We start from the raw sequence: 54,567 nt of genomic DNA, 5'->3' as shown, positions 1-54,567 counted from the left end.
CGTTGGTGGGCCACTAGTTTCAAAACTATAGAATAATGTCCATCTTACTGGGCCTGACGCCCATCACAGGAATCAGACCTGGGTACTGCCCAGAACCGCTCAACTTGAGCTAAAGGACGAGTGCATGAGAAGTGCAAATACCCCAAAGAAAGGAGCTGGAACTTAAGTGAATTGGGCCATCTACTCTTATGCAAAGTTGAGAATTTCGGATCGTCGGTTTGCGACCAAACTTTACCCATGGAGTTAGGATATTTCTCTGCTCATATCCGTATAGCCGCGGCCCCGATCAACCCTCAGTGACCGTTGAACAGATTTCTAATCATATCTGCCGATCGGGGCATCCAAATGGCGGGCCGATCATATCCATACGTAGATCATCATTAAGGCTAACTATTTTACGGTGTATATCGACTTGTACACCCCATAGTGGGCTCTAGAGACTAGAAAGACCCTCTCATAGGTCTAGTATAGTAAAAACCCAACACTTGGGGCCATTGTCACTAAATCTGGCACTATATAAAGGCCTTATTTGGGGCACCCCCTCCCCCATACGAATTTGCCCTAGAGAAGGAAGGAGAGAAGAGAGAAAAGGGAGAAGAGAAAGAGGAGAAAGGAGGAGAAAGAGAGAGGAAGAAGAAAGAAAATGAGTATGTGGTAGGAGGTGGGGCCCAAGGAAGCTCAACCTTGCAACTCTCTACCCATTCTCCAAGGAAACCTCCACCAAACCCACCCAAGCCAAGAAGCGGAGGTAAGAATGGTATATTTCCCTTCTATAGAACAACTTAGTGTAGATTTCTAGGCATTAATGTTGTCTTTCTTGATTTTGATTTAGGAAGTGGTGGTTTTACCCAAATCCCCAAACCCTAAGATCTCAAAGAATGAAAATCTCCCCTTAAGGTGCGGACTATTATCCTTAGGTGGCCTAGCACCAATTATAGTTGGAGTTTAATAATTTTGTTTGCTTGGTATGTTGTATGGAAGAATCTAGAGGAACCTAGAAATGGTATGTTGTTGGATTGTATGGAATGACATGTTTAGTTCTCCTTGATGTTAAATCTTGCCTCTCATGATCTAGTGTATGGATGATTACATGCTCACGTTTGTTTGATTTTCTTTTCTCTCATATGTGTTGCTTCTTAGTGTGTTGATTTATTGTTCTTGTGTAATTGATCCCTTGAGGTGTAGGAAGTGCTTAACTTCCTCACCAACCCACACCACACACATACACTTTATTCATGATATTAATAGTTTACTTGCTAGAGAAATTTGAATTGTATGTTGAGTAACATGAGAACATGGTGTTGAATATGTTTGATGTTACATTGGTAGTTGGCATGCTATGAGTCACTATTCCTACCATTGGGTTGGTCAGGAACATGAGGAGAGCGAAGGTGGTTCCGTTGGTAGGACCACCTTGAGGCTAAACCCATAGGTTTGGGCGAGTACGTGTAGACGGCAGTAGTTAGGCTACATGCGTTGTTTGTACCCGATGTCGTTCCGCCACATACTTACCTGGGCTCGTGCGGTTTACTCCACTGGCTGACCCACCTAGTTTGTTAACCTTGTTTACTTACATATGTATGGAAACTGGAATACCCCACCACCGTTGTAGCCCATCGATACCGGATGGAATATTGATCCACAGTCTCGTGAGCCGGGCATGGTAGAATGGGACACTATGTCCGAGCTGTCGGCCTACACTGGGATGACGCGCCTCCCCATAGTGACCGCGAGCGACCCAACATTCAGCACCCCCCATGTGCTTGAAGTCGGGGATGGGGAAAACCCGACGGGGTCAAGGATCGTGGGGTCTCGGCCTCACACATTGGGGGGTCTTGGCCTCGCAACTAGTTCAGGACATTTGATACGTAGGGTGTATCAGATTTCTAAATCTGCTAGATGAATGGACTTAACTAAGAACCCGGTTAACATCATCATTGCATGGCATTAGCTAGGTTGGCGACTCGGCAGTCGAGGTCGCACTCAGGGAGTGTTGTCATACGCGATCGTTAGATGGAGTCGCTCGAGGGAGTGTTATGGCGAGGGCATACATTATATCATCCTGCATACATGCGCATTAACAAGACTAGATAGGTGTTTATGATTGATTACTTTTCATTAAATTCTTATTATAATTGATGCTTGTTGCAACTTAAGACTAATAGCACTCACTGAGTTGATCACTTACTCTCACTCTGGGACGGTGTTTTAAAATACCAACCAGACCCGTTCATAGATGCAGGTGATACAGATTTCGTGGAGCCTGGTGATACGAGCCTCGAGGAGGAGGACGAGTTCTCTTACTTCCAGCTGACGAACGGGCCCTCATCGGACCTGTAGATGGCACGTTGGATCGCTGCGCAGAGGGCTCAGCTCTATTCTCTGTGGACATATTATTCTTTTGTGATTTTATTGGGTGACACCATGTGCGCCCCTTTATTATTTTTTCTTGGTCATGTATATGTGTGTGTATATATATATATGTTAGTTCTCTTTCATTTCAGTCGACAGGTGCATTTGTGCTTCATGTTCCAAGAACTCCAGGCTGCGCATTTAAACCTGATTAAGTGCATATTAAGAAAAATCGATTATAAGTGACCCCGGGAACTCGGGAGTCGAGCGTATGCACGACCCCCGATTTTCAGGGCGTTACAAGCTACTGTTGTTTTATACAAGTTGGGTTAGGATTTTCTGCCAGAGGTGGGTAAGAGTGGTGGATGTGAATGGGTTAGCTAGGGTATGGTTTTAGAGGTGGGCATGTTGCGTAGAAAGTAAGCTTGCTTAGGCCTGCTTTAGTTGTTTTAAATTGCTTGGGCCTTAAGACTTATTTACAGCTTGTTAAAGCCCATTTCAAAATATCCTAGGTATCAACTTTGGGCATGTTTGCTGACCATTTTGGGCCTGCTAATGGGTTTTATTGAAATATTATTTTTTAGGCCTATTTGTTTTGGATGACCCTATATTAAGCTTGTTTAGTAAACTATTTTGGGCCCTTTTCATGCTGACTGCATGTCTATCCCAATCTTCGGGTGTATTTGTTGTTCATTCAAGGCCTTGTGTTGGGCTTCCCTGAATGGTTGTGAATGGATTAAGTTTTGAGCATGTTTTCTAGCCCATTTTTTAAAGGCCCGTTTGCAGGCCATTTTTTAGATCTGATCTAAGCCTATTTGATTGCCCAATTCTAGTTAATTAATTGGCTTGCCTTTTCTTATGTTTATTTTATGTGACCCATCTATGTGAGCTATGATGGGTCAACTGATTGTGGGGCTTTGCATAGGGGTTATTGGGCCTAGTTGTTTTTTGGATAAATTCGAAACTATGCTAATGACCAATGATGGAAATAGTGGTTGTAAGCATTCTTTGAAACTCATAATAGCCCTTAGTTTGTTGTAAATAATCTTGCACTTATTGATACATCGATTCCAATAAACCATCCCTTAGACATAAACTATATTTGGATGTTTATTCAATATTGTTTGTGAATTGTAATTTACATATATGTTGGGTCTTAACTAGAAGTAAGGCTCACCAAAGGCTATATGGCCTAATTTTGATTTTGGATATGGTTTTAAGCCTTCTTTCATCACTCTTTTCTATAAATTGTATGTAGGCTACTGGTAAAGTACATGGATCACAAGCGCAAGTGTGAACTAGTCTAAACCTTGTTGGGTGGCCTACATTAGTATTCTTATTTTTCAGCCCATATTTTTATAGGACATGACTGTATGATTTTGGGTGGACCACCCATGTTGGGTGTGGGTGTGTGTGTGTGTGTATTACTTGTGGGATTACTTGTCTAGACCATAGCCGTCATGGCTCGAGTTGGACAAGTCATATCAGCTATTGATCACTTAGGCCTAATTTATCCAAATAAGTATAAGAGCATTGAAAAAAATTATGGGCATTCTATTCATCCATCTTTAAGGGTCCAGTTTTGCCAATGATTAGACAGACTATAAAAAGTGACCTATATAGTCATGTTTACCCGCTCTCAGTTTAAGAGATATTGAGAATATCCTAGTTTTTAGGAATTAATGGTTATCCTTGGTTGTGTATTCCACCAAAGTAGCTATGACTAGGGACACCAATTGATGCCTAAATTAAAGGGCATGGCATTGATGTCGTGCATTAAGGATTAATAAGATGACATTTGTCTCCAACAGAAGTGTTCAACCCAAAGCAATTCATCATCTAGCTATAGCTAAATGAAGGGTGGTTGATGGTGTTAACAGCATATGATCAGATAGTTCATCTTATCACAAAGGTGTTAGACCATTTGGGCCTATGTCATTGCCATTCAACTAGCCTCATATTGTGAGAACCTCTCCATATTGTAATCTCTGCCCAATGGCAGGGGGCAACAATGATGCACTGGGATTCACACTAAGATTTGACGATTAGGCCCATCATCTTGAATAATCTAATCAATTGTCATGTTAATTATATTAATGTTTAGCATAATAAAGTATCTCTTCCTTAATGGTTAATGTTTGATGTTTTTTCTCTGTTGTGGGCTTATGCACCTTTTTGTCACAATTATGGATATTGGATATATTTTTCACATCTATTCTTAAGAATATACCCAAAAAAAAAGAATACAAAAGAATTGTTAGCCAAAATCAAGGAAAGAATCAACAATACTTGTGTCATTACTATGTGAAAGAAAATAAATAAATTTATGTTAGAGTGACCAAGATGACAAAGAAATATTTCATATATACAGTCTTATCGGGAAAGTAATCTTAAGAATAGTAATAGAGATTCTGAAAATACAGAAATCTAAACATAATCATCAGTGGCTTAAGGACAAATACATGGGGCAGAAAAGTCACTTAAGAGAAAATTAGCATGGATATAATGTAAAGCTCTTGTCTAACAGTAACTAAAGTTTAAATTGATACAGATTAATGCTTTGTTGTGGATCAATTAAGCGCCTACACTCATTACTTGAACTCTATAATGTTAGAGACCTAATGATGTAAAGTGCTATGTATTTAACAAGAGATTATATAGTGGAAGATCGAGTCTAAAAATTTATTTTGATTTTCATTTGAAAGTAAAAAACTATTTGCATTTGAATCCTACTAAGATCTATTTATTTTATTTTACATTGGTTTTAAAAATAAAATAAATATGTTGATTTTAAATTCAAATTAGTGTTAAGAGCATAAATGTGGATGATGGCAATATAAAGACGAGAATAAAAGTAAGAAAATATTTATAAATAAGATACATTTGATTTTAAATTCAGGCATCTTTCATTTTATTAATATTTGAGAATAAAATGTTTAATTAACTACTTATCAAGAAGTAATTTAAACGTGTTAAGCAGTACTTTTAGCATTCCATTTGATGTCAATTACATTAGAATATTGGTAGCACATTGCATAATTTAACATCAATATATTCGTATTAACCAATACCATTAATGATAAATATATATATATAACACAATTTAACGCTAACATTTTTATTAACCATTTTGTCGCATTGATATTGAATATATTATCTTTTACATTTATCATAATCATATTTATTTTCATTTTGTACGTAGTAGAAATATTTTTCAATTATTATTATAAGTATAAGTTACTTTAGTTGATGATTATTAAAAATATATCTAAACTTATTACGTAATAGCTCTAACTTTATCGTCAACGTTAATTACATTAATATAATGATAGCATGTTTGTATCATTGAATAATGGTGTTTATATCATTTAACTCCAGCATATTTGCATTAATAAACATTAGTTATCACTAATAAATTTATAATATATTATAGATGCATCCTTATTAAACATAAACACATTTGAAGTAACAATATTTTTACATGGATAAAAATATATTATATTTTTAATTTATTTTAACGCGCTCACACACACACACATATATTTCAAATGCTATATAAATATATGAATACTATTCTTATATCGTACAATACTTAACTAAATATTTATGAAAAAAAAAAAAACTTGTCAGACAATAGCTCTAGCCACTCCATTATTACTAATTGTATTATATTGACGGTAGTATCTTTGCATCTTTTACCGCCAACATTTTTAGATTATTTGATTTGCAAAAAATAAAAAATAAAAATAAATAAAAAATCATAAATTTCATGATATAATCATTATACTTTTATATTTTTATAATTCTTAAGCATAAAATTTAAGACAACATTTGTGATATAAATTAAAGATTTCTCACTTATAAATTAAATACAATATTATTAAATGAAATCAACTGAATTATTTCTTATACTTCAGTACTTTAGACAAATGTATAATTTATATTGAGAATAGTGAAAATGTCTAACCATTGATGTGGACTACCCATCCTTTAAAATGCATCTTTAATTTTGATTACTTTGAAATCATTTTGATTGGATGCACCTAACCATTGAATTAAAGGTTTAATAATGAAAGGTTTATATTGCGTATATTAGACAAATCTAGGTATAGGTTTGAATGATCCATTAAGTGGGGCTTACATCTAATTTTATATTCCTCTTAAATCACTTTGATCAAATGAGATAACTATTGAAAAATGAATGTCCAATGATTGAAGTAATAACACCAAAAGAATAAATTCAAATTAGAAAATCATTTCTTAGTACTAGGTCTATAAATTTTTTTAGTAATTTATATATCCAAGTATGCATATGTTTATATATGTAAATTAAGATAAATCTCATTTAAACAATCTTAACAAAAGATACATAATAATTCAATCAATGCCTTTTATTATAGGAAAAGGTAATGCTACAATAAAAAATGAACTCGCACTAACAAACATTTTTTTAAAAATTCATTATTCCAATTGATATAAAATTTTAAGCTAAATGTTTTATTATCCGTTATTTTTATAGTCATTTCCATCTTCGTTGTGATCAATGGTTGATAAACCTTTAAAATCAAGAAAGCCTAAAACATATTAACAAGAACTATCTTATTCTAAACTATATTGATTTTATATTTTATTATAAATTAATTGAAAATATGTCAATTGGCGCTTCATTTCATAACTAGAGCAGCACCAACAAAACTTACAAATATATTCCGTGAACCGTTAATGGAGTAAATGATATTTGGATTGATTTCCACTATGCATATCGTCATATGCATTAGGGTGTAAGAGTCGAGCGGTTCTAATTAATGATCATGTGTACGTACATTAATTGCAAAATGAAAATGACATTTACTACCATATTATCATAAAAATAATGATCATGCGCCTTCTAAAATTCAAGGGTTATAATCTGTTATTAATAAAAAGGGTGAGACAATAAATAAGTTTATATTATAGTAATTACTATAGTCATATATTATTTGACACTTGTAGTTGTAACTTTCGATCTTATTCTCTACAAAAAGTACGAGAAAAAAATTATAGTCATTAATTGGCCTATCACCCTTATAGCCTAACTTAGATGGACCGCAATGGAAAAATGATTGTGACTTTAACCTTTGAACACCCATTTAGTGGTTTACAAGTCAACAATCAGACCATTATAATCAACCTATGGATGTTATCTAGATAGAATTAGTAGGGCTCACCAAATGCACAAACATTTTAGGCCTACCACCTTCTGATTGGGCCACAAAAGTTCATTTAAGGTCCATTTATTTCCATCATATGCCCATATGGGTAAATTTTTTAGGTCCATTGGTGTTGGGTATAACCAAAACATCTGGCCCGTTGAATAAATCAACTGTGTTATGGTTGATCGTGGCTGACCAAAAACTTAGGGCCAATGCCATCTTATGATTGAAACTTAAGGTCACCTCCAACATAGTTAATAGCACAAAAATTGTGGCATGCAAATGCGTCACCTAGATAAGTGTCCTTCATTTGAAATGCTCCAAGGACTAAGATGAGAATCAAAGCTGCAATTTTTTCCATATCTCTTCCTTCACATCATCGACACCATATTGTTCCTATTTATTTTGGAAGAACACTACTCAAACACTTTTAATCTTTCATAAAATTATAAAGATTGTCACTTAAATTTTAAATGAACCTATGATTTAGCTCATTTTAAGGGAATAAGATGGAATGTTAGAATTTTAAAAACACCATTTCTGAAATTTAGTTGAGAGTGATTGTATTAGATTATATTTCTATATGGGTGGTTGTACAGTTAGAAGATCCGAACCGTACATCAGGCAATTGCTACCATAAATAGGTCATCAATCCAAATTACTCTAATGAGATGATCCAACTTTCCTCAATGACTTGACATTCACTACAATGGTCCACATGGAGTAGTATGATTGTAGTGGACCGAGTACAGTCCAGACCAATTTATCAAATGGGATATGTTATCTTGAATATAAATGACCAATTATTCTTTTATTAATTGTCCATTCTTGTAAGACCCGTATCCTAGTCCGTACTGTTTCATCGAGTCCCGCGATCCTTCCTGTCAAATTTCGGCAACCTGTGACGTATAATCGACGTTGCGATCGACCCTAAGCCTTATGATGTAGATTTGAGTCGGCTTAAATCAAGACTTGTACCATTGCGACCGCACCGTCGCCGCGGTTCCGATGCCGCGTCTCTCGCACCGATCCGATACTCTGGCAGGAAGATGTGAGCCGGCGTTTATTTCGAAGAAAACGCCGCGCGTTTGCAATCCCAAGAGAATCTCTTCAATGTGTCAAATCAATCCCATCAATCAATCCCATCCATCACCTCATGTCAAGTACAAGCAACCCATGCTTTCTCTCTCCAAAGTCAACCCTTTCTCACCCTCTCTCTTACACACCCATGCTAGTCAAGTACACATCACCTCACCCATCACCTCACCCATCACTCACATCCATCACTCTCTCTCTTTACATCCCATCTCTCCCTCTCTCTTTCTCATTTCTCAACTCAATTCCAAGCAACCTAAGAGAGCTCTCACGTCCAAGCTTCTCCATGTGAGAGAGTGCATGTGTGTGGTCCACTTTTCCATCCCAAATCTTCCATCCTAGCCTTTCATTTTCCATCAGTTTAAGAGATATTGAGAATATCCTAGTTTTTAGGAATTAATGGTTATCCTTGGTTGTGTATTCCACCAAAGTAGCTATGACTAGGGACACCAATTGATGCCTAAATTAAAGGGCATGGCATTGATGTCGTGCATTAAGGATTAATAAGATGACATTTGTCTCCAACATAAGTGTTCAACCCAAAGCAATTCATCATCTAGCTATAGCTAAATGAAGGGTGGTTGATGGTGTTAACAGCATATGATCAGATAGTTCATCTTATCACAAAGGTGTTAGACCATTTGGGCCTATGTCATTGCCATTCAACTAGCCTCATATTGTGAGAACCTCTCCATATTGTAATCTCTGCCCAATGGCAGGGGGCAACAATGATGCACTGGGATTCACACTAAGATTTGACGATTAGGCCCATCATCTTGAATAATCTAATCAATTGTCATGTTAATTATATTAATGTTTAGCATAATAAAGTATCTCTTCCTTAATGGTTAATGTTTGATGTTTTTTCTCTGTTGTGGGCTTATGCACCTTTTTGTCACAATTATGGATATTGGATATATTTTTCACGTCTATTCTTAAGAATATACCCAAAAAAAAAGAATACAAAAGAATTGTTAGCCAAAATCAAGGAAAGAATCAACAATACTTGTGTCATTACTATGTGAAAGAAAATAAATAAATTTATGTTAGAGTGACCAAGATGACAAAGAAATATTTCATATATACAGTCTTATCGGGAAAGTAATCTTAAGAATAGTAATAGAGATTCTGAAAATACAGAAATCTAAACATAATCATCAGTGGCTTAAGGACAAATACATGGGGCAGAAAAGTCACTTAAGAGAAAATTAGCATGGATATAATGTAAAGCTCTTGTCTAACAGTAACTAAAGTTTAAATTGATACAGATTAATGCTTTGTTGTGGATCAATTAAGCGCCTACACTCATTACTTGAACTCTATAATGTTAGAGACCTAATGATGTAAAGTGCTATGTATTTAACAAGAGATTATATAGTGGAAGATCGAGTCTAAAAATTTATTTTGATTTTCATTTGAAAGTAAAAAACTATTTGCATTTGAATCCTACTAAGATCTATTTATTTTATTTTACATTGGTTTTAAAAATAAAATAAATATGTTGATTTTAAATTCAAATTAGTGTTAAGAGCATAAATGTGGATGATGGCAATATAAAGACGAGAATAAAAGTAAGAAAATATTTATAAATAAGATACATTTGATTTTAAATTCAGGCATCTTTCATTTTATTAATATTTGAGAATAAAATGTTTAATTAACTACTTATCAAGAAGTAATTTAAACGTGTTAAGCAGTACTTTTAGCATTCCATTTGATGTCAATTACATTAGAATATTGGTAGCACATTGCATAATTTAACATCAATATATTCGTATTAACCAATACCATTAATGATAAATATATATATATAACATAATTTAACGCTAACATTTTTATTAACCATTTTGTCGCATTGATATTGAATATATTATCTTTTACATTTATCATAATCATATTTATTTTCATTTTGTACGTAGTAGAAATATTTTTCAATTATTATTATAAGTATAAGTTACTTTAGTTGATGATTATTAAAAATATATCTAAACTTATTACGTAATAGCTCTAACTTTATCGTCAACGTTAATTACATTAATATAATGATAGCATGTTTGTATCATTGAATAATGGTGTTTATATCATTTAACTCCAGCATATTTGCATTAATAAACATTAGTTATCACTAATAAATTTATAATATATTATAGATGCATCCTTATTAAACATAAACACATTTGAAGTAACAATATTTTTACATGGATAAAAATATATTATATTTTTAATTTATTTTAACGCGCGCACACACACACACATATATTTCAAATGCTATATAAATATATGAATACTATTCTTATATCGTACAATACTTAACTAAATATTTATGAAAAAAAAAAAAACTTGTCAGACAATAGCTCTAGCCACTCCATTATTACTAATTGTATTATATTGACGGTAGTATCTTTGCATCTTTTACCACCAACATTTTTAGATTATTTGATTTGCAAAAAATAAAAAATAAAAATAAATAAAAAATCATAAATTTCATGATATAATCATTATACTTTTATATTTTTATAATTCTTAAGCATAAAATTTAAGACAACATTTGTGATATAAATTAAAGATTTCTCACTTATAAATTAAATACAATATTATTAAATGAAATCAACTGAATTATTTCTTATACTTCAGTACTTTAGACAAATGTATAATTTATATTGAGAATAGTGAAAATGTCTAACCATTGATGTGGACTACCCATCCTTTAAAATGCATCTTTAATTTTTATTACTTTTAAATCATTTTGATTGGATGCACCTAACCATTGAATTAAAGGTTTAATAATGAAAGGTTTATATTGCGTATATTAGACAAATCTAGGTATAGGTTTGAATGATCCATTAAGTGGGGCTTACATCTAATTTTATATTCCTCTTAAATCACTTTGATCAAATGAGATAACTATTGAAAAATGAATGTCCAATGATTGAGGTAATAACACCAAAAGAATAAATTCAAATTAGAAAATCATTTCTTAGTACTAGGTCTATAAATTTTTTTAGTAATTTATATATCCAAGTATGCATATGTTTATATATGTAAATTAAGATAAATCTCATTTAAACAATCTTAACAAAAGACACATAATAATTCAATCAATGCCTTTTATTATAGGAAAAGGTAATGCTACAATAAAAAATGAACTCGCACTAACAAACATTTTTTTAAAAATTTATTATTCCAATTGATATAAAATTTTAAGCTAAATGTTTTATTTTCCGTTATTTTTATAGTCATTTCCATCTTCGTTGTGATCAATGGTTGATAAACCTTTAAAATCAAGAAAGCCTAAAACATATTAACAAGAACTATCTTATTCTAAACTATATTGATTTTATATTTTATTATAAATTAATTGAAAATATGTCAATTGGCGCTTCATTTCATAACTAGAGCAGCACCAACAAAACTTACAAATATATTCCGTGAACCGTTAATGGAGTGAATGATATTTGGATTGATTTCCACTATGCATATCGTCATATGCATTAGGGTGTAAGAGTCGAGCGGTTCTAATTAATGATCATGTGTACGTACATTAATTGCAAAATGAAAATGACATTTACTACCATATTATCATAAAAATAATGATCATGCGCCTTCTAAAATTCAAGGGTTATAATCTGTTATTAATAAAAAGGGTGAGACAATAAATAAGTTTATATTATAGTAATTACTATAGTCATATATTATTTGACACTTGTAGTTGTAACTTTCGATCTTATTCTCTACAAAAAGTACGAGAAAAAAATTATAGTCATTAATTGGCCTATCACCCTTATAGCCTAACTTAGATGGACCGCAATGGAAAAATGATTGTGACTTTAACCTTTGAACACCCATTTAGTGGTTTACAAGTCAACAATCAGACCATTATAATCAACCTATGGATGTTATCTAGATAGAATTAGTAGGGCTCACCAAATGCACAAACATTTTAGGCCTACCACCTTCTGATTGGGCCACAAAAGTTCATTTAAGGTCCATTTATTTCCATCATATGCCCATATGGGTAAATTTTTTAGGTCCATTGGTGTTGGGTATAACCAAAACATCTGGCCCGTTGAATAAATCAACTGTGTTATGGTTGATCGTGGCTGACCAAAAACTTAGGGCCAATGCCATCTTATGATTGAAACTTAAGGTCACCTCCAACATAGTTAATAGCACAAAAATTGTGGCATGCAAATGCGTCACCTAGATAAGTGTCCTCCATTTGAAATGCTCCAAGGACTAAGATGAGAATCAAAGCTGCAATTTTTTCCATATCTCTTCCTTCACATCATCGACACCATATTGTTCCTATTTATTTTGGAAGAGCACTACTCAAACACTTTTAATCTTTCATAAAATTATAAAGATTGTCACTTAAATTTTAAATGAACCTATGATTTAGCTCATTTTAAGGGAATAAGGTGGAATGTTAGAATTTTAAAAACACCATTTCTGAAATTTAGTTGAGAGTGATTGTATTAGATTATATTTCTATATGGGTGGTTGTACAGTTAGAAGATCCGAACCGTACATCAAGCAATTGCTACCATAAATAGGTCATCAATCCAAATTACTCTAATGAGATGATCCAACTTTCCTCAATGACTTGACATTCACTACAATGGTCCACATGGAGTAGTATGATTGTAGTGGACCGAGTACAGTCCAGACCAATTTATCAAATGGGATATGTTATCTTGAATATAAATGACCAATTATTCTTTTATTAATTGTCCATTCTTGTAAGACCCGTATCCTAGTCCGTACTGTTTCATCGAGTCCCGCGATCCTTCCTGTCAAATTTCGGCAACCTGTGACGTATAATCGACGTTGCGATCGACCCTAAGCCTTATGATGTAGATTTGAGTCGGCTTAAATCAAGACTTGTACCATTGCGACCGCACCGTCGCCGCGGTTCCGATGCCGCGTCTCTCGCACCGATCCGATACTCTGGCAGGAAGATGTGAGCCGGCGTTTATTTCGAAGAAAACGCCGCGCGTTTGCAATCCCAAGAGAATCTCTTCAATGTGTCAAATCAATCCCATCAATCAATCCCATCCATCACCTCATGTCAAGTACAAGCAACCCATGCTTTCTCTCTCCAAAGTCAACCCTTTCTCACCCTCTCTCTTACACACCCATGCTAGTCAAGTACACATCACCTCACCCATCACCTCACCCATCACTCACATCCATCACTCTCTCTCTTTACATCCCATCTCTCCCTCTCTCTTTCTCATTTCTCAACTCAATTCCAAGCAACCTAAGAGAGCTCTCACGTCCAAGCTTCTCCATGTGAGAGAGTGCATGTGTGTGGTCCACTTTTCCATCCCAAATCTTCCATCCTAGCCTTTCATTTTCCATCTTCCGCCATTTAAGTGAAGCCCAAGGAGATCGGCTTTCCATCGGACCGAGAAGATCGACCAGTGGGTGCTTCTATAGGCTAGATTTTTATGTTCTTATGATGGGCCAAGTGAGGCCTACCGATTAATGGTGTGGATCTCACTTTGGACCCTTGATGTGGCTAATGGCCCACCTTGATGCTTAAGATCATTCCATGATGGGGCCATTCTCCATGGACCCCATCATGATGTTTATTTTCTTACATGAATATGGTCATCTAGACCTTCTAGTTTGGTAGAGAAAGGATCTCCACCGTTGATTTTCAATTTGGTGGGCCCATACGCAATGGGACCCACTTGATGTATGATTGGATGCTTGAACGGAGGGCCCATAGTGCCGGGGTCCCTCCACCGCACGTGTATATCTCTCTCTCTCTCTCTCTCCCTCCCTTTCTTTTATTCTTCTTTTCTTGTGATGTTGGTATGATTGTGTGGCCCGCCCGAATAGACCCCACTATGAGGCTTGTATTTTATGCTAAACCATCTATAGGTGGGACCCACCTTATATGTATTATATCCACAACACTCATAAATTGGTGGCCCACTTAAATAGGGCCCACCTTATGCATGTGAGAGGCCCACCGTCCAGCGTCAGGGACGCTGGACGTCCATGTGAAAACACAAATATAAGCTTGGTTCCCAAGCTTTTTGGTGGCCAACTCATATAGGCCTCATCTTGATGAATGCTTCAAATCCAAGCCGTCCATCTCATTTTTCAGATTATTTTAGGCGTTGAGCCGGAAAATGGGACTGATCTAACTTTCTAGCGGGCCACACCCTTGAAGATAGTAATTCCTACCGTTGAAACTGACTTTAATTTTTTCTACATGCCCAAAAATATCCAATATTGGACTCTACGGATTTGTTATGGTCTGTAGAGACCAATGGCTGGGGTAGATCTACCTGATGCGGGCCCCATGTATGAAAAACCCTGACAGCGCCAGAGACGCAGGCGCTGCGAGCAGCGGGCGTCCGTGCAGGGACCCACGGCCCCTCATGTGGGCCCCACCATGATGTATGTTTTGTATCCACGCCGTCCATGAGGTGGACCACCCCGAGGTGGGTCCCCTCCAAAATTCACCATCCAAGACTCGGTTGGCCCACACCAAAGGAAACAGTGGGATTCAACACACACCATTTTTGGGGCCACATAAGTTTAGGATCAATATGAAAATCGTAATCAATTCACAGTGGGCCTCAATGAATAAATGTATCAAATTGTTAATTGGAATTACTTTTTATAGATCTTGACCATCCTTTTTACAACTTATCCATCAGTTGCGTAGAATGGTCGAATGGTGTGGTTTTATATATATATATATATATTATATATGTTATATTGTATATATTATATATTATATTATATAATATATAATTGTTGGTGGGCCTTAGGGATTTTAATGGTGGAAATCATCCTCACCACTTGTACTTTGGTGTGGCCCACCTTGGGATACATGTAAGGCCCATGTGATGGGGCCCATTCAATGTATTTGAGGCCCATGTTACAAGGCCCATCGTGATATATTCTAAGGCCCGTGGGATATAGCCCATTGCAATGTACATAAGGCCCGTTGGTAAGGCCCATTAATGTGGCTCATTTGATGAATGTAAAACCCATGTGATTAGGCCCATTCGATATATTCTAAGGCACGTGGGTATAGCCCCTTGCAATGTACATAAGGCCCGTTGGTAAGGCCCATTAATGCGGCCCATTTGATGAAGGTAAGGCCCATGTGATACGGCCCATTTAATGTGTCTAAGGCCCATGGGTCGAGGCCCAATGGGATGTCCTTAGGGTCCATTGCAATGTGTGATTCCATATGGTTTGTGTAATGGTATTTTATGGCGAGCCATGCCTTGGGAGCGATGTTGGTTTGACGTCCACATTGTAAATACAATGTTGGTTAAATGTCCGCATTGTAACTCTCCTTAAGGCCCATTGATAGGCCCATACTTGTTGATAGTTCCTGACTTTATAACATGCTTAGTATAGCTCCATGATACATGCCCATATGCATCATATGTATGCTTGATATGAGTAATGCTTGATCAATAAATTTTGAGACATTTAGGACTCCTTATGAGGGAGTGCCCCACATGATTGCGTGGTACGCATGAGATTGTTGGGATGATGTGACTCATGCATCTTGCATATGTGTGACTTGATCACGCACGCCCTAGGACATCGGGGCCGTGGCTCCACAGACACATCGTGGATGGGAGGATCAGATATCGAGTACTGTGGGCACTTAGGTTGTCCTTGGGTGAAAATCCAACCTTTTTGGTACCAGGAGATGCTCCAACGTCTGCAGAGTGGATACACGAGCGCCCGAGTGCCGAATACCGAGAGGCCGCTCCCACTGTGTCGGTTGGAAGGGGGTGTGGCCTTATCCGCCCGAGTGAGGGGGCTATAAGCTAGGAGTTTGACCACTCGTAAATGAGTCCGCTATCGCCGAGCCAGGTGGATAGGGTGGTCTCTTCCACTTGCTGGCTGTGCGGCTAAGGAGGTGACAACCACTGATATCCAGAGAGGAACTGTACGAAATGTACTTGATGAGGACTGACATGCTTGCTTCGCATCTCGCATATGACATTTGGCTATATAGGCCTCGCATCGCATGGCCTTGGTATGGCCGATAGCATTCATGTCTTGCATCATATAGCGTTGATACAGCTGATAGCATTCATGGACTTATCGCATATTTCCGCGTAACTCTGATATTGTACACTTGGCGCTGGCCTTGCACACACACTTACACCACCCTCTAAGCTTTTGTAAGCTTATGCACGACTGTTGCGTGCAGGTAGTGTTGGACAGCAGCAGCGCTGAGGCAGGAGTGCACATCAGTTTATTTTGAAGCTTTTGATCACCCTGTATTTCCCTTTCTGCATTGTACTTAAAGTTTTTGATTTAGTGGATATGTGGTGATGCTGTTTTGTGACTTGGTTATGCTTGTGGTTATGCTCTATTACAAAATTTTTTTTTACTGAAAACCCTCCTTGTAGGATCCCAGGATCGGAACCTGGCATGAGAATGCCGGAATCTGAAAATGGGATACTACGGAGGCTGTCGGCACCGGATTCGGCGATCGAGAATTTTGTGAGCCCGTTTTCCGAGTTTGGGGCGTGACAATTCTTCTTATAAAAGTATGACCCAACTGATAGGTGGGTCTTCCTAATTGTTGTGATAGCATGCTCATAATGTGATCCACCTGACCAACTGTATAGACCACAAACACATATGTGCACACTAGTTTAGGTTAGAAATGTGTTAATTATAGCATTCAATGGGTAGCATTGAATTTAGTCTGACCGTGATCGTGGGCCCCACCTTTTGTATGATTGTATATCCACATCATCCATCCGTTTCACAAGCTCATTTTAGGGCCTGTTTGTTTTTCAAGGAAATGGAAAAAACCAGGGTAAATGGTAATAATTATTTCCCTCCGTAGTTGCCGCACACTTCCCCGTAACTGATTTGACGGTGTACTTTTTGGAGGTAAAAGTGGCAAATATTGTAAAACATTTGTGGGTCCCACCACGATGCATATCATATATCCACACCGTTCATCTATTATTTCAGATATCTTTATAATATAAGCCAAAAAATGAGGCATATCCAATTCTCAAGTGGACCACGACATAGAAAAATGTGAATTAAATACTTACCGTTAAAAACTTCTTAGGACCATTGTTTCTTTTGGTATGAGCCAGTTGAGTGTTGGATCTAACTCATTTTTCTTCTCATATCTCAAAATGTTGTGATAAAATCGATGGACGGAACAGATATATCATATACATCGAGATGGTGTCCTAAAATAGCCACTACTACTTTTGAACCTGTTTCCAAGAAGTGAAATCCCTGTGAATATTCAAATAAGCGAAACGGCAATAATCACCCATTTCCAGGGTATTTATCTTTTCCCGGTGAAATGATGAAAATCAAACAGGCCCTTAGGGTATGAGCCCAAAAAGGAAGCAAATCTAAATCTCAAGTGGACCATACCACAATAATAATGGTGATTGAACACCCACCATTAAAAACTTCTTAGGGCTAACTATAATATTTATTTACCATCCGACCTATTGATAAGGTCATTGAGGCTTAGATGAAGGGACAAAACAACTATCAGCTTCTTAAAAAACTTGTGTGGCCCATAATAAATTTTTAATGAATAGTCACTACTTTTTTTGATGTTGTGGTCAACTAAAGACTTAGATCTACTTCATTTTCACGCTCATGTCATGAAACTTTTGTAGCACTCAAGAAGTTCTCAAATATAAGCTATCAATCCCCATTGTTTCTTATGGTGTGGTATACTGGAGCTTCTGATTTGCCTAATTTTTTATGCCTAAAACGAGTGGAAAAATGGACAGACAACGTAGATAAAACATATATATCATGGTGGGTCCTATAAAACTTTTTCATCGGTTGTTAGCTAGTGTATGGGTCACCAACCTATTCATGTCCCACCAGTATGTGTAGCCATGTTCTTCAACAAGATTTATATGTTAAAATCTAGGCTTATTTGATGCAAGACAATTAACCACTTGCTCTAAAAGCTCAAACTATTAGAGTATGGCGAATTAGTCCATTTATCCCATAGCTCAGGCCCCACATCTTATGGGTTAGGACCTTAGCCGAACCCTCGAACATGAGACCTCCTCCATGGGCCCCGCCCACCCCGAGTGTGCACCTGCATCTCACAGGCGACCCCACTCGAGCTCAGTGTGAAAATACTCTTGCATCAATCACCCCCGGTGAGAAGTCTCGAACATGAAACCTCCTTCGTGGGGTGTCCAAGCCGGACTAATAAATGAATGGTCATTTTGTGGATCATTGACATATTCCAATCATCAACATGTTCGCAGGAACTTCATGCGCTGGGAACCTATGTGGGGCCCACCACGATGTTTTTGATAAATCTGCAATGTTCATTCTCTTTTTGAGATGATTTTAGGACAAGAGGCCAAAAATGATCTGGATCTAAGACTCAGGTGGGCCGAAGTAAGGGAAAAGGTGGGCAGGGAAATTCCTACCGTTGAAACCTTCCTAAGGTCGACAGTGATGCTTACATGCCATTCATACCGTTCATAACGTCATTCCTATTGGGATGAACTAAAAACAAAAATACTAGCCTGATTCAAAACTTTTGTGGCCCACGAATATTTCAACTGTGGACGTTCAATTCTCCCCTTTTCGGCCCACTTGAGTCTTGGATCCGGATCATTTTTTGCCTTTGTTTTAAAATTAGCTCACAAAACGGATGGATGTGGTGGATTTATCAAAAACATCATGGTGGACCCTACATAGGTTTTCAAGGCAGGAAGTTTATGCGAAAGCCTTTCGCAGGAGGTCCGCGTCTGTTGAGTAACCACACTCCCCAATGAAGTGACGTCACCAAGTTCTGTGGGCCACACCATGATGTATGTTTTGTATCTACACTGCCCGTCCATTTGGAGAGATCATATTAGGGCATGATCCAAAGAATGAGTCAGATCCAAAGATCTAGAGAACCCCACGACAGAAAATAGTGGGGAGAGTGACGCCTACCATTAAAAAGTTCTAAGGGTCACAAAAGTTTTCGATCAAGCTAATATTTGTGTTTTCTCTTCTTTCATGTCTGTGCTAACACATGAATAGATTGGATCTCAAATAAAAATTATGGTGGACCTTTTGAAGGTTTCAACGGTGGGCGTCACTCTCACCATTGTTTTCTATGGTGGGGTCCACCCCAGCCTTGGATCTACCTCGTTCTTTGGACCATATCCTAAAATGATTTCTCCAAATGTATGGACGGTGAGGATACAACACATACATCATGGTGGGGCCCACGGAACTTGGTGACGTCATTTTGAGTCTGGCTACTCAACTTCTGTTAGTATCCAACCCGCATCAGCTACTCAACCTCTATCAATATCCAATCCGTGTCCACTAATGACGCACGCAATTTGCTAAGTTCGGTCAAAATCTAGGTGGGGCCCACCATGATGTTTGTGAGAAATCTATCTCGTCCATTCGTTTTTTGAACTCATTTTAGGACTTGAGACCAAAAGTGAGCGGCATACACTACTCAATTGAGTCGTACCGGAGGAAAAGGGGTAGGAAAATTCCAACCATTGAAAACTCCTTGGGGTCGATAGTAATCTTTACGTGCCATCTATACCATTCATAATGTCATTCCTACTGTGATTAGCTGAGAATACAAATATTATCATGATTCAAAACTTCTGTGACCTACAAATATTTCAACTGTGTAAGTTCAATTTTCACGTTTTCGGCCCGCTTGAGTATTGGATTCGGCTCGTTTTTGTATACATATCCTAAAATGATCTCATAAAATGGATAGACATATTGGATTTCTCAAAAACATCACTGTGGGTCCCACTTAGGTTTCCAGTGTAGGAACTCCATGTGAAAAGCTTTCGCATAAAATCCGCAACGCGGTTTTTTCGAACATGGATTTCCTGCGAAAGCTTTTCGTGTGCTGGAAACCTAGGTGGGGCCCACCATGATGTTTTTGAGAAATCTACCTCGTCCATCCATTTTTCCTTATCATTTGAGGGCATTATTCCAAAACTGAGGCAGATCCAAATCTGAAGTGGACCACACCACAGGAAGCAGCGGTGATAATGATTCTCACCATTAAATTTTTTAGGGCCCACTGTGATATTTATTTGACATCTATCCTATAGATTAAATCATACAGACCTGGATGATGAAAAAAATAAATTCAGCTTGATCCAAAAATTTGGTAGCCCCAGCAAGATTTTAATGGTGAGAGTTCAATTAACACTGTGTGGCCCACTTGAGATTTTGATATACCTCAATTTTGGGTTCATACCATAAATTTATTTTTAAAAATGTATGGACAGTATAGATTTATCACTAACATCTTGGTGGGACTCACTAGCATCTCAGCGAAAGAATTTCATGTTTTCCTTCTCTCCCCCATCCTTCGGAGGGTGAAGCTGCGTGCGATAAAAGGAAATTCGTTTTTTTAAGCTCGCGCTATGAGCGCCTTCATTTAGACCATCAGCCTTATCCGACGGTTGATAGGAAAGTTCGCATGTAGTGACGTGCGAACCAGTGCATAGCTGAGCGTCTCTCTCTCTCTCTCTCTCTCTCTCTATATATATATATATATATATATATCTTTATTAAGTACTAACATATTTATATTAATAATATTTTTACATGGGTAATAAACATGTTATATTTTAAATTTATTTTAGCCAATATGTTTAATTTTATACGTTATATAAATATGCGATCATTGTTTTTATACCGTACGATACTTAACTAAGTGTTTATGAAATACTTTTTAAAACTTGTCAAGCCATAGTTCTAGCCATTCCATTAGTGCTAATTGTGTTGACGCGAATGTATCATCTTTACATCATTTAGTGATAACATTTTTGCAGTAATGAGTAGTATTTGATATACAAAAAAATTATAAATTTTATAATATAATCATTATACCTTTCTACTTTTACAAATCTTAGACATAAAATTTAAGATAACATTTATAATATAAATTAATGATTTTCGTTTGTAAATCAAACATAACACTCTAAATAAAATTGACTATATTTATTTGTCATTGTTCAATGTTTTGGGAAAAATGGACATTTCATATTAGTACACTAGAAAGGTCTAATAATTGATATTGACTACCCATCATCTAAAGCTCATTTTAAATTTTCAGTCACTTTCAAATCACTTTGACCGAATGAACCTAACTATCGGATTAGATATTTAAGAAACCAAATGTTTATAATGAGCATATTGAACATGTGTAAGTATAAATTTGAAAGATACATTAAGTGGGGCTATATTTAATTTTATATTCCTCTCAAATCACTTTATTTGAATTATATAACTATCTAATTAATGCTTTGAAAATAAATGGTCGATAATTAAAGCAATAAAATAAAATGAGTCAATTCAAATTGAAAAGCATTTCTTAGTGTTAGGCTTATAATTTTTTTTAGTCATTTACATATCCAAGTATTCATGTGTCTGTTTGTATGTAAATTGAAGCAAATCTTCTTTAGATAGTCAAAAAGAAAAAAAAATCACAATAATTCAATCAACGCCTTTTATTATCAGAGAAGATAATGTTACAATGAGAAATGTCCCAAACCGGCGGACATTTTTACAAGAGCTCATTATGATCGACGGTTGATAGACTTTTAAAATAAACAAAGTTAAAAGCCCACATACAATAACTATCTTATTTTAAACCGGATTGGGTTTACATTTTATTAGAAAAATCAGGCGAAAATACGTTCACTATAGCTTCATCCCATGACTAGAGCAGACCGGCCGCACCCGCAAAACCTGCGCAATAGATTATGTGAATCGTTAATAGAGTGGATGATATATAAGTTGATCACCACCGTCCATGTAGTCACCTGCGGTGAACCTTAAGAGTCAAGTGGTTTTGATCAAGTATCATGTATTCCCATATCAATTAAGAAATAGGACTGACATTGATTGATATAATAAAAATGATAATTACACCTTCTTAAAATTTAAGGGTCATAATTTGTCATTGATAGAAAGGGTGGAACAATAAATAAATTTAGACTAGACTAGTTACAAGTTTAGATTAAAGTAATTACCTGGGTCACATTGTACTTGACACTTGCGGTCACAGCCTTCGATCTTACTCTCTACAAAAAAAACACAAGAAAGAAATTGTAGTTAGCAATGGCCCACCACCCTCATGGTCCACCTTAGATGGACTGCAATGGAAAAATGATCGCCTCATTAACCGTTGGGCCTTTCACTCACTTAGTGGTTTACAAGTCAACGATCAGACCGTTAGGATCAACCTATCGATATGATATGATCGGGACATAATTGATATGATGCACTAAGATGCACGATCATTTTAGACACATGGACCTATGATTGGGCCACAAAAGTCCATATTAAGGCGTATTTATATCCATCATAAGCCCGTCTGGATAGTTTTTTTGGTCCATTGGTGTAGACCATGGCTATAACATCTGGCCCATTGAATGAATTGGCCGTGTTAGTGCTGATCCTGGCTGACTAGGAACCAGGATCCAATGCATCCTTATGATCAAGACTTACGATCTTCTCCAACGCAATTCAATGTGCACTCATCGTGGCACTGAAATGCCTCAGTTGAGTGGGCCTCCTCCATCTGAGAGGCTACAAGGACTAAGAGGAGAACCAAAGCTGCAATCTTCTTCATCTTTCTTCGTTTACATCAGCTCAATCTTTTTCTTGTTTATATAAGAAGAACATTGATCAAACACCCTCAATATTTCACGAAATTACCCAAATTACTACCTGAGTTTTTGGAGAGCTTATGGTTTAGCTTGTATTAAGGGAGGAGTGTTGAATGTTTGAATGTTAAAAACGCTATTTCTGGAATCAGTTGAGAGCGATTAGATTGGATTGGATTTCTATGTGGTTGGTTGTACAGTTGGAAACTCTGAGCTGTACATTATGCGGTTGCTACCATGAATGGGCCATTAATCCAAAATTACTCTAATGAGATTACCCAACTTCCCTCAATGACCTGGCATTCACTTTCGTGGTCCATACAGGGTGGTAAGGCCAAGTTGATGGATTGGCCTTCTTAATTGTTGCCATGGCATGCTCATGGTAAGGCCCATCTAACAAACTGTATGGATCTCGAACACATGTACTACATTAGTATGTATGTGGTATATGTCCACACCTAATCTAGGTTGGCAAATATGTTAACCATTTTGTCCGGGGGAGCGCATTGCATTCGGTGGGGCCCACCTTATCTATGTGTTGTATATCTATGTCATCTATCCATTTGATAGGCTTATTCTAAGGCATGAGTTAGAAAAATGAAGCATGCCCACATCTTAGGTGGACCGTACCAAAGTAAACAAGGGTGATTGAACACCCACCATTAAAAACTCCATAGGGTCAACTGTAATGTTTATTTGCCAACCTACATGTTGATGAGGTCATTAAGGCCCATATGAAGGCACACACGAATATTAGCTTCATCCAAAACTTAAGTGGCCCATAAGAAGTTTTTAATGGTCAGTCATTACTTTTTCCTATGGTGCGGTCCACTCAAGACTTGGATCCACTTTAAATTTGGGGTTATACCTTAAAATTATCTAAAACTTATCTAGCACCCGGAAAAGTTTTCAATCGCAAACCATTAATCTCCACTGCTTCTTATGGTGTAGTCTACTTGAGCGTTTGATCCACCATTTTTTCCTCTCTAAAATGAGCAATCAAAATGGACAGAGAGCATCGATAAAACACATACATCACGGTGGGGCTGTGGAGCTTTTCCACCAGCTATTTGGCCGATGTAGGGTCCCAGCTGATTCGTGCCCCACCAATATGTGTAGCGCTGTCCCTACTGGAGTTTACATGCTAAGATGGTATGATGATAGGAACAATCCACGTTCTTTTACTACCCTAGTTTAACTATGTGCCATTTATTGTCCTCTAGTGATGATAGTGATCTTCTATTTTTTTGAGGTTGATGCCATGATTTTTTTAATTTTTTTTTCAACATTGTAATTATTCAAATCATCCGTTTTAAAGATCTCTCTTACAGTTGCCCATATTTCATAGTACCGAGAAAATCAACAATTCAAATTATTGGACCATCTCAACATGTGTGCTCATGACAGAGGTAAAACGAACCTAATTTACACTTGCACATACTCCCAGATGAGGGTCAACTAGGCTTGAGACCTGGGCATGAGCTTGAAAATCTAGGCCCAGTGTTCGAGCCAGACCAGGCATGCTAATAAATGAATGACCTTGTCTTGTACCATTGGCATGGTCTAATCATCAACTGAGTCACCTTTGTATACTCGTTACAATTGACATTTAAGATACATGTATAGTTTAAAGTAAGTGTGTGACTTGGGTGGGTTGTGTCGAGGGCCAACCCGAGCCTGGCCCAATCTCAAGAGGACCCAGTTCACAATACTACTTTGACCCTCAACTAACCTAGAAGAACCTAATCTATAACACGATCTGACTTTTAATTGACTAAACTCATAATGTAACATTACTCCAATTTCAAATACATGTGACTATTTATTACTCAACTTGAATTTATTAAACCTAAGGCTAACCTGATTTTGAATCATGTTATAGTTTTTCAACCCAATGACCTTAACAAGTTGACCCAAGTCCTGATTAGGTCAATCAAATTTGGATTAACTTGAACCCACACTGCAACCCCCGTCTAAAGACTCTTGTTGGATACTTAATCATGTTCCAATGATTAAAACCATATCTACAACAAAATTTATTATAAAAGGAGGAGATCTTAAAAATATGTTTATGTTCAATTATTCAAGACCTTTGATCATTTAACTCATTTCTTTATAAGACTGATTGGTAGGTTACTACTAAGGTTGGAGCCTTTCTAAAATGATTACTTTATGAGCTAAGCTAAGGTTAATGGTGAGCTTAGTGCCTTTTAGGTCATGCATTTTCTGACTCTAATTGAGAATATCCCTAAATGGGTTGGGTCTGCTAAGTGGATGATTCGAGTCTCTGCTTTAATGCTTGTTAGGGGACTGTAAAAGCAAACAAAGTTGAATCAAGTACTCTAATTGACTAGATAAGTGTAATGGCAGCCAGTTGATGACATCAATAGGCTTTGTATCTAATTGGATTTAAGACATCAAATACAATAACCCATGCTATAGCGAGACATTGAGCATCTCAGGCATAAGGGACATGGTGCGCACCCACGAGCAAGATAGACCAGACCAGACTAATAGGATGTAGATTATGAGAAGACACATGGCTCGCGCCATCGTGTATCAGCATTTTCAATTCTCACCAGGTGGGGCCCATTGTTCTATGTGTTGCGTCTGGACGTGATGGAGCATGGCCCAGAAATCTACTCGATAGGGCAATCTTAACGTTTCAATTTGAACATCCGGATAAATGATTGATCAGATAAAGAAAAGAACGGCTCACGTGCAACTGGAAAAGATCCTAAGACTGGTCCATGAGATCTTGCAATTGGGAGCGTTGTCCATCGATCGTGGGACCGACGATATGGATTAATCAACTATGGGCCCCACTTGTCAGCAATGGGAGTGAGTGTATGCTGTTCAAACACGTGGCCACTTCCTTCCCGTGCGTGTATACTTTCATGTGGTATGAATTAACGTAATCCAGACTGTCCAAACCGATCCTTATGTGATCGAGCAGGACAAAATTCAAATGATCAGACAATGCCAACTATCCGATTTCACTCATCGGATTTGGACTGTGTGATGACATTGTTGTTGGTGTATTTTTTTAGCTCTAATACGTGTACTGTGGATGTGCATGGCCCATGATGAACTCTGTTATTTATCAGATGGGCCCCACTTTTAATGGGAGTGCTAAAAAAATCCTAATTTGGAAGATCCAACCCTTCATCAGTGGCCTATAATTAGATAGATAAGAATGGCAAAATATTGGGTGGCTAGGATCTTCCTACCTGGAAGAGCTCTGGTCCATTTTCTATCCAGGTGGGTCCCATAAATCAACGGTCTGCATCAACAGCCCGAGAAAATCGAAGAAGCAGCTCTATATAGAGGTGTACACGAACCGAGGTAGCTCGGTTAGCTCGCTCGACTCGACTCGACTTGGCTCGAAGTCTTCAAGCGTCGTTCGGTAGTAGAGGTGTACATGAACTGAGCTAGCTCGGTTAGCTAGCTCGACTCGACTTGACTCAGAAACAGCTCAGTTTGAGGCTGAGTTCGAGCCGAGTTGAGCTGATTTTTTGAGCTTAAAAATAAGTTTGAGTCGAGTTTGAGCTGGCCCTAGCTGAACTCAACTCGGATCAAACCAGCTCGAATCGAACTCTGATCGAACCAATTCGGTGATTTGGTTACTTTGATATTGATGTTGCTCACCAAGTATTTAATGAAATGACTCAACGAAGTGTAACTGGTGCCAAGAAAGGTATGTATAAGAAATCAATATTTTTAAATTTTTTTTTTTTTATGTTATTTAGAAGGTGTTTTTGATAAAATGCCAGTAAATCCATTGCTATTGTCTTAAATACAGTAAGATTTTGAAGGTGTCATCTAAGTATTTATTAAAATGCTGAACAGGTGAACTTGGCTCAAACTCAGCCCGAACTAGTCCGAGCTGCTGACCAAACCGAGCTGAGCTGAGTCTAAGCTGAGGTTAGCTGATGGCTGAGCCGGGTTAAGCTCTGTACATGTTTGTACCAACTAAGACACTCGATCGCGGGGCCCACCATTAACATACTATGGACTCAATACAGTTCACTACCAGGTGGACCACACGTGTACGTAGAATATGGACAGACGGTCATTTCTTGTTTCAACCGTCCATCTCACGCCTGATCTTGGGGCTGGTTTACGGTGTTCATTGACAGTAGCCCCACCTCCGGATGGCCTGGATTTTAAACGCACGCCATTTCTCCAGGTGGACCATTTTGGATTTGGACTGAATGGGCCACGAGTTTCAAGCCACGTAACTTTTTTTTTTTTTTCACACGCACACATACCCCCACACGCTCACGCCTTAGTGGAATTTCACCACCTAAGGACCCCATCTCGCTCCACCGCCGGTAGGGCTGTCGATGGACCTGACCGGATTTTTATGGGCCTGACCAGCCAAGCAATCAGGTATGGGTTCAGTTTTTGGGAATAGTTACATTCGGGTCTAATCGGGTTAGTTCAAGTCGGGTTTCGTGTCCGCTTAGTTTTAATAGCGACACGATACATATTAAATCTTTCTGGCCCACCTTGATGATGTGTTGTTTATCCACGCCGTCTATCCGTTTTCCTAGCCTGTTTTAGTTCATGATGCAAGAAATTAAGAAGATTCAAATCTCAGGTGGACCACACCCGAGGAAACAGTAGTGTTGAACGCCCACCATTAAAAACTTCCTAGGCCCACTTTAAGCAGATCTGTAATGTTTACTTTCCATCCAACCTGTTGAAAATGACAAATAGACAGGGATGAAGAGAAAATATAAGTTAGATCCAAAACTTTTGTGGCCTACGGGAAGTTTTAATGGTCATTTGCCACTTTTTCCAGTGGTATGGTCTACACCTGATATTTGCATCTACTTAATTACTGGGTTAACGTCCTGAAATGATCGGAAAAAACGGATGTGTTACCTGGGCAACACCTAATCCGGAGCCCATTTTTGGACGTCACGCATGTATGAAGGTGACACGTGTCAACATAGAAAGCCATTCATGAAATGAGCTTTGAGTGGCCACCGTGATGTATGTGTTTTATCCACAGCGTCCATCCATTTTTCCTTATCATTTCATGGTATTATCTCAAAACTGAGGCAGACCCAAAGCCCAAGTAGACCACACCAAAGGAAGCAGCGGTGATAACCGTTGAAACCTTTTTAGGGTCCACGGTAATGTTTATTTTCCATCCAACCCATTCATATAAAGTTGCATGGACCTGGATGAAGAGTAAAAATAAATATCAGCTCGATCCAAAATTCTGTGGCCCCCAAAAAATTTTCAACGGTAAGAGTTTTAATACCCATTGTGTGGTCCATACATGTCTTTTATTTTCCTCAATTTTAAAATTATAAACTGAAATGATACGGAAAAATGTATGGACGGTGTGGATATAACCCATACATCACAGTTAAAGCTCCTCCCGCTTCCCAGCTGGAGACAGGCGGGTTTAGGACGCAATCCGCGTTCGGTCAGTACCTGACGGGGACGCGTACCCGATCAGATCCGAGTCTCAAAGGCTCAGGACAACCCGATTATCTCAGGAATGTGTACTATGAGACCGGACCTGAGCCGGACACAGTGCTCAAATAATCATTGAGGCCCGACAAGAAAGCCGGGACCCGATCCACTTAGAATGGACAGTGGGTTTGAGCTTTTCTCGGGTTTAGGTCAGTTGCATCCGTTCAGGCCCAGCCCAACTTATTTACAGCCGGACAGAGAGTGCACAGGTTAAGACCTTACGCACTCCGGCGCAATTTAAAAACATCCGCACAGCAATCGTCTTATCTATTCCGGCTACAATGGCTATCAGACCACAAACGGCTGTCTAATCCACTCCTATAAATTCCCTCTCTCTCTCAAGCTTTCTCTCAAGCTCTCTCTCATGGCATCCATTTCATCTCCTCGCTTCTCTTCTCCCTCCTCCCAACCCGACCAAAACCCTAGAAGATCCCTCTCCAAAAGCTCTAGATTCCTCGCTCCGCCACCGTCAAAAACCTTCCCTGCCTCCTCCAGACCTTCGAACCCCTCATTCTGCCGCTGCCAGAATCGATCTGACTCTCGATCTCCCTACGACGATTTTATCCGCCCCAGGTTGGATTCCCTGCAGGATGCTGCCAGGAATGCCTTCAAATGGTGGAACGACAACCTGAATCCATACCGGAGCCCGTCAAAGGATTGTGTCGGCGCTGACGTGGCAGGGGATGGGAAGGCGAAGGAGAAGGACGTCGGAGATTGGGATTGGGATCGATGGAAGCGGCATTTCGATGAGGTTGAAGAGCAGGAGAAGATTGTCTCGGTTTTGAAGGTAATTCTGAATTATTTTGTGTAGTTTAGGCCGTGTTTGGATATTCAGTTGAATTGAATTGCAAATTTTCAACTCTATGCAAGGTAAAATTTCAAAGTGGTATACGTATAACCCACTTCACTTGTAACGAGGACTAGTATTGTCACTTTCAAGTTCAGATTTGAATCACGTGGAATTTTAATTAGGGAGCTTGGTTGTTGGTATTAACAGCTGGTGCCAATGCAGCAGTCACTTTTTATTTCATTTCCTCTATGATGAATTGAATGAAGTGCAATTAAGTTTAATTGAGCACCCAAAGTATCCTAAGATTATTGGATTGTTTTTGGGGCTGATTTGATGATTCACTACAAAGTTCTTTCTAGCGAAGCGAGTTCATTTCTGCAAGAATCAATAAGTAACAGAAAGAAGTTCTGGGTGTCGAGAATGGATATGGGAAGTTTCGGTTGATGAAAATAGTCGGGAATTCTTCTGTTGCAAATTTGTTGAATTAACCAATGCGGTCCATGACTCCCAAGTCAAGCAAGATAAATTGATTCACAGTTTACCGCGCAGGTTTGGTATTTGCTCTGAATTGAATGACTCAGTTTGGCAAATTCAGTTGTCTGAGGTGCACAAAATTTGGGGATCGGTTTTGAGGTTTTATGACTTGAATTCATGAGATGGGTTGAAATTGGGCTCTAGAAGACCAGAACATTCTCTGGAACTGATGAATCACTGCCTCTGATTGAAAGTGGTAGTCTGAAATTGGTGAATTGTGTTTGTTAGGACCCTGGTGAGTCATGGACTGTGAAGAGAAGCTGATGAAACTGAGAGAGAGAGAGAGAGAGAGAGAGAGAGAGAGAGAGAGAGAGAGAGATCCCCTTATTAACTATTTGATTGCACTTTTGTCACTTGATGATTCATTGTGAAAATATTGAGTGGATATTGTGAGTTGCTTAAAATTTTAAACTGAGCCTATGTGGCTTGGCCATTGTTGCCATTGCATCAATTGTCGCCATGATCCCCCTAGATGAGTGTGAGCAGTGGATCCACCTCTATATCAAGGTTTAAAGTATTGGCTGAAACTTCTGTGAATCACCTGATATGTGCTGGTTTCATCCCCAGACAATCTGGCACATACTACTTGTATACAGTATTATGGGGCAACCCGGTCCAAACTGTCCCCAACATGAATTGGGGTGGTTCAGACGGAGTCACCCCTGTATGACTTGCCGAGGCTTCATAGAGGACTGCTGGGTGGGGACTGCCCATGATGTGTATCTGACATCTGTTTTGTCCATTGAGTGCATCCTACAATGGTTGGCCTTTAGTCCAAAAATCAGGCTGAAACAAAACTAAGGCCGCAATAATGGGAACAATGTGGGAGGACCCCCACCATTGTGTTTGGGACCCATGGTTGCATCTATCTACCCATCCAACACATTCATAAGGTGTTAACAAGATGAAGGGACACACAAAAAATCAGGTTGATCCAAAACTTAGGTGGTCCGCACTGCTTGAATTTAGCAGTTTTGGGCATGTTTTTACATTTTCCTATTATATGGCCCACTTAAGTTTTTGGTCAGCCTTATTTTTGGGGTGTCATATCTTCATGGTGAAGCACACCTGGTGCAAGGTTTGGTTGCTAGCCACACATCGAATTGGCCCCACAAACAACTCATTGTATATATATATATATATATATATATATTTTGATGAATAACTGCTGAACAGTATGCTAAATTAGCTTACCATTCACTTTATTGAATCATTTCAATTCGGGAATCAGGCTAGACTTCTTTGTTAGTTTATGACAATCCAGAGATTCAAGACTGTCCTAGTTGATGGGCCAACTATGGATGGAGCATGACAAAAAGTTGCACCGAGAAAATAATATTAACCTTTTGAATTTTCCCTCGAATTTGTACCACTCACTGTTCTACTTTTAACCATCCATTTGATAGGCATTAAGTGGATGCTTAGGATTGCTTGATTAATGTGATTTAAGAGATATGCTCTGTCCACGGTGGGATAGACAATTGGGATGGCTGGAAATTTGTGCCCTTTGCGAGGATGAGTCACCACCATTTTCAAAATAGTGGTAAAACTAACAGAAGAGCCTAGCCCCATTCCTTAATGGACATGGAGTGCGTGGTGACCCTGGCACCATTGACCTCCATGGTGACCTGACATTGCGGGATTCGATTGGCCCTCGCCCCTATTAGAGATGGGCTCGGTTGAGTACATACTTGACCTAACAACTTTAAAACATGCTTTGCATGGGCTCCATCTGTGACAGCGGCACATGACCCAATCAAATCCCGCTATGTTGGGTCATTGCGGAGGTCGGTGGCAGCAGGGTCACCATGCAATCTGCATCCTTCCCCATCTAACAACAAATTTGAGTATAGACAGTTGTTGTATTTCTCTTCTTAGCCATCTATATGTTGGCTACAGATAGGAAGGCTAAGATTGTAATCCTGAAGAGTTTCCTTGGGAATAGTTGATCTATGGTGGGACACTACATAACAATGTTTTGGATCACCTGTCCATGGGCCCCACTTGTTGGAATTGAAAAACAACTGTTATTGGTCTGTTTTGGGCAGTACCTGATATGGCAGTTTTGCATTGGTTTTGTTGGTGACCTGTATGGTATAATTTAAGCTGATTTTTAACCCCTGCCTTGTATGGAAGCCTATTCACAAGTTCTTTTAATTGAGTATAAATCAAAGCTTTATTTAATAAAGATACGAATATAAGTGGGAATGCGCATTAATTAATAAAGTTATACATACGTTATAGAATGTCATCTCACATTCTTAGGGGGTTACGTTTGACACCTTAACCATGGTTCGATGACTTGTTTGAGTTTGACGCGACTCAGACTCGGCTAAGGCCAATCCAGTTCAACACCATGAGTCTTATACTGTGGTGTTGACCTGGGTTGACTTGTCTGACTTAGTTGAGTCAATTACAGACTCAGATGATTTGGTTGAGTCAAGTCGAGTCAACCCATGAGAATTGTAGAAAACAGTCGCTTGCTTTGTGTTTGCCATGCAGACACCATGCACACAGGTGTGCCCATGGGTTTTTAGTTTTGGCAAGCAGAGTATGGACCATATAGACCATACTCCAAATAATATCCAGATCGATGGCCTGTAGATACTCAAATAGGCTGTTAAGACAACAGGACACATTCAACTGAAATAATTCAGGTTGCTAAATTGTTACAAGCTGGAATTTTTTTAGGGCATGTCCATCCAAGATGTGAATCAACGAACCAATGGTTTGGTTACTGAAACATGGGTTGTATTTGTTAGAATTGGAAATAGAAGGTGAATTGGCTGAGTCACCTCCAACTCATCCGCTACGAGCCTACGACTCAACTCGAGTTAGTCCGAGTGACTGAGTCAGAAAATCGTGACCTTGATAGATTATCATCCTTTAGCCTCTTTGTGAATAAGGGATCATCTTCTATTACAAAAGGAAGAAGGGATGTTCTCCTCTTGGGATTTTAGAAAACATGTCGAGGGGGAAAGGGTTAGGTGAGTGGGATAATTTAGACCTCTAGCATGAACCATGATTTCAAATATCGGTTCTGAGTGTGGCTTACCCAGTAACTTGTTTTGCACTCCACCATTATTGAGAAGACTTGGCATTTGATGATATTTAGGACCATGGTGTGGACTATGGAGTTCTCTATTCAGAGTGAAGCAAGTGACACTTGTTCCCAAGGAAGAGGATTTGGACACCATATGGAGGGGGCAATGGAGGATCAAATTTGGTGAGCAGGTGAAAAATAAGGGTCAATGCCAATATGTAGTTTTATCAGTGTCAATTCTCCAAGAGTCTATCTTCTGGGATTGTCAATATTATATGAAGCTTGAAAGGAAAAAAAAAAAAAAAAATCACTTCTATCACACGAATATAGCTTTACTGATATTTGCTTCCTCATGATTACTTGATCTCCCCTCAAAATCTCTTGTCATTCCTCTCTACCCATGGTATTACTTTTATTGAGCAAAAAAAAAACATCCTAGAAACATTGACAGCTATGGTGTTGTAAATAAAAGAATTTCTATCATGCCAAAAGCTCCAAAAGTAGTGTTGAGGAGACCAGAGATGATGCTCTAGGACTTGGATCCCTCTTTGTTCATGTGGGCTCCTCGGATTCTAACTTCTCTTGATAATGATTGGAATTGCCAAATTATTGGAGTTGCCAAATTATTCAGTTTAACTCTTGATCTTCTTGCTTGGACTCATGTCATTTGACTGGTTAGGGCACCTTCGAATGTTAGTGTCTTTTGTTGTCTAGTTTGTTGGGATAAGATGCTAGATTTAAATTATCTCCAAACTAGAGGCATTACCTTGTCGAATAGATCCGTTATGTGTTCTGCTGATGAGGAGAACGTTCCTTGCCTCTTCTCGCACTGCAAAGTGGCTTGGCAAATTTGGGTCGGTGTGTTCAGAAAATCTGGGATCCAATTGGTTGTTCTTAAGTCAGTGGTGGATTGCATTGTGGGATTGTGGAGTGTTGTTGATGCGGACATCAGTGGTGCTTCCTTTAGAGTGTACCAGAGGAGGAGGCGTCGCTGACAGAGTACCAGAGCGGTGGAGTTGATGTAGATAGACGACAGGTTCATCGGACCCACTTTCTGACATGCTACGAGTATAAGAGCAGCATGTTCACCCCAACCATAGATCCATGGGTCGGATTTCACACCCTACCACATGAGTGTTTTAGTTTTGGACTTTTTTGTTATTTTTCTTGTTTCAGGGGCCTTATTGCAACTTTCTTTATTTTTCGTCTTTTTGTTATTTTTCTTTTTTCCAGGGCCTTTAGTGCACTTTTACTTTTTCCATAGCTTATATATATACGTTGTGAGGAACCCTATTTTCGTTATGATTAAATGAATAAGAATTCGTCTATTTTCTTTCTCTTTATTCAAGAGATTAGAGTTTCAGGATTGACCATTGGGTGTCGAGGATTCTCCCGATTTCAGGTTTCCTTCTTTTTAAGATCTTCGAAGTGCAGGAAAAGGTAAGAATCATCCTCCTCCTTTTCTTTTGACAACAAAGGACGTATACCTTCTTCATCTCGAACCCCTCATCCTTCACTCCTTTTGTTTCTTTTTGGATACCCCTTTCTAGTTCGAACGGAGAAGAGGGATAGTTAGTCAGTGGAATCAGATCTAAGCTTACTCGTGGACTGACTTATGCTAGATCCGGGATATCCTCATATCCCAAGGTCCTCCCTTTTTTACTGTTTACGTGATCTTGTGCTAAGGGGCATGATCCTGACGGAATAACCTCATCTTTGTGTTGAGATTTATCTAATCCCTTTGTTTAGAAACAATTAGTTAATTGACATATTTATTTGAATATTCTTTAACCTGATTATACATGCATCTAGGGTTAGGTTATCACATGTTCTTGCATCAGTTGCTTGGGGGGCCTCTCGGAAGGGTTCTTTGAAACTTAACCATCAAGGTTGGCCTATGTCGTATTTGGCTGAAGAGACAACAAAAATTTCGAGAGTAAGGCATGGGCAGAGGCAACAATCTTCAGAAAGATTAACAGTTGGGTGGTTGAATGGGGCAAGCAACACAAGTTGTTTTTGGGAATTCTTAGTGCCCTTTTTCAATCCAATTGAGGGGAGCTTTTGTTGTGTAGCTAGTGTTAGAGGAGTGTTGCTAGTCAATTTGTTTGGGGTCTTTGTGATGAGAGCATCCAAGCACCTACACGAGTTTATCAGAGGAGGAGGAGAGTTGAGGCTTAGCCCCAGCTTCATTATGGTTGTATGATCATTACATGGGGCCCAATGGACATAATTCGAGTTCATAGCCGCTTTAAAGACTCCACATACATGGTTGTGCATCTTCGAAAACCCCATAGTGGGAAGATGCATTCGGGCTGCTTAGTTGAAATTGATTGATACATCTTTGGACGGTTTGGACGTCACCTAGCTTGACCTGGACTACATCTGGACATTACAAACGTTAGACCATGCCATTAGATATCTTAGACACATCAGTTTGGTGATCCGGATTGATGGATATGTTCGGAGACTCGGGTTTAGGTGTACGGGCACTCTAGTTTGCACATCTGAGTCGTGGACACGTTCATCCAGGCTGTTGATCACGTGTGGATGTATCTGTTGCACGTTGGAGATCATCCTTGTGCTGTGTGGCACATATTTATTCTTGCTTTTTTTTTCGGTTTTATTTCAGGTTGTTAGAGATTTATTTTTGATCTTGACTGTTAATAGATTCGGACGGTCAAGAATAGTTCTAGACTTACGATTTTATATATATATATATATATATATATATAAATTTGTTTGAGACTTGGGATGATGGACATATTGAATGAAATTTCTCTACGTTGCTTCTTTGAGCAAGAAAACTTCTTGTGAATGGAATTTAGTGTGAAGCCATTGGAGTAATTCCAAATTATGTTTCTTATTCCTATTCAGGTATTTCTTTCTTCTCTCTCTCAAACCCTCTTCCTCCATTGAAATTTTCCTTCTTCTTTCTTAAACCCTAACTCCATCGTTAATCCAACCCATCACCGACCGAATCGACTTAGTCCCACCACACCGTCCATACGACTGTACGAACATTCTGGTACATGGCATGGATCTATCCATACAACGACTGTACAGTTGATCGACCTCCCCCGCGTTGATAATTTTCTCTTCTTTTCTATTTTATATAACCCTAACCTTAGCCCTAGCTTTTTATAAAACCCTAAATTCTCAAAATTTTATTTCCAAACCCAAACCCTGATCCATTCAAACCCTAGCAAAGCGCAATTGAATCCTCGAATCTAGAACGATCCTATGCTAGATGGAAGTTCTACCTTCCATTGGGCCATTGGAGGATCTATTTTGCGGGATTGTGATGTCGTATTGAACTTGAGCTTGATTGAATATTTGATTTCTCTAGATTTGTGGTAGATTGGCTTTATTTTATGCTTCGATTTATTTTGGTAATCTGTTAGTTAATTTATTTGCATCATCCTAGTTTAGGCCATCTGTCTTGCATCACTTTGCACCTCCTTGGTAGTGAGATCTTTCCCCCTTTCTTGTTTCTCTGGTTGCTGTTTTTTCTTCTCTTTTGAATAAAATAATCCACACATCCTTAAAAAAATTCATTCATCAAAGGGAAAACAAAATCATCACTGAAGTGTATTGTGTATATGTTGTTGTTTTTTTAATGCAATCTACATGATGGCTTGTTTCAACAGTCCCAGTTAAGCGATGCCGTTCATCGAGAGGATTATGAAGATGCTGCTAAGCTCAAAGTTGCAATCGCTGCAGCAGCAAGAAACGATATTGTGGGCAGAGCAATTTCTTGCCTCAATGTAAGAAGTGTGTTTATCTCAGCTTTTCATGTATGAGCACACATGGGGTTAAAAGCTTTTGTTGCTGCAGAGAGCTGTAGAAGAAGAACGCTACCAGGACGCAGCGTTTATCCGGGACCATGCTGGTGCTGGATTGGTGAGTCTACCTGAGACACGTCCTTTGGAAAGTACAAACATCCTTGTTAATCTACTTGTGCTTTGAATCATATATTGCTTTAAATGACTGGAATTTGTTGAAGACTGTTAGTTATTGAAGTCCAAGTTCATAGAATTTCACTTATGATCGTCATGATCATCTTAGCATTTCTCCAACTGTTTGGGATTGGCTTTTAAATGTTAGATTGACAGAAGTTTTATAATCAACTGCCCATCAGAAATCGACCTTTCTCTTTTATCAGATTTCTAGATCCGGCCGTGGCAGAGGTTCCCACTCACATGGCAGCATGGTCCCACCTAACATCAAACCCCCAGTCCTAACTATTACATGCTTTGCACCAGAGGACAGGCATGTTAGGGTCATGGAGCATTTGTTTCTAGGGAAACTACTAAAGCATGAAGGCACACATATATACCACCGCCATACCAAATGGTGAAGGACATGCTCAAGTAGTTGTTGTGGAGTAGCAGGGAGAGCCTGCATATACATGTATGCAATTACTTCTTTTTTTTTTTTTGAGAGATAACAGAAACTTTATTAAAACACTCGCAAAAGCGAGAAAAGAAAACAACCCGATAAAACAAGCTTAAAATAAGAGACCAGTAGCTGGGATATCTTTAACATGTACAGCCTAACTTGAAAGCAGAAATTTAATTTCCTACTAGCATCTTCAACATCCACTTTCTCATTTCAAAACACAACACCTATTCCTAGCACCCAAATAACCCAAAGAACGACCATGACAGTTAGCCTCCACATAGCTTTACTAGCTTTGCCAACTCCATCCCCATGCCATGCCCACATGAAATCAGCCATTGGCTTTGGTATCACCCAAGTAGTATAAAAAAACACAGAAGTGCTCCCACACACTCCTGGAAAATAGGCAATGGATAAAAAGATGATCAATCAAACTCTACATCCTTCATACACATAAGACAAATGTTTAGAAGAATAAGAGATCTCCTTTGCAAATTACCCACCGCGAGGATCTTCTTTCAGGCCACTAACCAGGCAAAAGCCGCCTCTATAAAACCAATGATGATAAGGTTGTGAGGGGATAGGGATTTGATGCATCGTATTGATTATCCAAAATAGCATCCCGACAGAGAATTTGTTGGAGGGATGTGTCAACCAGAGTATTGAATTGCTTTCCTAAGTAGGACTAAAATCCTTTAGGTGCTGAAGCAGCTTGACGAACTCGACAAACTCTTCATCGGACATATTCCTACGACAAGGGGGATTCCATACTACTTGACCATTGCAAATAGAGAAGCATTTTGCGACCAAAATAAAGTGATCGGAAGCAATGGAGGCCACACCAGGGAATAGATTTTGGAGCACAATGCTGCACCAAACGTCCACCCAAAATCTGATGCGGTTCCCATTGCCAAAGGAGAAGGCAATTCCCCCTGTGGACCAAGTGCTCGTTCTCCACGACTGACTTTCAAATGCTTGAGGCTCTATATAAAGAAGATCTCTTCACAAACCATCCATCCCTGATTACACCATATTTGTTTGCTATCACCTCCCTCCACAATCTTTCGGGCTCAGATCCAAACCTCCAAACCCACTTCCTGAGAAGGGTGAGATTCTTATCACCCAAACTTCTTAGGCCGGCACCCCCCATCTCTGATGACCGACACACCGTATCCCAGCTTAAAGAATACGAAAATTACAATCTTTAAGAGACTCCATACAAGAAACCCAGCCTGCCAAACAATCCTTAGCCCTTAATGATCAAGGTCAAGGAAGAGGTCAAATTGTTGAAGCATCTCCTGTTCCTTTCACCCCAAATAAATTAAAGACCAGCTAGCAGAGATAATCTCCACACCACCTGCTCTTGCTTAGCAAGCATCATTCATGCCATGAAGAAAAAACTCCTCCACAGAGCCTGGCATCATCCACGATAATACATGTATTATGGATAGGGCTTTCTAATGTGGGCTTCATTTCCAGCTTTTCCTTGACCCCACCCCCCCCCCCCCACACACACACAACCAAAAAAGGGGGGGTAATGCGCACTGTAAATTACCTGAATCTGAGAACGGAATGGCCCTAATTTTTTGAACTCTACGAGTAGTATTTTCAAAACTTATGCTCTTGAATGGATTCATTTCACAGAAGGTATTCCTGAAACACAAACACATTATTTATGCTTGCTGCACACAAAAGTATTAACTCTGTTAAATATTTTTTTAAGCCCATTACTTCATTATTGGGATGCGGGTTATATTTTATTTTCTAGGTGGACTGCTGTTCTTTTTAATGGCAACTAATTACGCGTATGCCATAGCCATATTATGAGGGCAAACTATGAAAATCCTCATAGGAGCTTTCAGATGAAAGATTCTGTCTACTGGCTGTAACCCCTGAGGAAAGCTGCTACATGGTCCTCTCTTTCCTCGTAAGATCACTATCTCAGCGTGCATGACACTCAGTGACACAGTATTTACCGCCCATTAACAGACCTAGTATACTGCCTGCAAACTTGGTGTAAATTGGCGAAGAGCCGAAGACATTAGGCTTACTGGAGTTGTGGAGATCAAGTTCACAAAAGATAGGAAAATTGTCTTTTCCGTTTTGGTTAATGTGTTTTTCTAACCAAAAGTTATTCTGCCAGTATCTTTCGAAGAACAAGTTGGAAAGGAGATTTATGAACTATGGGATTTAAAACATTTTTTTTTGTTTTTGTAAGGTAACATGGGATCAAACCATTGTTTATGTACGCATGCGTGGGTAAAGAAGGGGGGTTGATTTCAGGTGTTTAACCATAGCGCCAAACTTTTTCCAAAATGCAAGCACAAGGCTGTGATGATGACTAAAACTTGGATTGGTGCCAAAGCTCAATTGTTGACAGGGTGTGTTTCAACATTGAGGACTCGGGTTCCAGCCCAGCTTATTAAAAATAAGAAGAAAACTACAACTCTAGATCTTCATTCAACCAAGAACATAACCTTCTGTTAGTACTAAAAGCTTGTATGTGTCTTAACTCTCAAAGCAGGCTTACAAAACCTATTAGTAGTGAGAATGCGAAAGTGTGAGCTTGGAATCTTACCCCATGTAGTTCGAAGCTGTTATCTAAATTCTTGTCACAAATTTACCAGTATTGATGGGAATGTAATCTGCAACATGGTCATCATTTTTGCTAACTGAAATGTTACTTATTGTTCCTACTTTTGAAGATTTGTTAGTCTAGATTTCATATTGAGCATTGATGTTGGATTTTTAAGAGTTAATTTGATCTATAGATCTGGTAGTTGGTACCATTTCCTGGCTGATTTCTCTTATATATGCCTGCAGGTGGGTTGGTGGGCTGGCATATCGGAGGATTCAACTGATCCTTATGGTCGAATTATCCATATACGTGCTGAACATGGAAGATATGTGGCAAGAAGTTATAGTTCCCGGTAAGATCACAATCACATGCTCAAGTAAGAGTGCTTTTGGAGTTGGTCCACACACATGTTGGAGAAACACACTTTTCACATAAATGTTTAGGAATGAAAAAACAGAACATTATGTAACTCCTACCATGCTACCACCAATGTTCTGCTTCACATTTTCTGTCACAGGTTCATTTAGAACTTTGTGGTTATGTAGAAACCATTCAGTAGACATGGTCCACTAGAGGACACAGTAACAGGTCGTCTGTGTCTTATATGTACACTTTGGGCCTGTTTGGCGTTGCTAATAGTTAGGGCAAGATTGATCCCAATAAACAGTTTTCTGGAATTGTTTATGCAAAATTGATTACAAATAAACATGTTTGGTAAACGTCCTTAAGAAAACAGACTTATGATCATTCGATCAAAGTGGGTTGAGAGGAATGAATCATCAGGGTGGGCCCACATGATATATGGTCCATATCAATGATCGGACATTTTCTAGTAAAGTGTCCGAAATCCTCTACAGCAACTATAACCCCCAAACTCTGTGGGGCCCATAGTGCTGTATCTCACATCCACTCTGTCCATCAGGCGTGACCAAAAATTAAACTCAGGTGGGCCACACTATGGGTTATAGTGTAAAATCAAGCCTAACAACTCTTATGTCCACGTGGTGTGACCTGCATGAGTTTTGGATCAGGCAGAGTTTTGGAGTTTCCCTTCATGGCTTCATTCTAGCGAGGTGCACATGATGCATGGGTTGGATGGTATATAGACACCATGGTGTCCTCCCTCCCCAACACACCCACACAAACACCTAATATTGCTAAATTGCTAAGACTAGGGTTGTACATCGAGTCGAACCGAGTTGAGCTGGCCTCAGCTCGACTCGGCTCTGCCACTAGCTGACCTCAGCTCGAACTCGGCTCGGCTTGGTCCTCGAGCCTGACTGGCCAGCTCGGCTAGGTTCGGTAAGCAGCTCGGGCCAGTTCGAGCCAAGTTCAAGCCAAGATCGGGCTGAGTTCGCCTGCGCAGCATTTCCACAAATGCCTGGACTGCACCTTCAAAATCTGTTTGTAAAACAGTGGTAATGGTTTTACAGTTATTTTATCAAACACCTTTTGAGCAGCATAAAAACCAAGAAAAAATGGGTATTTGTTTCACGTACATACCTTTCCTTGCCACCAGCCACACTTCGTTGGGTCATTTCATCAAACACTTGGTGAGCAACATCAATATTAAAAGGAGGAAGACCGAGGTGAGCGCTTGAGAGAGGAAGGAGAGACTAGAGAGAGAGGAGGAAGATCGGAAGAGGGGAGCTCGAGCTCGGGTTAGGGTTTAGGGGCGCCAAGTAAGGGAAAGTGCCAAAGGGGTTAGGGTTCGTGCGGCTGGGTGAGGGAAAATGAGTAAAGGTTAGTAGGGTTTTTTTTTTTTTGGAAGGGTATATATACCCCTGCACCGGGTCGAGCCGAGTTCGAGCTAGATTCTATCCGAGTTGAGTCGAGCTGGGGCAAGCTCGAACTTGGCTCGAGCTCGTTTTCGAGCTCCAAAAATCAGCTCGACTCGGTTTGAACTCAGCTTTGAACCGAGTCGAGTCGAGCGAGCCAACCGAGCTAGCTCGGTTTGTGTACACCCCCAGCTAAGACGTAGTTGCAAAATCAGATTGACTGAACAGTCCCACCCTTTGATTCGTGGAAACTTGTTTGTTGTAGGATCATTAGATGATTTTCATTTTTGACCTTTCCAATGTCCATCAATCCATTCATTGTAAGATTCTTCCAGCGGCCTGTGTAGTATAGAGTCCACAACATGAATGGTTCCAATCATTGGACCATGCCATCATATGGGCCCTGGTGAGCGGCTGCTCATGCTGGATCCTGAGTCACGACAATGGGAAAACCAATTTATACACCAGGGAGAAAAAACTTTTGATGCTCAGGCAGAGAGTGATGGATGGCACGCACTTAGAAATTATTAAGAAATTGCACAAGTGGCATACAATTTAATCAAATTAAATCTTCTAAATTATGGGCCCCAGTTTAATGTGTCATGAACCAAATATTAGTTTTAGTTGATTATTTAGTTACCAGATTGGTGGACATTAATTGGACAGTTTAAATACTACTGGTTTATTTCGACAAACAAGTGGCCGTGAATAAGAGGTTAGGATTGGTTAATCAATTTGATTTTGGGACTGTTTCTTAGGGTCATTGTGTTCCACAATATAGTTGGTTTGCTTCGAGTTAATGCATACAACATGTACAGTTTCAAAGTGCATGCATATCAAGCATCATATGCTTCTAGAGTGTCAAATAAGTCCTGGCCTTTTGGCCCTACGTTGGAAGTCTTGTGAGGTATTTTAACATTGAAATTAACACAGTTCTTGCCTACCTCTGAACTGATAAAGACTGGCCTCCACTGCTGTACTCACTTTACACCAAATTTGCCTATCCTAACGTAGATCTATATGATTTATTGATTATGGGTCATTTTTATTTGTTTGAAGGTCCTCACATAGAATTGTCATACATTCATTTACATGATTTCCCCTTTGTCACACTCTCCATCAACCTTTGACTTTTACTTTCCTCACTCTACCATTAATCACTGTTTTCCAATCTCCCAAGAATTTGGTCTCCTTTGAATTCGGGCCTTATGCAAGCCTGATCCATGATTGTATATACAATTCTTCTTTTAATAGTTTCCACTGACGAATTCTTGTTTTGGACACCCTCTGATTTCATTCTTCCCATTACCCATGGTATATGGAACCATCTTCTGAAAAATGTTCCCTTTACTAGGAAAATGCTCTGCTGACCACCCTTTATCGACTCTCACCCAGAGGTCCATTAGGCACCCAATTTGCTCCAAACAACTTGAAAGAATGACTCCACACCATCCTAATTGAACTGTAACGTACAGAAGAAGCATATGATCTATAGATTCCTCAACTTCCAAACACAAGGAGCTTGTTCTGGTGAAAGCTTGATGCCTTTCGCAAAAATCGTTGAGAGTCAAATTTTAACAGCAGCTACCATCAACATCTTCAAAAATTTTGTAGTGGGAACCTTAAAGGGGTCTTTCAGTATTTTGAAAATTTTTATTTTATTTTTTTCACACCCGTACATTTTTTTTTTCTGCCTTTTTGTTCTTCCCCACCTCTTTTCTGCTTTGTGGCAGTTCATATATGTTTATATTTTGTTGTTTTCGGGTCTCTGTGTACAATAAGCCGATGCTCTGGATTATAACCGTGAATGAAGGAAGCATGGTAAGGTGCACGGAGATTGATATCTTAAAGGGTCCTCATGTCTGCTCGCTTTGATGCCTTTGGGCCATGATTCTGCGGGCCTGGATTTGACCCACATTCATGCATATCTATGTTTTATCAAAAGAGGAGAAAAAGATGAGAGAAAAGGTTTCATTTTGTGAAATGGCCTTTGATTTTATAAGTAATAGATATTTTCCCTTGCTCCGTCAATATCCTTTTTTGTTCTTTTTTATTGTGTTTTCTTTTTTGAACAATTCCATGTCCATCTATCCCAGCTACCTTTACAGAGTTAACAAGTAATTGCTAATCTGTGTCTGCATTCTAGCTGATTGAGGGAGATGTTTCGAGTTCTTCTCTGTAATTGTTTAGTAGAAAAATGCTAAAATGCCTCTCATTGAGCTTGGCATGCCAATACTTGATCCCATAGTATGGTCCTGCTCCTTCTAAAAGTTTTACCATATTGCATATGTTGTGGTTTACTCTACCTAATACTTTGTCTCATTGAAGTACTTGTACAAAATGATTGAGCTTTCGTGTTCTTCAAGTCTCGTGTCTTAATTCCAAGATTGTGACCCATTTTTGGGGTAGCTTGGTTTAAGGCAGTCCAAACTGGTCTAACTGATGATGCCAACATGGCATCAAATGGATAGGTTGACATTGAACCAGACAAAACTGTTTTAAAACATTGTTTCTGGTCCTTCAATATGCTTTTGAGAGCCTTCTGTTTGGCAGAAGATGAACTATGATGGTTTTCTCACTTCATGATACATTTCAAGGAGATAAATGTTCAGCACCGAGCTGAATAATTTTATCATATGGTATCGGTCAGTGTTTAGTTTTTTCTAAAATCACTATTGGAAACTATTTTAAAAACTTATGGATACTCAAATTTCTAGTAGTTTGTTCAAATTTGAATTTTGAATTTCCAGTCAGATTTTGATTTTTTATTTTTTAGCATATGTACAGTTCTCGCTTATGGATACTCGATACTTCTAATAGTTCATTACAGTTTAATTTTTGAATCCCCAGTAGCTTATAACTGATTGGTCTATGTTTAGTTACAAGGTGTTCATTGAACCTGTTCTGCTTCATTTACACCGCAAAGTTTGTAGTGGACCTATCTGCTTATTGTGAAGCCCTTCCTATTTTATTTTTTTCCTGATGTTCTCTCAGGCAGCTAGCTACAGCCACACCTGGTGTTCCTCTGTTTGAAGTTTTTATTACTGCAAATGATGAAGGAGAATACAAACAGCAGGTATATTTCATAACCATGGCAAATTGGTTGGTTAGTATGCTGCATTCAGTTGGTGCTTGAGCCACTTGTGTTATCTTGAGATTTATATAAATGACCCTGAGTTTGAATGAGATGAAACAAATATGCTGTCTTTTCTGAATGTCTAAAATCTACTAACTTTACAGGGTCTGGCCAGAAATAATAAAAATATTGTTACTCCAGAACTTCTACTTTTCAAAGCTTGCACTTTATGCTTTACAGTGATCAGAGCTTATGAGTGATGCGTGAAGGTTCTAAAGTGATTTATGTACCCTACAGAGCTAATTAGAGTCTTTTGTTTTGTTCTGTCAACTCACCAACTCTCCTTTTTGCTCCTCTGAAGGAAAGAAAAATATGAAGGACTTTTCGCCAATCCCTGTTTACTGATCTCTTGTTAGATTCATATCACTAAACTAGATTTTCTTGCTTAATTTATAATGTAAATTACCTTTTTTTTGCATAAAAAGGATTAGCCCATAGTTTAAGATGTTTGATGACATCTCATGAATTTTTGTTGTTGAGAAAATTACAGTCAAACACTTATAAATATAGCATAATTACAGTTATCCACCTATTATTTGTCTAATTATGGTTATACCTTAGTAATTTTATAGTGCTTTTATGCACTTGGTAAAAGGAAATTTATTTAAATGACCAAAATACCCTTTTAAATAAACCTAGCTTATTCTGTTGTCAACAGGGACCAAAATTGTTTACAACAACTATTTTACAGTGTGTGGAACACGCAAGCTCTTTGGGGCTGACATATATGTGAAATCCACACCATCCATCAGCTTATGACTCTGATGTTCACTGTACAAGCAAAAGCTTAGCTGGATAAAAATCTAAGATGGGTGATACCCGTTGGAACAATGTAAAAATGCAACTAAAACCTGTAAGTATGTGTTTTGTGGCCCACCTGAATATTGGACCAAGCTGATTTTTGTATATTCCTTTCATCATTGTGAGTCACACTTGATGAATGGATTTGATGAAATATAAACACCATGTTGGCCTCACACACAAGCCTATGGTTGGTGTTCATCCCCATTTTCCCCTGTGGTATGGCTGGCCTTTTTTTATTTTATTTTGGGCCCTAGGGGTCTAAGCACTGAGGAGCGCATCTGATGGACGGAGTGGATTTCTCATATACCACACAGTGGGCCCCACAGAGCTCAGGTGTTTTATGCCGCTACTTAAAAATGGCGTTACATTCCGTGCCTTTGGAGGGATTGGAATCCTTGACTACAACTACTCGTTCAAGTAGCGAAGACACCATGATGCACATAGTCATGCGGGGCTTGACTTTCAATGACATGGATAGAATGATTTCAAGTGGATAAATCCATCCTGTCCATAAGGCGCGTCGCTTTGCATTTTAATCGGGCCTAAAAAATCAGGCCAATTCAAAACTCAAGTGGGCTACACCATAAGCAACAGTTGAGATGGGGATGCCCACTATTAAAATCATCAAAATTGTATGTGACGTCCACCATGGTGTTATATATGCTATCTAATTTATTCACTTGATGCAACCCATGATGGTGCAACCCAGTTATTGAATCAATGTGATATCGACACCCAATTGAAAACAAGTAGACAAGAATTACACTCACAGGAATATTTGAGTAGGGTTGAAATAACATTATTATTAATATTTAACTTCTTCTTACAATGCTTAAGAAAAGAACTCACACTTAGAAAATTTTCGAATGACTACTTCCTACACGTGAATCCCTAATGAGAATCCCCCTAACCCTAAGTAAGAGATTGGTTTCAAATCAATAATAGTTGACTTCAAATCAATCTAATGTACCTAAGATAGTAAAGCCTAGCAATAGTAAAAGCAAATATAGAAAATAATATTAATTACATCTTTAAATTAGTCTCATATCTTTAATCGCATCCTCCTCAAATCTCTAATCACATCTTTAAATCAGCCCCCATATCTTCAAAAAATAGTAAATTGCAATCCTGGATTGAAGCCCCCAAATCTATAAATAAACAGTTCAAAAATCAGTGCATGTTGTGTCCTACGGTAGGCTGTGCGCCTAGGTCATTGTTGGGCCCTATAGTTAGCCTAGGTGGGTTGTGAGCTTGCATCAATTCACCCCGGCCTTGAAAGAACTTGAAACCAATCTCAACCTTTGGACTTGTATTACCTCCTTTGGACGATTCTTCTTCTTCTTCTAATGGATCTTTAAACCTTTGCTGTGCTTTTCATGCCACAATCATCTTTTGCAAAGGTGCTTCAATTCGAGCGTTGAGACCTATTTGCATGTCTATCAATGTGATTGCCAATATCGGTGGATCCATCAATTGATCCATTAGCAAATTCAAATGTAGGTCTAACATTAATGCATCAATCACTTCCGATCTCAACTTTTTCTTTAACTCTGTGGATCTCTTCGCCGTTTCTGGAATTTTTAGTTTAATTTTGGATTCTCTGTCGTGTTCCAACAATAGAAGGATTCGATCCTTGGTGTCTTCATAAGCTGTGACTATTTGTTGTTGGTTAGGACCTTGGTGGGGACCTTCCCTTGCGTGTCCATGCGCTCCAACTTCACTCTCCAAATTCTCTTCATGCTAGATCTCTCCCACTTGATCAGTGAGATTGCCTACCACATATGTGAGTTGATGTACACACTTCGTGGATGTGTGGATGAATTGGATTACTTGCACAAACTTTTCTTGTGTCACTTCCTTCCAAGCCATTAGGAGATAATGTATGGTCAATAGTTCCCCAATAATCACTCGCTCTGATACCAAAATGGTACAACCTAGTTATCAAATCAATGAGATATCAACACCGGATTGCAAAGAAGTAGACAAGAATTAGAGAGGGAGAAATAATGTTATTGACACCAAGCATCTTCTTACAATTCTTAAGAAAAGAACCCCCACTTAGAAAAATTTGGAATGACGAATGACTACCCCCCAGATTCTAAGTGAATTCCTAAAATGGTAGAAGCTTAATAATAGTAAAAGCAAATATAGAAAATAATCCTAATGACATCTCTAAATCTATCTCATATCTTCAATCGCATCCCCCTCAAATATTCAATCCCATCTTTAAATCAGCCCCTATATTTTCCAAAAAATAGTAAATTACAATCCCTGATTTAGGCCTCCAAATTTATAAATAAACAGTAAAAAAATCACCACATGTTGGGCCCTAGGTGTGTTGTGGGCTTACATCATTGGGCCCTATAGTGGGCCTTGGGCCTGCATCACATGAGGATGAAGGGACGCTCCAAAAATCATGACATTCCACACACTCACATGGGCCACACCTCATGAATTTAAAGGTTTTAGGCATGATTTTACACTGATCCTTATGGTGCGGCCCACATAAGTCTCGAATTGGACTGATTTTCAGGATCCATGGTGAAAATGTGGCAGCTCACTTGATAGACCGGGTGCATCTGATTCATGTTCATCCCATTTGGTGCTCGGGGCAGCACAAATCAAGCCTCCATGTGATTACATGTAGTCAGGCAAGCCCATTCCTCTATGCAGTGCATACAACATCCTAGCTTTGTGGGGCCTCCATCTTGTCTGTAAGATATCCAATCAGTCCATAAGGTGTGCCCCTCAAAGCTTGACCATGTGGCCAAAAACCAAGAAGATCCATAACTCACGTGGGAGACACCACTGGTAATTATGGCCATGGGATGCCAACCATAGGTTTCTGTGTGGGGCCACCATGCTGTGTATAATCCATCAAACCCGTTCATGAGGTGTGGCTCACCAGGGGGGAACGTGAGAACAGACATTTTTGCCATAATTTTGAAATTGTTCCCAGTGGTGTAGCTCATCTGGTTTTTATTTATTTATTTATTTTTAAAATCAGGTTGATCTTTTGGATGCATGGTGGATATAAGGTTTATTAGATGCTGGATGTATTGGATGTCATACATAGAACATAGTGTGCCCATACGTAGTGCCTAAAATAGGTGTGGTAAACTATTCTGGAGATTGAGAGAGAAGGGAGGGGACACATTCGTGGTTTTGTTAAGAAGGGCATTTTGGTCATTTAAATGATTATCTGTTGACTTTTTGACTAAGTGTATAAAAGAAAGTATTGTAAAATTCTTAGGGTATACGTATAGTTAGGTGATGACTAGGCGGATAACCGTAATTATACCACAAATAAGGGTGTTTGACTGTAATTTTCTCTTTTTTCTTTTTGACCTAGTTCTGGCAAAGCAATAGCTTCTGGTTTAGGTAGTTTTTTTAATTAGTTAGTTGCTGGCTTCCTTAGTGGAGAATAACTGCTAGTTTGATTCTTATCTCTGTAATATGCTGGAGCGAGCATTTGTGGTTATTTGTATATGGCTCATTATTATGAATCTATTACTTCATAGCATTCCTTTGTCTCATGCTGCTAGTTTCAGAAAATGGTTGCATCTTCGAACTTCTAGCCACTCAATTAATTTTTCAGGAAAGAGGTGCGTAAGCATGGCTATGGTTTCTATAATCCTTCATTACCAAATCACCTATAAAATAAATTTAAAAAGCTTCAGTTCACAATTTTGAGACTATTTTCCCATCTGCTCTTTGATAAATGCTATTCTTTCTGTGTTCTTATTACTTCATTTTCTTTTTCGTTTTAAGAATGCTTTCTGCCCACTACTTTTTAGTAACTTTTACATGTGATCATAATTTGAGAAGCGTTTGTTTCCAAAGTGGCTAAATGTTGATCCTCTGACTAAGTGAAGTCACTTACTATCCAGGCAGTCTACTTGAAACGGAATAGAGGAAACTCGGGAGACTTTCTAACCAAATCCTCGAAACCATCCGCCATGGGCAGTCTGAACTCCTCAACTGAGTTAGCTGAAGGAGAGACTGATTTATCTGCTAGAAGTAGTGGTGATTTAGAAGAAGGTGAAGAGAGGGATGATGATTCTGATGTGGTGGAGGAACGGGCTGGTATACAGAGTATCCTGCGGGATATGATTCCTGGTTTTAAGGTCAATTCCGTGAAAGTAGTGGCATCAGGAAAGTTAGATACAGATCTCGTCTTTAAGGCGTTTGAACAGGATTCAGAGGAAGAAGATGAAGAAAAGGATGTAGAGTTAGAGAGTATAGAGCCTGATGATGAACTTAAAGCAGAGAGTGATGGAGATGAAATTGAAATGGATGCTGGAGGTGGGGTTAGTGACACTAGTGAAGAGGGAAGAGCAATGGTGGTAAAAATTGTAATTGGAGATCTTGCACAAAGATTATCAAATAATATGCCTCCTAAAGACTTACTCAGGGTACCCGCAAGGCTAGAGAAAAGGGGCCGCTTATCATTTTTGTTTTCTATAAAGAAAGATGAGAATCGGCAGGAAGCTGATGGGAAAGGGCAAAAATCTATAGAGAAAAGTACTAAACTTCCAGGTCAACGCAGTATTGACCATGTTATGTCTGATCTTGCTAAGGTCCTCATTAGTAGGGAGAAGATCCCTGCAAAGGTTGGTTTTTCTTTTTTCCCTTGTTTTCCTCATCTTCCTTTTTCTTTAAAGAGGGAGCATAATGCTGCTAGGAAGATTTTAGAGTGGTTCCTAAACTTTAAGAAAATGATACTGGGCATTCTCTGAAAATTAAGAGCTCTGTTACGGCATCTCAGGCTATTCTGACATATCTCTCATCTCTCTTGCTAGTTGAATTGTGCATTTTGTACATTTTCTAAATAAAATGCGAAATTTGTTAAAATAGAAGGACAGTACAAGTGAAAGAGGCTCGAGTTGAGGAAAACAAGTGACCTTCTCTTGCTCCATCTCTAGCAAGAGTGTTGTCAGATGCTGTTAAAGAATCTATTGCCTTGTATCCCTCTATAAATAAAAAGGAGAAAATGCTGATAATGGATCCATTGTCTTTTTCTATGGGTCCCATCACACTTACTTTATGCATGATCATGCAGGTGCTTAAAGATGTTGAAGAATTGATAAATCTCACCCTTAGTCAGGCTCAAAACCGCCAACCTCTTTCTGGAGCGACAGTTTTTAATCGCATTGAGATACCACCAACCTCAGATCCTCTCAATGGTGATTGAATTTTACATAATCACCATAGATCTGGCTTCAGTTTAAGTAAATGACAGATGTACCACTCTCCTACTGCTTTCAGTGTCCAATGCTCTTTTGTCTTGGACACTGAATCCTGTCACTTACATGTATGTATGAGTACCTGTGGTCTAAAGACCAAATGTAACTGTGAATTTACTTGAAGAGTTCTCATTTGTGGCAGGACTATACATGGGTGCTCACGGACTTTACACGTCAGAAATCATTCATTTGAGACGAAAGTTTGGGCAATGGCAAGAGGATGGCAGGACTAAGAAGTCCCCAGATTTGGAATTTTACGAGTATGTTGAGGCTTTGAAATTAACAGGGGATCCTTATGTACCGGCTGGACAGGTATTGTGTTTCTATGGTCTGCACTACTAATTTTCGATAGGCATTTCATATGCAGATGGATAGTGTAGTGTGTGTGAGTGATCCAGGGTTTAATCCCTGGTAGTGTTACCTTTCCAAAAAAAAAAAAAGGAGAAAAAAGAAGAATAAAAAAAGTCAGATGGATAAATTTGCTGGGCTTATGAACATTTCTTTTTATTTTTGGAAGTGGCAGGGGTTCCCTTTCTTTTTTCTAAAGTGGGCTAATATGATGTTTTTCATGAATGTTTTAAAGATACATGGTGTTCTTGTTTTTACAACGCCACAATTTGCTCACCTTCTTACAAGATGCTTATGTTTCTATTATGCTCTTAATAACTTGGGCATCACCTTTCTGTAGGTATTTTGATTTAAATAAAAAAATAAAAAAATTCAATGGTTGAGTTGCTATCCTTGTCTTTCAAACCAAACAATTATTTATTTTTTTATGGTTTGCTCAAACCTTAGTTGCACAATGCTCAGTGGGTTTGGGTTTGCTAGCAGGGAAGGATTTGTTTCAAAATGTTACCAACTGTTAGTGCCTGTAGAGTGGGAGTGCAAGTTTGAAGAGGGAGTGCTTTCATTTTATAAAAGATCAGTTATCTTGTATTCTTCTCTTGCCAAATAAGTCTTCTTATGGTGATTGGGATTATTTGGTAGGCTGGTGTGAACTTCTATGCACCATTTGTCAAATTTAAAATCAACAGAAAATTTTAAAGGAGATTTGAGTATTTCATAGCGGAAAACACATCCATTTTAGGGTTCGGGTACATAGCTCATGTTAAAGCACAAGAGACTACATTGTGGAAACTGTAATTTGTTTATTTCATTAAGAATAATGAAAATATATAGAAGAGGGGAGAGATCTGTTCGAGATCTTAAGAAGAAGAAGAAGAAGAAGAAGAAAAGAAAGCAAGAAAGAAAAGAAACACACACACACACACACACACAAAAAAAAAAAAAAAACAGAAAAAAGGTTAAAGCTTTGTTTTAAGATTCAACTTCTAACAGCTCTGGTTTGAGTTTTCAGCATGACAATCTTTGTGAAGTATGAGTTTCCTTGTTGCATATGTTGATCGAAACAAAATACTACTTTCGAGATGTTCTCCTACTAGGTTTCAAAGGGAATTGGTCCGTTCTATTTCTTGTAGTAAAATGTCAGTGGGTTTCTGCAGGTAGCATTCCGTGCTAAGGTCGGCAAGCGAAATCAGCTGCCTCATAAAGGGATCATCCCTGAAGAATTTGGAGTGGTATTTATTCTTTCTTGCTTTCCTTTTCTATATTAGAGCCTTTTTGGAACAGTGGAGAATCCTCACTTTTCTTCTATCCGAAAGAACTTGAATTTGACAAGGTCGGGTTTCCCGGGTTGAAATGAAAACATGTTAACAAGGCACCCTTTTCCGTTTGGTTTCCTTTCGACTCCTGCCCAATGTGAGAGAGATATGGGGTATCCTATGCAATGTGATCGGCTCCGCATGCAAACATGTCTTTAATGTTGAAGAACTGCTAAAGCTCTAGCTGGCTATGCAGGTTGCTCGATATAGAGGACAAGGCAGGCTTGCAGAACCTGGGTTCCGGAATCCACGATGGGTTGATGGCGAACTTGTAATTCTTGATGGAAAGGTATCCATTTTTCTCTATGGATTTTAACAACTCATTAATTGCTAACCTTCTTCTTCTTCCTCATGTGCGGGTTACAGTACTGATTGCAAATCACTTGTTTGATTGTATATGTGCAGTACATCAGAGGAGGGCCTGTTGTTGGATTTGTGTATTGGGCTCCTGAATACCATTTCTTGGTGTTCTTCAATCGTTTGAAGCTCCAAGATTAGATTCTCAGTGCACATGGAGTAAGGGTGAATTCGTGCTCAGATAAGTTGCAGGGTAAGTAATTCCTGCTTTCAGATACACGCAACTATTCTGATGCCTTCTTTACAATGGGAGGTATGCATTTGCTTCAATGGAACTTCAGATGTGATGCACAAATGAATTGCCCGAAGCTTAGAAGCACCCCGTGTTTGGCAAGTTTGATTGTCTTGACTTAATTTGAAATTCATCTACAGTTGGAAAAACTCACTTGATTTTGTTATTGATCTGGTCACTTTCAAACCAAGGGCAACCTCTGCCCTTTGCGTTAGTAATGTAAACCCACCCATCCTGGTTGATAGATGCACACTTCTCTTTGAAGTTCTACTAAATTACTAATATACAACCAATAGTTTGAAAAGAAACAGTGTATCTGTTAGGGTTGGTTATTTGTTACTGCTAAACCTCTTGTTGTTTGTGATATCTGAAACTTGAAAAGAAATCAATGCCAATAACCAATGCAGAACTCATTAACGCATGCTTAGAATTTAGGAATTCAGTAAAATTTTGCTCACATCTAATGAGGTTATCATTTACATGATTTGGCAGTTGTACATTGACCGGATGTTCGACAGTCCCCGTGGGGCGGCATATCGCTACACATCAATAGGCCGGTGCCGATCGGGCTGACAGGCGTGTACTTGTAAGCACCTCGGAAACTGAAGCTCATGCATCAACTGCGTTTTCTCATCTCCTGGTACTGCTTCCTCCTATTCCGATCCTCTGCCCATCCCACTGTATATAGTGCGCCATGCATCTTGCTAACCAGTGAAGCATTTTGAATTATGTAGAGTATGAGAAATTTCTGGATCTATGTTACAATTTTTATTTTATTTTTTTCAATTTCATTTTATGCCTACTTATATGGTAGTTTCTCATGAGAGCTTGAAAATATGATTTTCTTATGGAAGCCTCCTTTGCAATTTATTCCCCAAAACAACTGTACCAAGCAGCGATGCTAATATAAACAACTAATAAAGCCAAATAGAGGCATTGATTCTGTTTGAGTACATCTGTGTCTGATGAAATGGGGTTCTCCTTTTAGAGTTTTTCTGGCCAAGGCTCATCCAAGCTGCTTCCATCCCTGTCCCACCGTGTGCTGATCTGGGCTGTTCATTTAAAAGTTCCAACTCTATGGCCAGCAGGTAGAATCTCAATGATTAGAGATCACTAACATCTAGATGAAGGTGAGTTAGAAACTGCTTTTCTGGACTCTCTTGGTTTTTTGCCCTTTTTGGACATGATGGGATCTCTGATGAGTGGAAGTTTTGA

General features: G+C 38.7%; 1 protein-coding gene, 1 long non-coding RNA gene and 1 other non-coding gene across 3 annotated transcripts; 2 read left to right on the top strand and 1 right to left on the bottom strand.

Moving 5' to 3' along the window:
- Positions 1–22,115: 22,115 nt before the first annotated feature.
- On the bottom strand, positions 22,116–23,270 carry LOC131229786 (uncharacterized). Its single transcript, XR_009163589.1, has 3 exons — positions 23,145–23,270; positions 22,667–22,717; positions 22,116–22,382 (listed from the first exon to the last, which is right to left on the bottom strand). It is a non-coding gene; the product is annotated as an uncharacterized LOC131229786 (long non-coding RNA).
- A 5,798-nt stretch (positions 23,271–29,068) lies between these two features.
- Positions 29,069–54,305, top strand: LOC131229390 (protein EXECUTER 1, chloroplastic). The gene is made up of 11 exons (XM_058225332.1): positions 29,069–29,582; positions 36,810–36,926; positions 36,997–37,062; positions 40,384–40,490; positions 44,911–44,992; positions 49,747–50,469; positions 50,919–51,042; positions 51,245–51,414; positions 52,605–52,679; positions 52,960–53,052; positions 53,169–54,305. Exons 1-11 carry the CDS (start codon positions 29,160–29,162, stop codon positions 53,259–53,261), a joined length of 2,073 nt encoding a protein of 690 aa, XP_058081315.1. The 5' UTR covers positions 29,069–29,159; the 3' UTR covers positions 53,262–54,305.
- On the top strand, positions 43,722–43,836 carry LOC131230143 (small nucleolar RNA snoR100). Its single transcript, XR_009163866.1, has one exon. It is a non-coding gene; the product is annotated as a small nucleolar RNA snoR100 (small nucleolar RNA).
- Positions 54,306–54,567: the final 262 nt, after the last annotated feature.

This window comes from Magnolia sinica, chromosome 16, assembly GCF_029962835.1.
Source record: "Magnolia sinica isolate HGM2019 chromosome 16, MsV1, whole genome shotgun sequence".
Classification (NCBI taxonomy): Eukaryota; Viridiplantae; Streptophyta; class Magnoliopsida; order Magnoliales; family Magnoliaceae; genus Magnolia; species Magnolia sinica.
The sequence above is the reverse complement of the archived record's forward strand: the minus strand, read 5'-3'. Positions and strand labels throughout refer to the sequence as shown.

What these genes read in the sequence shown, in the direction of transcription:
- LOC131229390 (XM_058225332.1), top strand. Translation starts at nt 29,160, where the DNA reads ATGGCATCCATTTCATCTCCTCGCTTCTCTTCTCCCTCCTCCCAACCC. An exon ending in GAGCAATTTCTTGCCTCAAT is followed by an intron (nt 36,927 to 36,996) that starts GTAAGAAGTGTG and finishes TTGTTGCTGCAG; the next exon opens with AGAGCTGTAGAAGAAGAACG. An exon ending in GGGAGAAGATCCCTGCAAAG is followed by an intron (nt 50,470 to 50,918) that starts GTTGGTTTTTCT and finishes ATGATCATGCAG; the next exon opens with GTGCTTAAAGATGTTGAAGA.